The sequence below is a fragment of the Equus caballus genome, chromosome 13 (genome assembly GCF_041296265.1).
Source record: "Equus caballus isolate H_3958 breed thoroughbred chromosome 13, TB-T2T, whole genome shotgun sequence".
Lineage (NCBI taxonomy): Eukaryota > Metazoa > Chordata > Mammalia > Perissodactyla > Equidae > Equus > Equus caballus.
This window is the reverse complement of record NC_091696.1, coordinates 8,622,880-8,694,968: the sequence shown is the minus strand read 5'-3', so window position 1 is coordinate 8,694,968 and position 72,089 is coordinate 8,622,880. Positions and strand designations below refer to the sequence as shown.

The 72,089-nt window shown below is 37.4% G+C and overlaps 2 protein-coding genes, 1 long non-coding RNA gene and 1 pseudogene across 3 annotated transcripts; 3 read left to right on the top strand and 1 right to left on the bottom strand.

The window, feature by feature from the left end:
- Positions 1-7,216: 7,216 nt before the first annotated feature.
- Positions 7,217-8,457, top strand: OR2AE1B (olfactory receptor family 2 subfamily AE member 1B). The gene has a single exon (XM_001505025.3). It carries the CDS (start codon positions 7,286-7,288, stop codon positions 8,315-8,317), a length of 1,032 nt encoding a protein of 343 aa, XP_001505075.3. The 5' UTR covers positions 7,217-7,285; the 3' UTR covers positions 8,318-8,457.
- Positions 8,458-18,342: 9,885 nt separating this feature from the next.
- On the bottom strand, positions 18,343-55,660 carry LOC138917092 (uncharacterized). Its single transcript, XR_011424580.1, has 5 exons — positions 55,477-55,660; positions 28,932-29,053; positions 26,557-26,603; positions 23,337-23,458; positions 18,343-19,752 (listed from the first exon to the last, which is right to left on the bottom strand). It is a non-coding gene; the product is annotated as an uncharacterized lncRNA (long non-coding RNA).
- OR2AE1C (olfactory receptor family 2 subfamily AE member 1C) lies at positions 44,330-45,190 on the top strand. The gene has a single exon (NM_001391767.1). It carries the CDS (start codon positions 44,330-44,332, stop codon positions 45,188-45,190), a length of 861 nt encoding a protein of 286 aa, NP_001378696.1.
- Positions 61,674-62,613, top strand: OR2AE3P (olfactory receptor family 2 subfamily AE member 3, pseudogene; annotated as a pseudogene).

Here is a 72,089-nt window from a genome sequence, read left to right as displayed (position 1 = left end):
GGACCCAGCCACCGTTTTGTGTTTAAATGTCACTTCTCTTGAGTCTCCTTCAGTCTGGAACACTTCCTCGGTCTTTGGCTATCATGACCTTGACTCTTGAAGATTACATCTCAGTCAGAGAGGAGTAGAACATTCCTCAGTTTGTTTTTGTCTGACTGTTTCAGGATTTCTTTCAGCATTACCTTCTTGGAAGGACTGTCACAGAGGTGACACTGGGTTCTCACTGCATCCCGTCAGGCGATGCTCAATCAATTCACCCTGTTCCTGGTGATGCTCTCTCTGATCACTTGATTAAGGGGCTGTCTGCCAGGTCTCTCCACTGTGAAGCTACCATTTCTCTTTTGTAATTAATGGAAATTTTAAGCAGCAGCACATTAAAAGTGTGCAAATATCCTCATCAAATTGAAATTTATCAATTTATTTATATATATATTTCTGAATGTACTCATGTTTTCCTATTTAAAGCAATGGGTCATAATCTCTCACTATCATTCTTTATTATGATGATACAGTTGTTCCTGATTGGTCAGTGGAAGGCCGTCAGGCTGGTTTCTGTCTCCTGTTGACGATTTCCCATCAGTGTTTAGTATTCTCTTGCTTTCCAGCATAATAAGATGTTTCAGGCTTTTCTTGTACTTTCCCAGTCCCAGCCTTAGAATCAGCCATTTTTCCAAGAAGCCCTAGTTCCTCTTAGTGGAAAATGACATAGATTATGTAAGTCAAGATCTGAGCAGGAAGTGTGTTTATTGCTATTTGGGTCTCACTATTTCTAAGTCCTATCAGTGGAGATAACTAAGAAATGTGTTTTTATAACTACACACACACACACACACATACACATACACACATCTATCTATCTATCTATCTATCTATCTATCTATCTATCTAATCTATCTATAAAGAAAATTCTGAATTTACATCAATACATTTAATTGCAATCTGACCCCACAGGGTTCACTGGATTTCTCTCTTTCTGAATCAGTGACTCCCTTCTCCAACAGTGATAAATATGGCTCCCATCATCCTCAGTATATTCACTTATTTGATCAATCCCCTTTTATGTGGCCAATCCCCCTCCATCTCTTTCCACTCAGGGATGCTCTCCTCATCGTAAGTGGGTTCTCTATACTCTATTTAGGCTCCGGTTGTCTTGCTAGGCCACCCTCTGCATGGACCCCCTTCTCACCTTGATTGCTCTCCTATGCGCATGCCAGGCTGCCCCTCCAAGTGCACACCCTCCCCACCATAACTTGTCTCTGACTTGGAGCCATAGCTTCCGTTCTCTAACCATGCAACTCAATATGTGGCTGCCACCTTATTGTGCCCCACCTACTGGCATTGGGACTGAATTGTCCAGGAAGGGAAAAGGAGGGACAGGAAGAGGAGGAGAGGGAAGGGGAAGGAAGAGGCAGAAAAAGAAAAGGAAGAACCAGGGCAACTTCTGATGCCGATAGAAGCTGACAAATGCTTTTAGACTTTCTGCCTAGTCAATTGATCTATCAACCATTTAAAAAAATTATTTTATTGAGGGCATATTGTTTTGCAACACTGTATAAATTTCAGGTGTACAGTATTCTATTTCAGCTTCTGTATATACTGCATTGTCTTCACCACAAATAATCTAGTTTTTATGTGTCACCATACATATGTGCCCCTTTACCCCTTTTGCTCTCCCTCTGTGTCCTTCCCCTCTGGTAACCACCAATCTGTTCTCCTTATCTATGTGTTTGTTTTTATGGTTTATCTTCCACATATGGGTAAAATCATACAGTATTTGTCCCTCTCTATCTGACTTACTTCCCTTAGCATGATAGCCTCAAAGTCCATCCATGTTGTTGCAAATGGCATGATTTTGTCTTTTTTAATGGCTGAGTAGTATTCCATTGTAAATACCATGTTTTTACTATTAAATTATTTTATTGAGATCATATGGGTTTTTAACAAAGAGTAAACAAGATAAGCTCAGTAAAGTAAGACATTTTAGCATCTGAGTTGAGATAGAGAAAGAATAGCTCAATATATCCTTATAATGGAGAGGAAGAACAGAGCTAACAACTGTTGCTAATCTTCTTTTTTTTTCTGCTTTTTCCCCCCAAATCCTCCCAGTATATAGTTGTATATTTTAGTTCTGGGTCCTTCTAGTTGTGGCACATGGGATGCTGCCTCAACATGGCCTGATGAGTGGCGCCATGTCTGTGCCCAGGATCCGAAGCAGCAAAACCCTGGACTGCTGAAGCAGAGTGCATAAACTTAACCGCTCGGCCATGGGGCCGGCCCCTCTTCTTTTACTTCTGTACCTGAAGTGTTTTTACATGTTATATTAATGTAATCTATAAAATTGAAGTATGACTAGCAGCTAGAGTGAGAAATGCTAGTGGTAATTTCCTGCCTCCATTCTTTGACTTCTCTTCTATGATGTGGCGCATGGGGAAACCCTCAGAAGGGTCCTGTGGGTAAAAGAGAGTACATCTTTCTCAGACCGACTTCTCAAAAGGGTTGGATAGAAAGGAGCTAGAGAGAACTTGGTTCCAAGATGAAAAACAAGCCAGGGACTGTAGGAACTGTTTCTCTTCACTTTGACCATTAGAGAAGATATTCCCATGTTGTCTTCTGAGCCATGCTCATTGAAATAACTCATTCTCCTGACCCCTACAAACTAACCCTAAGAAAGCCCTTTGGGAATGTTTATCTCAATGCATACAAGAAATGTAATTGGCATCTTGAGTAATGGTTTTCAGAAGAGATTCAGGATGTGTCCTCTGGGTTGGAATGTCTGATGCCATATATTTAGTGTTTTCAATTTGCTTCAGCCAACATTATAGGTCCTCTGGGTTAGGAGCTGTTTCACTTCTCAAAGATGGTGCTCCTCCTCCCTCATGCTTGGCACAGTCCATGCCATGTCTCATCTCTACTTAGGAAACATTCATGCAGTCAGAAAGGGGCTTATTCTAAAAAGACCAGTGCTAAAGACAAATTCTGATTTTATTAAGTAGGAAAGGAGGCATGAAGCTAAGAAGAGAGTGCCTTGAGTGATCCCAGATAGCAGAAAATAGAAAACATATTTTCTCTTGACTCTGGACTCATTGATGATGAAGCTGGTATTAAATGTAGCTTCTTAATCAGGTAACATTAATGGAAATTCTTATTGCTGAAACTCAAATTGTCATTTTGGGATAGAGATGCACCTGAAATATAATTTAGAGGAAGAGGAAGCATATCATGATTCAAGGCCCAACTAGTAGAGGTTAAAGAAATTCAGTTAGTTAGTCTATCCTTATGTGTGCTGATGGAGTTCAAAATCTGAGCACACATTGCAAGAGCATTACAGAATTACATGTTCTGTTGCTTCTGATGACTTGTTGTCGCTAGGATAATTAGCGTAAACAGTTATGACTGTTTAAGACAATATCCTCTATGCCATTCTATTAGTAAATGGAGATTTCCAGGTTAGAGAAGGAAGTCTGATGAGCACCTCAGAAAAGACTTGTTTGGATGCTAAGTAGCCAATGTGTGAGACCATGTGGACGTATCCTGCCATCTCCATTTCACTTCTATACACATTTCTGCAGAGGAAATTCCAGGTAAGGTAATGTTGGGGCTTGAGGTATCCAGGAAACCTTTTTTAGAAACTAGGGCATTCTCTGGCATTATCAGCTTATGTCCCCATCCCTTGAAGCAGAGGGTGATACTGGTCAGTCCATGAGGAAAACTGCCTCAGAAGGCAGAGGGAAAAAGTAAGCTGTGAACCACAAATCAGAATGGGAAATTATTAGGAAAGTTGCCTGGGGGAGGAAGAGAGAGGACATGCATCAGATGATGGAAAACATATGCTACAGAGATTTACAGAGAAAGATGAAAACTAATGAGGAAAGAGATAGGGAGATACATGAATATTTTAGTAAAAAGGCAATGTGTGGACATCTTGTTGGAGTTGGACTGATAAGGGGGAACATGGGAAAGTTGGGTCCTCAGTCAACAAGAAGCTGAGTTTGAAATAACAGAGTGAGATGACAGCTAAAATGATGATCCTAGGCTGCATTGATATAGCGAGAGATAATACATGTGACCTCTTTCTCACTGGTCAAATTATACTTTGAGGAATACATTCAGTTCTGAGTTCTTCACTTTAAATTGTAGGTAGATATTGTCAAATTCCTGAAGATCTAGGGAGATGTTTATGAGGAAAAACACAAAGAGGGATACACTGGGTATTTTGAGGATAAGTTTGGATTACTTTTGTAAGTTGGACTTCACCATGGAAGTCAGGTTCTCATTCTTATCAGCATTCATAGGAGAATTAGGTAAAGGACTGACTGGGAAATTTGGCTGATTAAAAGTGATAATCCTAGTTTTATCAGCCTGATTCATAATTTGAAGTCTCTCATGTCTACCAGGACATATTTCTTGTTTATTTTTAGGTACACAAATATAATATCTTTGTTATGTGTCAACTTGGCATCCATACACATTTCTATATACTTAATCTTCAAATGATGACAATACTGAGTTATCCTTACACCTAACATGATAAAATTATCAATGTACGCTCAAAAACCTGTTCAGCTTTTCCACAGAAGAGGATATAAAAGACACCAACCCTTCCCAATAAGAGGATACAAAATCACTTTTTTGTCTTTGAGTAAAATTCATTCTAGTCCTACTCTTGATTCATACTTCCCCTTTTATGGCCTAAAACTTAAATACTGAGATATGAACCTAATTAAATTAACATAGCTTATGATAGAAAAGGGGGTGATGGAGGAGAAGAACACACAAATATTTAGTTAATATATATATGTACAAAATATTCTTATCAAAGAAGAAAGAAATGCCTATTACTATTACAGTTTTTATTTCTGCAGCTGTTCACATGGGCATGGATGGTGTTTATAACTGTCTTCCTTTACTATCAATTCCACATTCCCTTTGTCTGCAGTTGGTCATGTTTCTTCAGTGGGATGAAACAAACCTTCACTCTTGAAAGATTTGGGTCATTAGAAATCCTGTCTGAAATGGGTTGTTGTAATTTTCCACTGACTTTCATCACAGACATTTGTGCACAGACAGGCACCCTGGAAAGTTTCCTGCATTGCAGACATGCTCTCCTTTATCCCCATGGTGTAGTAGCAACTCATTTTTTCCTTGTTAATCAGGATCAGTCACACCAGCCACTATTTAGAAACTCCTTAACTTTTTCATTCAGTGATATGAGGAATTCAAAGTGGTAGGGTGGCAGTCTCAACTCTCAGTAAGTGAAATCATTATTGTGTCACCTGATGGAAGAATCCCTCCATTTGGACGTAAGACTTCTAAACCAGCAGAGCCTAAAAGTGCAGACAAGGGATGCAAAAATTTTGTTGGTGGATCATAGTTATAAACGTTATAGTGAGAGATATCACTGTCATCTCCACCTCTTGATTCCTGGTCCCATGAAGATTTATGATGGAAAAACCAGCACCATAAATTAGACGCAAATTTAGAGTATTTACCACATCCTGGAGGACACTGCCCCAGCAATATGAGGAGTTGCCAACTAGCTTTGCTGTAACTGAGTCTTCAAAAACCTTTTCCACTGTTATATCAAACCAGTTGTCTCAGGATGATTGAGAATACGGAAAGACCAGTGGATTCCATGAGTATGGGCCCATTCCCACACTTCATTTGCTGTGAAATGAGTTCCTTAGTTAGAAGCAAAGCTTCATGGAATATAATTATAGTGAGGAAAGCATTCTGTAAGTCCACCAGTAGTAGTTTTGGCAGCAGCACTGTAGGCAAGGAAAGCAAATCCATATCCAGAGAAAGAGTCTATTCCAGTAAGAAAAAAGCACTATCCTTTCCATGATGAAAGCTATGCAATGTAATCAATCTACCACCACGTAGCTGACTATTCCCCTGGGCAATGATGCCATATCAATGACTCAGCATTGGTGTCAGCTGTTGGGAGACAGATGCAGCAGTGGCTGTAGATAGATTGGCCTTGGTGAGTGGAAGTCCATGTTGCTGAGCCCATGTATAGCCTCCATCCTTGCTTCTATAGCCACTTTGTTTGTGAGTCCTTTGGCATGAAGAGGAGTGAGTGAGAAACACTACCTGACATCCATAGAATTGATTAGCACTTGGAATGGGTGGCTCATTCTGTGGACAATAGTAATGGATATTTCTTCCATGTTTTTATACAAATATTTGGTATGTTTTGGTTTTATGCAGGATAGTTATATCATGTTAGGTAGAAGGATGATTTTGTTGTGTTTATTTTGGGATTAAGTTTGGCTTAAGGAGATATGTATGTGAGCCAAATTGACAGGGGATGGATCCTGGTGATGTTTAATGGGTCAACTTGGCTAGGATGAACTACATTTCCCAAGTTTCCCATTTCTGTGTGTTTCTGGTTAAGGTGGGCCACAGGAAAGATTCTCAGGGAGATTTAGAGGCAGAATGGAAGCAGCTGTTTTCTGCTTTACTGATGTTTTTCTGAACAGCTGACCTTATGTCAATGTTGTGAAGCAGCAGCTGGGACTGCAATCACTCTACCTTCCCCAGGATCCTCCTTTAGCTTCTGTGACATCTGGGCCAAGTGTGTGTGTTTAGCCTCATGAAGAAGGACCTCAGCTTCTGCACGATAACCATACCACCAATTCCAGAGGCAACAAGAACTGACATGGGTTTCAGTCCACCTTGTGAGATTGCAGCTCATGATTGTGGGTTCCAGCCTGTCCTTGATTTACCACATTTTATACACATCCTCCCTTCCTGACTGCGTGCCCCATGAACTTCAAGTTCCAGCATGAGACACAAAGGTGACAGCCTTAAATAGATTGTATAGCCAGTTTTCACAATTGAATAAGGCCAAATTCCTGTACAATCCATTAAATGTATATGTATATGTGCATATAAATCTCTTAGTGGTTCAGCTTCTCTGCTTCAACTCTGACAGATACAATAAGCACGAAAGTATATATGTATATTTTATGCATATATAATGTATATAAAATTTATTGTGTGTATATATATACATATTGTGTGTACATATATATATACACACACATATGTATACTTTTATAAATATATTGCTTGCTTAATGAGGAGAAACTCTTGTTTTGAAGCTTGGCACTTACGAGAGCCTAGGTGTTCTGGAATTTCAGAGTGATCATGTTTGTGAAGAGAGATTTGAAATTCTCTCTGTTTTAAAAAGATTATTTTAGTTATTCGAGCATTGAATAATTAGAAATAGAAAAAAAATTTCTGCAAAAATTCTTTTGTTGATCAAAAGGTCTTAGTGTCAGGTATGCTGAGCTCCAGTTTTCTGATATCACACTTCATCTTCACTTCCTGTTTCCCCAGTGTGACTGAGAATGGGAAGATGTGGCAGAGGAATCAGACCTCTCTGGCAGACTTCATCCTTGAAGGGCTCTTTGATGACTCCCTTGCCCAACGTTTTCTTTTCATCTTGATCATGGTGGTCTTCCTGATTGCAGTGAGTGGTAACACCCTCACCATTCTCCTCATCTGTGCTGATCCCCGGCTTCATACACCCATGTACTTCCTGCTCAGCCAGCACTCCCTCATGGATCTGATGCATGTCTCCACAACCATCCCCAAGATGGCTACCAACTACCTATCTGGCAAGAAGTCCATCACCTTTGTGGGCTGTGCCACCCAGCACTTCTTCTATTTGTCTTTGGGTGGTGCTGAGTGTCTTCTCCTAGCTCTCATGTCCTATGACCGCTATGCTGCCATCTGTCATCCACTACATTATACTGTTCTCATGAACAGAAAGGTGGGACTGATGATGGCTGCCATATCATGGTTGGGAGCATCCATAAATTCCCTAATTCACACAGTGATCTTGATGCACTTCCATTTCTGTGGTCCTCAAAATATCCGCCACTTCTACTGTGAGTTTCCAGCTCTTGTGAAGTTGGTATGTGAAGATATCACTGTTTACGAGACCACAGTGTTCATCAGCAGTGTCCTACTTATCCTCCTCCCCATCTTCGTGGTTTCTATATTCTATGCCTTCATCCTCCACAGTGTCATTCAGATGCGTTCAGCTGGGAGTAAGAGAAATGCCTTTGCCACTTGTAGCTCTCACCTCACTGTGGTTTCCCTCTCTTTTGGTGCCTGCATCTTCTCTTATATGAGGCCCAGGTCCAAGCGCACCCCATTGCAAGACAAAGTTGCACCTGTGTTCTATAGCATCATTACTCCCACACTGAATCCTTTGATTTATACTCTCCAGAATAAGGATGTAGCTAAGGCTCTAAGGAGAGTGTTAGGGAGAGATATCACTCGAAGACAGCAATTGTGGTTTCCCTGAATATGAAGGTGGAATGGGATAATATCCTAAATTTTATCTGGATAAATTCCTAAGAGTTATCAAGGGTCCAGATCCCTGATGACTACTGCAAAAACGAAGTGGTCAACACACAATTCTAGTATTCTAACTTGGTCTCAGGCATCTAAGCACCGTAGAACACTATCTTGGTCCAATTGGGCTAATATAACAGAACCTACCATAGACTTGGAGGCTTAAACAAAAACATTTATTACTCACAGTTCAGGAGACTGAGAAGTACAAGATCAAGTCTTGAAAGTGCCAGAGATTCTCTCATTTCCTTTTGGTCTCATTTTAAATGTACCACGTCTAAACATGTTCATGACTACCCTATCCAAAGCACCACTCTCCATTTCCTGTCCTCTGCTTCTACTTTGTAATACTACTTTGCATGATGCTGCACAATAGTATGTTATATATTATATTATATTTATTGTCTGTTTTACCAGAATGTAAACTCCCGAAGTGCAAGGACTTTACTTTGTTTGCTATTATCTCACCAGAGCAAAGAAAAGAGCCTGGCATGAAATAAATGCTCGATGACTATTTGTTGCATGGATTAATAAACGAAAGGGACGTAGATTGTTTTCCTAACCCAGAAAACATTAATGATATTTAATTCAGAGATGGTAGGAGATTATAAAAACGAATAATATAGTGGATAGCTTGGTAAGACTCATTTGTCTCAGATAGCCAGATATTAATCCCATGCAAATGCAGAGGCCTGACATCTCAGTGAAGTTTCCTGGGTTCCAGTGGTCTGAGGGATGCCAAAGTGAGGGACAAATTTCTATGTCTTGCTTCCCCTACTACTTAAAAAATGTCATGAATTCCTGGGACCATCTTCAGAAGAATAACACTTAGGGGTTGAGAGCAATGTTGTGCTCTCTTTGACAAGTAAGCATTTTGCCTTTGAGAAATAGCTTTTCAGGATTCTGTAATAAGGTGAGTATCCCATTGTGTGGGGTGTCATCTTCCCAACCTAGCCCTATGGTTGGATTTATCCTGTAACACTCCAATATCAAGTAGAATTAATGTTTATAGAAACTGTGCCCGGGTTGTTTTTGAAGGCAGAAGAGTGTCGCATTAACAGCTAACTCACAATCCCAATTAGAGACAGGTGGTTGTTCCTCTGCTACGTCTCTCTCTACACACACAACTATGGCCCTGTCAGGAAGCCTATAAGATTGTTTTAGAAGGCAACTTTATGGATGGTTATTTGTGTAATGGAAGCATCTGCCAAATGTAACTAATACAGTGTTATGTGGGTTCCCCTTGAAAAGAGATATAACACTATTATTCTAATAACTCTGTCTATATTCTGGATATTAACTCCTATCAGATAGATGGTTTATAAATATTTTATCTTATCCAACAGGTTGTCTTTTCATGTTGTTGATTGTGTCCTTTCATGAAGAAAGCTTTTTAAATTTTGACGCAATCCTATTTATCTATTTTTACATTTGTTTTCCATGCTTTTTGTGTCATATCCAAGAAGTAATTGGCAAACCCAATGCCATGAAATTTCCCCTATGCTTTTTTCTACGAGTGCTATAGTTTTAGCTCTTACATCAGGTTTTTGATACATTTTCAGTTAACTTTTGTATCCAAATTGTGTAAGGTAAGGGCCTAACTTCATTCCATTTACAATGATAATAAAAAAGAATAAAATGCTTAAGAATTAACTTAGCCAAGGAACTGATAGAGTTGTACACTGCAAACTATGAAACACTGCTGAAAGATATTAAAGAGACATAAACAAACTAAAATATATCCTGGGTTCATGGCTTCAAAGACTTACTGTTGTTAAGATGTCCATACTATACAAAATGACCTACAGATTCAATGCAGTGTCCATCAAAATCCCAGTGGCATTTTATTCAGAAATAGAAAAGCCTACGCTAAAATTAATATGGAAACAAGCAGCTTCAAATAGTCAAAACAATTCTGAAAAAATAAAAGTGGTGGACTCACACTTCCTGATTTCAAAACTTACCATATAGCTCCAGTACTCAAAATAATGTGGTCCTGGCCTAAAGACAGGTGATTGACCAAGGGAACTGAATATAGAGCCTAGAAATAAACTCTCATATATATGGTAAAGTGATTTTTAATAAGGGTCCCAAGTTCATTCAATAGAGATAGTACAGTTTTTTTTCCCCAATAAATTGTGATGAGAAAATTGGATATGGCAAAAGAATGAATTTGGATGCTTATCTTAAACTATACATAAAAATTAACTGAAAATGTATCAAGAAGCTAAATGTAAGAGCTAAAACTATAAAACTCTTAGAAGAAATCATAGAGGAAAGGTTTATGTCATTGCATTTTCCTGATGATTTATTGGGCATGCCACAAGAACACAGGCAACAAAAGTAAAAATAGGTAAATTGGACTACATAAAAATCTAAAATGTCCTTTTCATCACAGGACATAATCATTTGAGTGAAAAGACTGCATGCAATGAGTTAAAATATTCATAAACCATCTATCTGATAAAGGGGTTAACATCCTGAATATGTAAAGAATGAGAGAGACTGCCTCTCAACAATAACAATAATGAAACTACCTGATTAAAAAAATGGGCAAAGGATGTGGATAAACATTTCTCCAAACATGTTGTACAAATGGTCAACAAACACACGGGAACATGCTCAACATCATTAATCGTTAGGGATATGATTATGAAAAATCATGTCAAATTTGATTAAAGACTTGAAAGTAAGACCTGAAACCATAAAATTTTTGAAGAAAACATAGGGTGCAAACTCCTGGGCATTGGTCTTGACAATGAATTTTTGGATTTGGTATCAAAAGCAACAAAAGCAAAAATAAACAGATGGGACTACATCAAACTAAAAAGCTTTTGAAAGGCAAAGAAAACCATCAACAAAATGAAAAGGAGACCTATAGAATGGGAGAAAATATTTGCAAATCATATACCTGATAAGTGGTTAATATCCAAAATATATAAAGAAGTTATACAACTCAATAGCAAAAACTCCAAACAATCTGGTTAAAAGTGGGCAAATGATCTGAAAAGACATTTTTCTAAAAGAGACGTACTGGTGGTCAACAGGTACATGAAAAGATGCTCAAAATCACTAAGAATCAGGGAAATGCAAATCATAACCACAAGATACCACCTCATACCTGTCAGAATGGTAATTATTAAAAAGACAAGAAATAACAAGTGTTGGAGAGGATATAGAGACATAGAACCCTTGTGCATGGCTGGTGGGAATATAAATTTGTACAGGCACTATTGAAAACAGAATGGAGATTCCTCAAAAAATTAAAAATATAACTACCTTGTGATCCAGCAATTCCATCCCTGGGCATATATCCAAAGGAAGTAGTGAAACCACTATCTCAAAAAGCTATCTGCACCCCCATGTTTCTAGCAGCATTATTTACAATAGCCAAGACACAGAAACAAGTTCAGTACCCACCTATGGATGAATGGATAAAGAATATGCGGTGTATATATATAATGGAATATCAGTCAGCCATAAAAAGGAAGGAAATTCTGACATTTGTGACAACATGGATGGATCTTGAGGGTATTATGCTAAGTGAAATAAGTCAGACAAAGAAAGACAAGTACTATATGATTTCATATATATGTGGAATCTAAAAAATTGAATTCAGAGATACAGAGAAGAGATTGGTGGTTGCCAGAGTTGGGGCCTGGGAGTAGGGAAAATGGGTGAAGGTGGTTAAAAGGTAAAAACTTCTAGTTGTGAGATGAATAAATTCTGGGGGTGTAATGTACACCATGGTGACTATAGTTAACAATATTGTACATTTGAAAATGGCTAAGAGAATAGATCATAAAAGTTCTTATAACAAGAAAATAATATGTAACTTTGTGAGGAGACGGATGTTAACTAAACTTATTGTGGCAATCATTTCACAATACATACATATATTAAATCATTGCGTTGTACACCTTGAACTAATACAGTGTTGAATGTCAGTTATATCCCAATAAAACAGGAAAAATAAATCTCACCCTTTAATAAAAACAAATGAACAAACACCACATTGAGTCACCACTTCATGTCCATTTTTAAGGCTATTATTAAAAAACAAAATATAAGTGTTGGTGAGGATATGAAGAATTTGGAATCCTTGTCCACTGTTGGTGGGAATGTACAATGGTACACCCATTATAGAAAACAGTTTGGTGTTTCCTCAAAAAATTCGAACTAGAATTACCATATGATACAACAATTCTATTTCTAGGTTTATACCCAAAAGAATCCAAAGCAGAATACCAAAAGGATTTTTGTACACCCCTGTTCATGGCAGCTTCATTCACAACCACCAAAAGTAGAAGCAACCCATGTGTCCGCTGATGAATGAATGGATAAACAAAATGTGGTAAATGCCTACAATGCAATATTATTCAGCCTTAAAAAGGAAGGAAATTCGGACACATGCTACAATGTGGATGAACCTTGAGGGCAATACTAAGTGAAATAAGCCATTCATGAAAAGACATGTACTCTATGATTCCACATATATGAGATACCTCATGCAGTCAAATTCACAGAGACAGAAAGTAGAATGTTTGTTGCCAACGGTTGGGGAAGGAGGGCTTGAGGTATTGTTTAATGGGGATGGAGTTTCAGTTTGGGAAGTTGGAAAGAGTTCTGGAGCCTGGTTCCACACAAAGTGAAGGTACTCAACAGTACTTAACCATACAATTAAAAATGGTTAAGATGGTAAATATTATATGTATTTTACCACACTTGTAAAATTTTTGTAAAAAACTTAGCTTGGGTTGAATATGGGGCACTATCATTAATAATGAGATATTATTTTGGATGACAACTAGACTTTTGGAGGTGAACAGGAGGTAGTCTATACAGAAGTCGAAATATAATGATCTACACCTGAAATTTATATAATGTTATAAATCAGTGTTATCTCATTAAAAGAATAAATAAAATTCATATGAAAGTTCAAAAATGTGGTATGATCAAAAACTTACCACAAACATAAATTTTAATGGAAAAAAGTCTTTAGGCACATTCCCATGAAAGCCAAGAACAATAAAAGCTCACAATTATACTATCAAGCGTCGTACTAGAGAATCTTGCCAATACAACATGAAAGAAATAGGATAAAGCTTGAGCAGAAAGAAACATTATGTTATATTACAGACCTTGGAAGTCCAAGAGCATCATCTTACAAATAATTGGAACCAACAAGTAACCTAAAGAAACATACAATAAACTACTTATCAGTCCAAATAACCAGTCAGAAAATATAATAAAACTGATAATAAAATGAAAATGCTAAGATAGATGGAGATAAATCACATTCCTGAATTGGAAGATTTTATTGCAAAGAAGTCAGTTCTTAAATGAATCCTAAATTCAAAAATTTCCAGTCCAAATCTCTTAATATGTAATATGGAGTTTGCCAAAATAATTCAAAAACTCAAATAAAAGAGAAAATCTGTAAGAATAAACATAAGATAACTGAAAAAGTGCAACAATGCAGAACAGGTGCTATCAGCTGTCAGAACATGCTCTGAATTCCAGGATATTAAGACAGCATGATATTCATTCAAGGAAAAAATCAATGACAGAATAGTGAGGCCAGAACACAGATTTATATACAGGAATTTAATATATAATAACCATGGCATTTCAAATCAGCGGAAAAATGATGTGGGAACATTTTGGTATCCATGGCAAGATGTAGGGTGAGAACTCTCTAAGGTATAGCTTAATTGTCAAGCTTTCTAAAAGTTTTATGAAATCATGAAATAAAGCCTTAGAATATTTATTTTCCGTGAGAGTTTGCTTTAACCCTTAATCCTGGCTGGGTGTTCCTATCTGGCTTTAGCAGAATATTATAGCGCTTGAGGGCAAAGATGCATCCTGGTAGCCCTGCACTGGAAGCCTGATGGAAAAAATCTCCACAGCCACCATGACCTTCTCTTGCTGCTGTTAGACACAGAGAGGAAGGTGATCCAGACACCACAGAACACCAACATGCTGAAGGTCAGGCACTTCACTTCATTAAAAGTATCAGGCATGCTCCTGGCCAAAAAAGCCAAGGTGAAGCTCACAAGGGCCAAGGAGCTCTAGTATCCTAAGAAAAGGTAGAACATAATGACAGAGCCCTTACTGCACACAATGACAAGAAGAGTAGGCTCAAAATGTGCATCTACATCAACAAAAAGGGGAGGGGTTCCCAACCACCCTGCAACCCTGCACAGAAAGTCACTTGAATCTATGAGCAGATGGGAACGATGGAAGTAGGTGCCCCGATAGCAACCACTGCCTCATCTTTCTCCCTGGGTTTGTGAACATGAAAGCCAGAACAACAGTGATGGTTTTAGCCAAAATGGTGGAAACAGCCACGGTAAATAGGACTCCAAATGTCAATTATTGGAGGATGCAAGTGGCAGTGTTGGGATTTCCAATAAACAGTAAGGAGCAGAGGAAGCAAAAGGTGAGTGAGGCGAGCTGCATGTAGCCTAGAGCACAGTAATTAGCTTTGACTATGGGAGTGTCCCTATACTTCACAAAAATCCCAGAACAACATGTGTTTGGACAGACAGACAAAGGGCTCCACAAACAGGTACCATCCCCATAGGATCTTCACAGGCCAAGAAGGTTGCAACCTTTGAGAGGCAATGATCTCTATCACTGTTTGGGTATTGTCTGGAACTTCACACACTGCTTCATATCTGGCAAGAAAAGCATGGTGCCTTTTACTTGGGTTCGATGATTTTCATGAGCCCCCCAAAAACTCACATTTTGACCAAATTGCTGTAATTAGACTACAAATAAAGGAATGTTCTAGGGAGAAATATTCCAAGTTAATGGTGTCTATTTTTCTCTTGGTATATCAAAGGTCAAAGATCTCTAGTTTCACCTCTTTTGTTCAATTTCTATATGCAAGGGAACAAGCTTTTTCTTACAAACAAAAATTATATCAACTATATCACTTAAATATAGGTAGAATAGGACATATTTTGGATTTGTTCACTCAATAGTGAGCATTTATTGACAACTTTCAGTGACCTAGACAATTCCCCAAGTTGCACATAGAGAGATGGTCAAGAGATGAAGTCTCATTTAACCTTCAAAATTACATTTCTGCTATCCAAATAATTGTACACCTATCTCCTATTCATTATCACTTCTACTATTTTTGTTCAGATTTGAACAACTTTTATTTTAACAAAATAACTCCTTAATGAGTCTTGCTGTCCTCTGTCTTGAATCTCTCTCATCTCTCATCCATTCAATCAAACCTATTAATGTTTCTATTATTTAAATCCTTTCATGTAATTTCCTTGCTTAAAATACCATAATTATTCTCATGTTCTTCTAGGGCAGTGATTCTCAAACATTAATGCACATTAGAATCACCTGGAGGGCTTGTTAAAGCAGTTTGCTGGACCCCACCCTTAGAATTCCTGATTCAGAAACTCAGGATTTACATTTCTAATAAGCTCCCAAGTGATGCTGATGCTGTTGGTACAGATACTACACTTTGAGAACCACCATTCTAGATGGAATCCAAACTCCTAGCAATGCAAAAAAGGTCCATTATTATCCTGGTTCTACTACTTCTCCTGTAGCACCGTTTTTGAGAGGGATTGGGTAATGAGGATAAAAGAACAAATTTTAATGTGTTCCTTTAATGTGATACTCCAGACAATTTGTTTGAAATATCACATACTATATCTCACTTAATTCTCCCACAATCTTCTGAGGCAGGTGGACAGTATCAACTTATTTTGCAGAAGAAAATAATTGAGGCTTGAAGAGCTTAAGTGACTCACCTGAGATCTTGGAGATAGTGAGGGCTGGGCTGGGATCCTGACTTAAGACACAGGTCAGACTAGGGTGAGGCAAATGAGACACCAGAGGTGCAAAATTTAAGGAAGCACTCACTTTCAGGTGCCAAGCCTGCCCTTGCATGACCCTGAGCATGAGTGCCTCCTTAAATTTTGTACTTCATGTGCCTCACCCTACCTTTCCCTAGTCCTGGCCCTACTCAAGAATGTCTGACTGCAAAGCCTATGCACTTTCCATTACACACTTTTTGCTAACTTTAGTGTTCATCACAACCTTTTCTCTTAAAAAGATGTCATTCTCTTAGAATGATAAGGTTTAGAGAAATTTCTGCATTTTTAAATTTGTCAAAAGGAATTTCTAAAAATTTAATTCCATAAATTTAATTTATCAATGAAATGTAAACTACACGCCAATCTCATTTAAAAAATCTAAATCCTTAAATAAAATATTAAAAAATATAATCAAGTACATTAAAGAAATGGCACACCACAGTCAATTAAGGCTTTTTAAGTGTTTCAAATGGAAAAAATTGAAAGAACATTCAACTTATAAGGAGGCAGAACTGAGTTCTAGATATTCCAAATATTGACATCAATTTTATACTGAATTATAATAAACAAAAACAGACAACAAAATTCCTGAAGCTTTTCTTCTTTTTTAATTTTATGATATAGTTCAAGCTGAGTAAAAATTATCTGTTTCCTGTAGGTTTGATGAAATTCTCATGTGACCCTATCAGGACCTAGTGCCTTTTCAGGTAGGTAGCCCTTTGATATCTTTCGACACTATCAAAATAATAAAATAAGTCTATCTTTAATTCTCAAAATGCTCCATTATCCTCCTGCTTGTGCACATAACACATGCTTTCTCTTCTTCCTGGGGCATCATTTCTTCCCTTCTACACCTGACTAACTATAAACACCTGTCTCTAGACTGAGCTGGAAGCATCTCACCTGAGTAGCATTCCTTGCCTGTGTAAGGCTTATTGACTCCATATTTCTCCAATACATCCTACTCATACGTCTATAATCACTTTTTACACTTTATTGCAATTATCCTTTACTTAACTGTTTATATCATTAAGCTGGGGATGTTCAATGAAAATGTGGTTTATTTGAAAAAGAATATTTGGAGTTAGAACAGTATTGAAATTTTGGCTCTTCCACTTATTAAGGGTCTAATCTTATTAATCAATTTTGTTAATAAAAATTACTAAATCCTCGGCAATCATGTAAAAGGATGACTGAATGCCCTTTCAGTGTCATACTGTAGCCCTGTATCACCAGCTAACCCAAGGCTTATTTACTTATCTAGAACAATGTATCTGTTTGACTTTATGATTTACTGTTTGATTAGGACCCAAACACTGTGCAGTTACATGTTAATCTGTAGGTTTCCGTCCAGGAGAAAGATAAACCTATAGGACATTAACCATTTTTCTGTGTAACCTACAAATCTTATTCTAACATTCTTTGTTGATGTTTTGTTGTCAAACGTGCTTTTACTGATGAACTATATAAACTTCGTTCTCCCAAAAAGTGTTTGTGATTTTTGGAACCACTTTGATCATCTTATTTATTTTATTAATTAATTAGTTGAATAAATCTTTGATACAGGTTTGTTCTATATTTTTGAAAGTCACGGGCTTAACTTTTAAAAACTGATGCTCACAGTGAACTTAAATCACAGAAAAATGGTAATGATAACGTCTACCTCTGCAGTATTCTTATGGAAAAAATGAGTATGTATGTATGTTCCTGTACCATAGTCTCTCAATAAATGGTATTTGTAGCATTACTTTCTCTTGACATGGTATATTGCACCTAATAGACACTCAATATATATTGGTTGAATATTTATATTATTGAATACAAATACAGTTATACTGTTGAATAACTAACTGACTGAATTATCAATAACAAGATGGGACAAAATAGCCACACCTTCATCTTCAATAAGCCTAAATTCCTAGGTGTTAATTGACACTAAAAAGCTGTGCTTCAGTCTATATTCCTAAATCTGAGCTAGGTGATTTTTTACATAAACTTTTTATTTTAAGATAATTGTAGATTCACATGCAGTTAGAATCAATACACAGAGATCCTGTGTACCCTTTATCCAGTCTCCTCCAACAGTAACATCTTGCAAAAGTCAAGTAAAATTTCACCACCAGGATATTGACACTGAGGTTCATTTATTATTGAGAACTTCCTATTTCTTTGCTGAGGCTTTCTATTTTTTCATTTGTCTCAAGCATGTTCATAACTGCTCATTGGAGCATTTTTATGATAGTTGCTTTAAAATATTTATTAGATACTTCTGACATCTCTGTGATCTCGGTGTTATCGTCTGTTGGCTTTCTCTTTTCATCCAGTTTGAGATCTTCCTGGTTCTTGTTATAATGAGTGATTTTTGATGGAATCCAGAACATGTTTGGTATTGTGATATAAGACTCTGGATTTTATTTAAACTTCTGTTTTATCTGGCTTCCTCTGCGATTATTCTGGCTGGAAAAGGTTGGGGGATGCTGACTTGTTACTGCCTAGGAAATAGAATTCCAAATTTTCCACTCAGCCTCTGTAGACACAAGATGAGGGAAGATCTCCCCATTTCTTCTGTGTTGGGTAGGAGTTATGACTCCACATTAGGCCTCCATGACATCTCCCTGGTTAAGAGTGCCCCCTTACTGCTTCCCATGTGGCCCCCTGTAAATTTGGGGGGATGGTGTGGCCTTGTAACTACTAGGGCTATGGTGAAAGTCCTGACTGTCCACTTTCCCTCCTCTAAGATCAAACCAGTAGGGAGTAGGAGGGGTGCCTCATTGTTGCAGAGTTGGGGGTGGAAGTTTAGGAAGTAGAGGGCCTGGTTACTGCCCAGTGATGAGCAACATCCTACCTGCCCACTTGACCTTCTCTGACACCACCCTGGCAGGTTGCCTTGTTGCAAGTGGAGGGGGTGGATGACCACATTCCCCACCTGGCCTTTCCTGGTGGGAGTGGGCCACAGTTTTATTCTGTGATGTTTGACTGGATTAGAGCAGTTCTTGTCTAAAAGTTTTCTGGCTTTCTAGGCTGTCCCTTTCCTGACCCTTTGGCTAGAGAAAGCAGACTTTTTAGGGGGCATTTTAATGTTGTAAATTCCCATTGGCCTTTCCAGGTTGTTGTCTTCTTCAGATCCAAGCCTGGGAGATATAAAGCAAAAGAAAACCTAGGAAACTCACTACCATGTAATTTGTTGGTTCCCAAGGTCTTTACTAGTATGCTTTATTCTCTCCACCTTCCAGCGTCGTCTTAGTTTTGTTATATATATATGTTCAGCATTTTAGCTGTATGTAGAGGAAGGAATAGTGAGAAGTATATCTCTACTCCGTCTTCCCTGACGTGGAAGTCCTCTGAGCACTAAGGTTTATGTTTATTCTGGGGGAGAGAAGCTTCAGGAAAATCTATTGTCTTTTAGTTTTTGTTTCTACTAACTGCTTAAAGACTCCTTATCCTAATGATATTTGGACATCTGACCAACATCGATCTTGGTTTTCTTCCATTTTTTCCTGGGTATTTTTAATATTTGAAAAACATTAAAATTGATCTGTGAAAGAGAAAATAGAAAAACGTAGTTGATATTGCGGTTGAAATTTGGTCTGAGAAGATAGAAACGTTTAATTAATTAGTCAAGGAAGTACTGTATTGGTTAAATGCATGGAGAGGGGAGCAAGATTATCAAGTCTTAATTTGATTACACAGCTGCCAGCAGTGACTTTGAGTAAGCTTCTGTTCCATCATTTCCTCATCTTTAAATGGGGATGCTATTCATATCTGCTTTACAGGATTATTGTTAAATGATTTATTATATGAAAAGCACTTGGAACTGTGTCTAGCATCTAACAAATGCTATCCAATAGTTTGATATTGCCAATCCATTTGCCTGTTGATTTATTAAACATAATTATCAGCTGCATGTTCTGTTCCATATATAAATATGTGTTTTTGTGTATTATCCCATTTTTTTATTGTTAGAGTTTAAAAATACATTTTAATATCTGGGAATATAAGGCTCCCATATACCTAAATTCTCTTCCGATATTTTACGCAAATCATTCTATATATAAACTTGATTATATATTACATAAATGTCCACTTTTTCATTAATATTTCAATATGAAAGGCATTCAACTTACAAATAAACTTAGTACCTTTTGCTATCTTTCAATTCTCACATTTTCTGTCAATAAATAATGCGAGCCCTTTGGTTATTCAAAAATTGTTTTATATTCATAATTAAATAATAGAAGTTTTCTGTATATCAGATTTGCACAGTTCTTGCAGTTTATTACTAAATATTTTAAATGCATTGCTTCATTATTGGAATATTTTTCTGATATTTATTTAATATGGTTATTACTTGTACATAGAAAAGTTACTGCTTTTGGGGTACATATTTGGAGACTGGACTTCTTACGAAATATTGGAAAAAATGGTAATTTTTGCTTTCTTTTTATTTTAAAATGAAAGCTAGACTTACGTTGAAGAAAGTTTAGCTTTATGATAACCTATAACATCTTAAATGGAAATTTTTCCCTAATTACTCTCCTATATAATTATTTTCCTTGAATTTATTTTTTGTAAAAATGTTATTTACAATAATTTGGTTCAAAAATGATGGTTCTTGCATTGTTATTTATAATTTCTTTATGCCTACTAATTATTTCTGAGTAGATTAAGACATTTACAATATCGTAATTCTTATTCTGTAAAATAAGGATGTTATATGGACAATAGGGGGAATCTAGTATATAGAAACAAGGAAGGTCATCGAATATATTAGACAGAAATAAGAGGAGTTAACTAGTGAATTCAGAAGAAATTGTACTTTAGATTCAGATTTGTGGATACAGAGGGAGAAAAATGGCAGAACTTTGTAGCAGTCTATAAACTTTTGACACCAAATGTGTGAGAAGCCAAGAAATCTGATCAAGCAAACTAAAAGTCTCCTTTTCAGGGCACGCAATCTACTGCAAGATGCTCTGTAAACGAGACCCCAACTTATGGCAATAGCATTCTAATGAGAGAAAAACAAGCACATGGAGCCTACACTAATTCGAAGTGAGCTATTCAGCAGCCAAGTTTGCAAAGAGTTTCTGCTGAAAGGATAACAGAAGAAAGACTTTGAGTTTACCTGAAAGGATAATTTGAGCCTTCTGTGTTCCTGAGTGCTCCTGGGTACAGACCTGACTTAGTCAGTTATGCTAGTAATAAACCCTATCCATGAGCATTCTCTATTTCACATTGTCATCACTGTTTATAAGCAAACTCCAAGATCCATGGACCTGGCAAATGAGGAAGTCTTCTCTTGAGGTATTCTGTGTAACTTTGCCAGGACTGAGCAAGCTAGGCCACTTACTGCTTTTATTACTCTTCCTGCTTTCACCAATTAACCAAGGGTGAGCCCCCAAGAGGTTGTGAAGAAATAAAGGTATATTCTTTCATTCAACCAAGAGATATATACTTTATGTATCCATAAGTTTGTACTGTGGCTATGTACTCACTATGCATTTCTCCTTAAAGTTACCAAGACTTATATTACACAGTGTTACTCTCTGAATGGAATATTTTTTATCATTTTATCTACTTGGTTATTATTGAAAAAAGGAAAATATATTTTTGCATATGAATCTCCTAGATGAGAGATTTTTATTTAGTCAGTTTTTTTGAGGAGGATTAGCCCTGAGCTAACCGCTGTCAATCCTCCTCTTTTTGCTGAGGAAGACTGGCCCTGAGCTAACATCCACGCCCATCTTCCTCTGCTTTATATGTAGGATGCCTACTACAGCATGGCGTGCAAAGCCATGCCCTGTCTGCACCCGGGATCCGAACCGGCAAACCCTAGGCTGCCAAAGTGGAACATGCACACTTAACTGCTACACCACTGGGCCGGCCCCGAGAGATTTTTAACTTCAAATTTTTGGAATTATACTGTTTCAGTTGACTTTTTGGAGTATTTTTGGTATAAAATAAAATATTTTAATCTCTTATGTTTTCCATTTCCATAAATGTCACCCTTTCTGTTTCATGAATTGTTGCAATATTCAGAATTCTGGCACAATGTTAAAGAACAAGAACAAAGTGAACATTCTATGTTGTCCACAAATTTGAGTGGTGGATGGTGTATTCTGTTTTCCGTATTTTGATTAGAATGTCTCTTGGCAATTTCAAGATATTAGCTATGGTCTGAAAAGTCTTCAGAATCAGTCCATTTTCACTTTTTGTCATGGAGTTCCACCACTCCAGCCTAGACATGCTGTTCTCCAGGCACACTGAACTTTTTTTTCCAGGTCCCTGAATAGTGGAAGGAATGTGCTGTTTCAATTATTTCTGAAAAGGAATTCTTCCTTCCTCTATTCAGCTGATATAATTCTATTCATCTTTCAGAACTTGAAATAAAGCATTGAGTCTTTTGGGGGAATTTTTCTGACATCCCAAAGCAACGTTAGATGCTCCCCCAAGTCTTTGTACTTACAGCACTTATATTGTGACTCCTATAACTTTCCTTGTGATCACTCGTCATGTTCATTTCCTCGCTCCCTGCCTCTGAACTAGCAGAGCAGAGGCATTAAAGAACAACTAGGGGTACTATAATGTATCCTGTATATGTATGTATAATATATGTAATGTATAATGTAGCACGTTGCACAGTGGCTGGCTCATAGCAGTAATACAGGATATTTTTTCATTTGTTAAATCACACAAATTATTTCTGAACACTTACTTTGTATCGTTAATGTTGCTGGGCACTTGAGAAATGAAGCTGAATAAGATGCACCCTTCAATGTGATCAAGGTTTGGTTGAAAGAAATGCATACAATAAAACCAAGATCCTCATAATTCCGTGTATTAAGTTCCATGGTAGAAACAAACATAGGTCACTCTGGGACAATCCTTAAAAATATTTTCTTAAGAAGGTGATGCTAACAGTCAGAATCTGAGTGGGAATGAACCAGTTCGAAGAGAAGAATATCCTTTCATAGGGAAGATTATTAACTTTAATAGCAAAATCATGGAATAAATGAAAGAACAACTTTGAGATTTCAGTCCTATTTTAGATCTTTCCCCTTTTTGGGGACAAATAGAGATATAACTGAAAAGAGGAGGAGGAAAATCCCTGCAGCTCTGTACCTGTGTCACTGGAAATCTCCTTCTCTGGGCAGAATGCACAGTCAAAGAAGCAGGCAGACTTTCCTCACTGGGGATTGCTTGGATCCAGGGCCACAGCTCTTGCTGCACACAGAGCCAGGAATCTGAAGAAGTCAGAGGAAAATCTTGTTAAAATCTGCAAATATGACCTAGTTTTGTGTAACCAGAGTGTTTCGGGGATAATCAACAAATTCCATTTAAAACAGGCCTCCCATTCATTCATTAGACTGGATGCTCTTAACTACTGTATGATGTTAATGATACCAAATTTTAGAATCATATACTTGGTTAGATGTATTTTTTTCATATCCATTAGGCATTAGGAAAGGAAAACAACTCAAGTTAGAGGGGAGACTAGACAATTACTCAAGTTGGAAGGGGCGAATGTGCTTCTCCTGTCGAACAGAAACAGGTCATGGAACTTCCCATGGCTGGGCTCTGTTCTAAAAATGCATAGGTCATAAACATCCAGGAATGAAACTGTTCGACAAAACTCTTTGAACCCAGTGGCCCAATCCAACAACTTGTCATATATGGAAAAATCTTGACAATGTGGAGCCTGTGGGACAAATTATCCTACTTTTACCTGAAGGCCAAGTCCATCAAGAAAGTTCTAAAAGTTGAGACTATCATACTCTTTCACAAACATTCTTTTCTGATCCAAATATACCTTGTCCCAAGCACTGTTGTTAAACTGGATGCTTTTCAGAAAGGAATGGAGAGGGGAGAGATGTATTTGGGTTTTAGAAAGAATTCTGGATTTGGACAGCAGGGGCCCTTTAGCTGTATGAATTTGAAAAATTTCCTTATCCTTTTGGAACTTCAAATTTAAAAGTAGTCACTTGTATCATAAAAATCAAATGAGGTAATACATATGAAAAAAACTTGATAAAAACTAAAATTTAAAATGATATTTAAATATCACATAATATACATATGATTATATATATTATATATATACATATTTATATTTTATGAAATAAATTTTGTAAATTAGCCACTATAGTTTTAGACCAAACAGACGTACATCCTCATCAGTCACTTCCTTGAGGTGATGCTTGAGAACATGAGAACCAAAAGTATCTATGCACAAATTTCAGAAAATATTGACCACAGAGTCAAATTCAGACTCTCTCATTTGTCACTGGTAGCCTTTCAAAACCTCACTTTACTGTTTTGAAAAATGGAGATAAAAATGTTGCCTAAATTATTACGTAAGATAAATCAAACACATATACATATATATGACATGTATCATGCATATATATGCATAACATAAAATATTTAAGTTAGCTACTACAGTGCCAGACCTGACAAAGGCACTTCAAGAACTAGTGTTCTCTCTACTATCGTTTAAGACCATCATGAAAGAAGTCTATACTAACGATAATGAAAAAAAAAGATGAGGTTGGCGGGACTCTGAGGCTCTTTGTGACTCCAAGAGTTCACTTTGGTAAATAACCTCTACAATTCTGTCAGCACCATTGGTACATTTTTTTTAGTGATCATTTCTACCAAAACAAGTTGAAATTGAAAGCATCTAAGACTAGATCCCCTTTTGAGGCACTGAAGCTGGTAAAAAGTCTACTATATCTCTGAGGAAAGAACCTAAAACCCAATTTCCTATTGAAGTTCTGAAAAATTACATTTGACTGTGTATTTGGACTGGATCTAAATTTTCTAGATCATCAGAGGAGGAGCAACTTGATTTGAAACATTAACTGCCCAGAGTAAACATTCAGCCTCTCTCCATCCCCCATTGACTGCATTTCTGACTGCTGAAGTTTGTGAAGGGTTTGGGCCACAATATACGCAGCATTATGTACATAGTAACTCCCTCCAGCCATGGTCATATCAAGCTTGTTCAAATGGAGAGACTCCAAAGAGGCATTTGGTGGACGGTTCCCCAGTTTCTCACTGTCAGGTTCAGAAATCAATCAGTCAAAATGCAGGTACCATAATTTAGTAAGGTAAAAGTCTTCTGGGTATTTAGAAGGGGCAACTGTCTGGAGAAACTATTTGAAACCAAGGATCTCACTATGCGGTTGTGAAAAAATGACAGTCCTAAGAATGTGTCAAGCATGGAATAACTTTCATTGAAAATAAAATCCCATTGTGATGTAGTGATCCAGAATTTCCCTGTCACCAAAAGGTTCCACTTTGAAAAGCTCAGTTCTAGGAGTGAGTAATAGTCAACAAAAATGACAACCACATTTGCTGGTGAATCTAATCCTTAAATGGTATTGCCAGGTCAATGAGAAATACACCCTCTGAGTGTCAGGAATCATTTCCACAAAGGCCACCCAGCTGCTGCTACTGTCCATCTGTCCTCAGAAGTCCCAGAGAGACTGTCTACCTTTCTTGTCTTCTGAAAGAACCAGCCCAACCCAGATCCAATCAAAATGCAGCATCAACAAGACCATGCCAAGGGCTAGTGCTGTGTTTCTGAAGGCCATCTGATAGAGAGATGGAAACTGGCTTCTGTCACACAGGATGGGATCAAATTGCCATAGATAAGCTAAATGGGAAAATAAAATCATGATCCCATTTGATACCAGAGGAAGCAACATGAGGAAGCAAAGAAGCACAATCATCAGCCCATCCAACTTAAATTAAATTAAATTTAATTAAATTTAATCCAAATTAAATTAACGGGCATCAAGCCAGATCGCCTGGTTGCTATTCAACGTGTTACCTGTAGAAAGGAATCATACATAAGCTCTCTTCATTCCATTTTTATACATCATCCTCCCTGTGAAAGTTCTCTGCAAAACAGAGAACTATCTGAACTCAGAAATCCCCAAAATGTTATCCAGTTATGGCCTCCCCTATTTGCTCCTTTCTCTCACCCTCTGCAAAAGATTGAAATATTGACCCAAATTCTTCACCTCTCACTGTCCTATTGCCCGCTGTTATGTAAACTGGCAGTTACTGTTGCTAGAAGTGGAATGTACTTCCCTGTCCCTTGACCTTGTTTGTACTCACCATGTGACTTGAGTTTACAAATGATGTTAGTGGACATAACACAAGCAAAGTCTTGAAATGTGGTTACTGAGTTGGGATTGACATTCTGCACTTCTACCATTACTGTGAGGAAAGTTTCTCCCAGGCATTTATTGCCCCTTCAGCATGAGCTTTGAAAGCTACACATGTACAGCAGACCTGAGAACAACCACCAGCAAGGAGTAAAACCCCATTGTACCTGCTCTCAGCTGAACCCAGCCTAGATCAGCTGACCTGTCAACCAACCTGCAGATACATAAAGGAGAGAAAATAATTGTTGCTTCAAGTTACAAAGTTTTATATAGATGTTTTGATAGTATTATCATGCTAATTACTAATGGATATAGAAATTGGTATCTGGAAGTGGGCTGCTGTTGTAACAAAAAGATAGTTTATGGTAGTACTTTGGGAAAATAGTCATGGGTGGTGAGAAAACTGTTAGAGGGGTTTGGTCAAATGGCTATAAGACTATTACAGGAGACTGAAAACGGTGCCCCATAATATGGAGAGGGAAAAATATGATGACGCTGTCATCTGTGGTAATTAGGAAGATAGGAAATATACCTAATAAACTGATGGACTTGGGAAAAATAGGTTTCCAGGCAGAATTTGATCTCAAATGCATATGATAAGAAAGAGATGAGTTAAGAAAACAACGGGCTTATTTGCAAAAGTAGAGTTTATAGGGAATAAAAGGAGCCCAGAAATTTCACTGGTGGAAAATTAAACCACTTCTCACAGAATCAAAGGTGTAACTATTATTATATAGCCTCATAAACAAGACCAAATTCAGGTCAATGCCAGTAAAATATAGCCTCAGAGTAAAGATCAAATAAGTGGTTTGTTTGGCATTATATTCTTTTAAGACCCCTGAAGAAATAAAGTGGTTAGCAGATCATTTCAGTTGAAGAAATTGACTTCCAGAAAGTTTAAGGATATGATCCCACAGCAATCTAAGTACCAGTACCTAAGTACCAGTGACTAAGTATAGAAGGTGGGGTGTGTTTTAAAAAGAACTGTGTGGCTTTTGACATATGCAGTTGACTAGAATCTAATACGCAGAAAACTCAAAAACTTTTTGTTTTTTGAGGAAGATTAGCCCTGAGCTAACATCTGTCACCAATCTTCCTCTTTTTGCTGGGGAAGACTGGCCCTGACCTAACATCCGTGCCCATTTTCCTCTAGTTTATATGTGGGATGCCTACCACAGCATGGCTTGCCAAGCAGTGCTGTGTCTGCATCTGGGATCCAAACCGGGGAACCCCTGGCCATGGAAGTGGAACGTCCGAACTTAACTGCTGCACCACTGGCATGACCCCTCACAAACTTTTTGAGAGAATTTTTTTGGAGAAAGCACTGCCTGCCTGTAATAAAAGACACTGAGACTATTTGGAACGTAACATGACTTGTAGATCCCCAGTTTTCTACAAGTGAGGAACTACTGAAAAACCTAAGGACACACTCTGGAATGCCTTCTTCACAAGTGGCAAAGAAAAACATTGTGTGCTATAGTGGACAAAGAAATAAAGATCTACTTCTAAGGATCCAAACTGAGGCCTAGTCCAGAAAAAGTCTCTATTTCTAAGTCCTGGCAACATTTGCTCAGTGAGGTTTCAGAATTGCATGAATCAGGGACTGCTCTGTGCTTCCCACTTTTCCTCTATATGAATGGAAGTGTTTATTGCAGTTTTCTTGTTTCTGTTCCAACTTTCCATGCTGGGTGGGTGGGACACAAATAGCTTTTGTTAATTCATAGATCGTCATATCAAGAGAAACTATATACAAAACTGGTGTGGATGCTGAGATCTTGGTCTTTAAGCTTCGTGCTGTGATTCCATGAGACTTCTGGGGATCCTAAGGGTGGAGTGAACATAGTTTGCGTGTAGGAGAGCATGCATAATTGTGATTCTAAAGGACAGATTGTTGTAGATTGAATTAACGGCCTTAATTGTTATCTCCTTCTATATATGCTCTTTGCCATGTAACTTTTCAACTCCTCCTATTAGAGGCGGGAAGTACTGCCCTACCCCTTAATGTTAGGGGTCATCATATGATTTGCTTTTGCCAACAGGATATTAGTAGAAATGAGCAAGGAAGGGATTGAAACGTTTGATGAACTGTTCTTGCCTTGGTAAGCTTTCACCATTGACATGAAAAGAGTTTCTGCTGATTGGCTGCTTCCACTCTAGTCTGAGCCTCAGAACCAATACAGCTGGAGAAAACCTGATCTCAAGACATAGCATGGAGGTAAGCTCAGTCAAACCCACTGCTTGAAGCAGAGCAAGCAAGCTGACACCCAGCTCACATGTGCAAGAATGCGAACAAATAATATTTTAAACCATTGATCTATAGGATGATTTTCTCCATAACATAAGTATTGTTGTTAAAATAAGTACCCAACATACCCACCCCTACCTCAAATAAATGATATACAACACATACAAACACAAACTTTGTATTCTATTTTTGTCTCATGAGATGAAACCCAGTTATACCCTTTCACTTTTTCTAGGCACCTAAGAGTGGCACCCAAGGAGGCAAGATTCCATTCATCCCCACCTCATCACACCTTACCTGTGGGTATTTGTAGAGTCCCGGCAGCGTCCCCGTCTGAGCTGAAATTGCCCATGTGGTTCTTGAAATAACTGCCACAGACTTGCTCTCTCTCACACAGGTGTAGTTAGGGATCACTTTGCCTAGTCAAGACAACCACATCAGGCAACTCTCCAAGTCCTTTGCTCAGTGTGCAATGCATTGTAGAGATAAAATCCTACATTTATTTTGAGTAAAAGATGGGAGTTCCTGTTTATCTCTTCAGTGGAAAAAACAAAGGCTAGAACATACTGGAAGTGTGATGAAAGAAACCTGTATGGAAGCTATAAACATCCTTAGGAAAAGGTGCATACCATGTGATTTAGGATTTTACTACCAAAGTGGTGTAATTATAGCTCTTTTTAGTGCTTTCTTTCTCTTCAACATTTATGTTTATTAATTGTATATTATTCTATGGTGATGGGAATTTGCAATTTTGTGTGTCTATTTATCACCTTGCTCAAAGTTTTGTATACATTTGCCCTTTCTTTTCAGGTAGGAGGGTTCCTTTCAACATTTCTTGTTAGGTAGATCTAGTGGTGGTGAACTCTTAGCTTTTATTTGTCCGGGAAAGCATTTATTTCTCTTTCTTATGTGAAAGTTAACTTTGCTGCACAGACTATTCTTTTCTGAAAGTTTTTATCTTTCAACATTTTGAGTAGCTCTTTCCACTCTTTACTGGCCTGCAGGGTCTCTGCTGAGAAATCTGCTGACAGCCTAATGAGTATTCCTTTCTAGGCTGTTTTCTTTTTCTCCCTGGCGTCATTTAATAATCTTTCTTTGTCATTCATTTTTCGTGGTTTTATTGTTACGTGTCTTGGAGGAGGTCTTTTTGTGTTGAGATTATTGGGCGTTCTCTTAGCTTCATGGATTTGGATATCCAGTTCCTTGCTCAGGTTTGGGAAGTTCTCAGGAATTATTTCTTTAAATAAGCTATATGTTCCCTTTTAATTTTCTTCTCTTTCTGAGATACCCATTATCTTTATGTTTCCTTTTCTAATGGAATCAAATAATTCTCATAGAATTTCTAGTTTTTAAAAAGTCTTAGTTCTCTCTCTTTCTTCCTGCACCATTTCTAGGTTTCTTCTTTGAGCTAGCTAATTCTCTCTTCCATATAATCAACTCTAGTTCCAATGCTTTCTAAGTCATTCTTCATCTCATTTATTGAGTTCTTCAGCTCTAGAATTTCTGTATGATTCTTATTTAAAGTTTCAATCTCTTTGGTAAAGTATTGCCTCTGGTCACTGATTTTATTCCTAAGATCGTTTACCTGCCTTTCTGAGGTTTCTTGTAGCTTGTTGAATTTCTTCATGACAGGTATTTTCAGTTCTTTATCAGTTAGATCGTACTTTTCCATGACTTACGTTTGCTTTCTGGAGAATTGTTTTCTGCAGCAAACACATTTTTTATTTAAGTACAGTGCTGTTTTTACTCAAAATTTCAACTGCCTAGAGATTAGAAGCTTTTACTTTGTTTTTCAGTAGATGGCACTACAAAGATAGATGTTTGTTTGTTTTTAACCTGAGCTGCCTCTGGGTACATATGAGTATCTGCAAGTTCCACCCTATACCACCTGTATTTGACATGTGTCAACGAAAATAATCCATAACCAATATATAAATGAAAATTTGGGTGAGCTTATTCTGGGCCAAAATGTGAGGACCATGGCCGGGGGCATTCCTTCCCTAAGGAAGGAAAGGCACCAAAGAAGTGGGGTGCACAGAGAGGTTATATACCCTCAAAAAGGATGTTTCACTTATGGTTGAAATGTCACTTTTACAATAGTCATGAGACTGCTCTGTCAGCACAGTGATTGATGGACACAGCAGGTAGGTCTGCTATCTCAGTGGACACAGCAAGGTGGCAGATCTGTTGTCTCGAGCTGGATGGTCACAAGTGAGCACAGCAATCAGTTCCTAGCCTGAGGAAAGATGCTTATGCTTAAGGAAATGCCAATATGGGGAGGAAGTTGCACCTTTATCTTAAGGCCATTTTTCTTGCCATAGGAAATGTTTAAAGCAGACATACAATGCATGCTTAATGGCCATGTCAGGCCGTTTTGGAAAAAACAAAGTCAGGCTGAATTAGGTTTACACTAAATGGCTTCCTCATATACTCCAATATATGTATTGCTTGCCATTACTATTTGTCGTGTGCCAGTTGTACTCTTGTTTCCACCTGTGCTTCTGAGGACCACTATTGCTTTGCTGTTTCTGGTGGTGTTGTGGTGGCTGGCTTTGTCACTGAGGCATAGGGATGGCCAAGGCCTTAACCATGTCGGATCATCTGGTGGGAAATTCCACCATAGTTTTTGGTGGTGGGAAAAAGTTTGGAGGGAGTCTGGTACAAAGGATGCTATCTAAGCTGTTGCCTGTTAAATTGTGGTCCCATGCACACTGTGGTAGGGATGTAGAAGTCCTGTGTGCACCTTTGCCACTGCTACCAGCCTCTGAGCAGAGGATCACTGGATCACAGGGGCTTGTGATCACAAGGCTGCACCTCCATAGCTGCTCCACTTCCACTGGCTTCAAGTGCTGCTGTGGCTGGCTAACTGGAGTCACACACACACACCTCTGCTGCAGCTCACTGAGGTCTCTGGGGCTGGGGGTAGCTGGCTCAGCTGCTGTCTGAGTATCCAGGATCCAGGGCTCTGCCTCTGTTTTTCCCCATTTAGACTCCTCTGTATCTTCCAACTCAATCACTTTATATATACAAATGGGTGGATCTTTATGGCGTCATGCAATGTAGCCTTTGCTGGGTTATGGATGTTTTAATCACTGTACATTGAAGGGAAGAGAAAAAAAGATCCTCTTACACCACCATGATGATGATGCCATCTGATTAATATAAATTCTTAACCCTGTATGTTATACTGTATTTGTTTATTTATCAGATTTACTTGTCAGTCACATATGATGGAAGGGATCATGCTTTCCTGTTTTCTTTTCCTTTTTATTGTAGTAACATTGATTTATATTATATAAATTTCAGGTGGACCTCATTACATTTTGATTCTTGTGTAGATTATATCATGTTTGTCACCCAAAGACTAATTACAATCCATCACCATACATATGTGTGTAATTACCCCTTTCACACTTCTCCATCCCCGTTCCCTTCTGGTAACCACTAACCCAATTTCTGTGTCTATGTGATTTCTTGTTGTTGTTTTTATCTTCTATTTATGAATGAGATCATAAATATTTGACTTTCTCCCTCTGACTTATTTCACTTAGCCTAATACCTTAAAGGTCCTTCCATGTTGTCACAAATGGCTGAATTTCATCGTTTTTTAATGGCTGAGTAGTATTCCATTGTGTAGATATACCACATGTTCTTTATCCATTCATCCCTTGGTGCACACCTAGGTTGCTTCCAAGTCTTAGTTATTGAAAATAATGCTGCCATGAATGTAGGGGTGCGTGTATCTTTCCACATTTGTGTTTTCATGTTTTTTGGCTAGGTACCCAGCAGTGGAACTGCTGGATTTTATGATAGTCCTATTCTTAATTCTATGAGGAATCTGCATACTGTTTTCTATACTGGTTGCACCAGTTTGCACTCCCACCAGCAACGTATGAGTGTTCACTTTTCTCCACATGCTCTCCAACACTTGTTATTTCCTGTCTTGTTAATTATAGCCATTCTAATGGGAGTGAGGTGATATCTCATTGTACTTTTGATTTCATTTCCCTGATAGTTAGTGGTGTTGAACAACTTTTCAGGTGCCTGTTGATCATCTGTATATCTTCTTCGGAGAAATGTTTCTTCAGATCTTTTGCCTATTTTTAAATTGGGTTGTAAGGATTTTGTTGTTAAGATGTATGAGTTCTTTACGCATTTAGAGATTAACCTGTTATCAGATATATGGTTTGCTAATATACTCTCCCAATTGTTCAGTTGTCTTTTTATTTTGTTGATGATTTCATTTGCTGTGCAGAAGCTTTTACAGTTGATGTAGTTTATTTTGAGATGTTTAGTTTAGTTTTTCTTATTGTTTGCCTTGCTTGGTCAGACATGGTACTTGAAAATATGCAGCTAAGACCAATTTCAAAGAGTGCACAGCCTATGTTTTCTTCTAGAAGTTTAATCGTTTCAAATTTGACATTCAAGTCTTTAATCAATCTTGAGTAAATATTTGTGTATGGTGTAAGATAAAGGTCTGCTTCTACTATTTTGCATGTGGCTGTTCAGTTTTCCCAACATCATTTATTGAAGAGACTTTCCTATCTCCGTTGTAGGTTCTTGGCTCCCTTGTTGAAAATCAGTTATCGGTAGATGTGTGAGTTTATTTCTGACATCTCAATTCTGTTCCATTATTCTGTTTGTCTGTTTTTGTGCCAGTACCATGTTGCTTTGGTTAGTATAGCTTTGTAGTATATTTTGAAACAAGAAAGTGTGATACCTTCAGCTTTGTGCTTTTTTTCTCAGGATTCCTTTGGCTATTTGGGGTCTTTTGTTGTTCTATACAAATTTTAGGATTCTTTGGTCTATTTCCGTGAAAAATGTTGTTGAAACTTTGACATGGATTGCATTGAATCTGTAGACTGCTTTAGGAAGTACGGACATTTTGGCTATGTTAATCCTTTCAATCTTCTATGAATAGAATCATGTCATCTGCAAATAGTGACAATTTTACTTCTTCCTTTCCAATTTGGGTCACTTTTCTTTCTTTTTCTTGCCTGATTTCTCTGGCTAGGATTTCTAAAACTATGTTAAATAAGAGTGGTGAAAGAGGGCATCCTCGTCTGGATCCTTTTCTTAGAGGGGCAACTTTCAGCTTTTCTCTATTGAAGATGATATTAGCTGTGGGTTTGTCATATATGGCCTTTGTTATGTTGAGGTCCTTTCCTTCTATACCCATTTTATTCAGATTTTTTTAAATCATAAATGAACACCGTATCTTGTCAAATGCTTCAGCCACATCTATAGAGATTATCATGTGATTTTTATTCTTCATTCTGTGAATCTGGTGGATCACATTGATTGATTTACAGATGTTGAACCACCCCTGCATCCCTGGAATAAATCCCACTTGATCAGGTGTATGATCTTTTTAATGTATTGTTGTATTCTATTTCCTAGTATTTTGTTGAGGATTTTGCATTGATGATCACAAGTGATATTGGCCTATGAATTTTCTTTTTTGTGTTGTCCTTGTCTGGTTTTGGTATCAGGGTAATGTTGGCTTTGTAGAATGAGTTACAAAGCTTTGGCTCATCTTCAATTTTTGGAAGAGTTTGAGAAGGATAGGTATTAAGTCTTCTTTGTATGTTGGATAGAATTCACCAGGGAAGCTGTCTGGTCCTGGAATTCTACTTTTGGGAAGGCTTTTGATTACTGTTTTGATTTCCTTGCTGGTAATTGGTCTATTTGAATTCTCTATTTCTTCTTGATTCAGATTTGGAAGGTTGTATGATTCTAAGAATTTATCCATTTCTTCCAGACTATCCAATATGTGGGCATATAGCTTCTTGCAGTATTCTCTTATAAGCTTTTGTATTTCTGTGGTGCCTGTTGTAATTTCTCCCCTTTCATTTCTGATTCTATTTATTTTTGCCTTCTCTCTTATTTTCTTGGTAAGTCTGGCCAAAGGTTTATCAATTTTGTTTATTTTTTCAAGCAACCAGCTCTTCATTTCATTGATCTTTGCTGTTTTTTTAAGTCTCTTTTTCATTTATTTCTGCTCTGATTTTTTAAATTATTTCCTTCCTTTTGCTGATTTTGGGCTTTGTTTTTCTTTTTCCAGTTCCTTTAGGTGCATTATTAGATTGTTTATATGAGATTTTTCTTGTTTGTTAAGGTAGGCCTGTATTGTTATAAATTTCCCTCTTAGAACCACTTTTGCTGTATCCCCTAAGATTTGGCATGTTGTATCTTTATTTTCATTTGTCTCCAGGTATTTTTTCATTTCTCCTTTGATTTCTTCATTTACCCAATCATTTTTCAGTATCGTTTTGTTTAATCTCTGAATATTTGTGGCTTTTCTGATTTTCTTCCTGTAGTTGATTTCTACTTTCATTCCATTGTGATCAGAAAAGATACTTGGTATTATTTCAATCTTCTTAAATTTATTGAGACTTGTTTTGTGGCCTAATACGTGATTTGTATTGGAAAACTTTCAGTGTACATTTGAAAAGAATGTATTCTACAGTTTTTGGATGGAATGTTCTGTATATATCTACTAAGTTCATCAGGTCTAATGTGTCATTTAAGGCCAATGTTTCCTTGTTGAACTTCTGTTTGGATGATCTATTCATTGGTGTAAGTGGAGTGTTTAAGTCCCCTACTATTCTTGTGTTACTGTCTATTTCTGCTTTTATGTCTGTTAACAATTGCTTTATAGATTTAGGTGTCCTATGTTGAGTGCATAGATATTTACTAGTGTCATATCCTCTTGTCAGATTGTTTCCTTTACCATTATGTAGTGCACTTCTTTTCTCTTGTTATAGGTTTTCTTTTTTTGATTTTAATTTTTTCCTTTTTCTCCCCAAAGCCCCCCGGTACATAGTTGTATATTTTAGTTGTGGGTCCTTCTAGTTGTGGCATGTGGGATGCTGCCTCAGCGTGGTTTGATAAACACTGCCATGTCCGTGCCTCGGATTCGAACCAACAAAACACTGGGCTGCCAGCAGCAGAGTGTGTGAACTTAACCACTTGGCCAGAGGGCCAGCCCCATAGGTTTTCTTTTAAAGTCTGCTATGTCAAATATAATTGTTGCTACCCCAGCTTTCTTTTCATTGCTATTTGCATGGAGCATCTTTTTCCATCCCTTCACTTTCAGTTTGTGAGTGTCTTTAGGTCTGACATGAGACTCTTGAATGCCATCTTATGCCTTTAGAATGGAGTATTTACTCTATTGACATTTAAAGTAGCTATTGAAAAGTAGGCACTTATTGCCATTTTGTTACTTTCTTTCTGGGCGTTTTAGTAGTTCTTTTTTGTTCCTTTCTTATTGTCTTGCTGTCTTCCCTGTGGTTTAATTGCTTTATTTAGTATTATGTTTGGGCTGCTCTCTTTACTTTTTGTGTATTTATTATAGCTTTCTGTTTTGTAATTACCATGAGATTCATATATAATAACCTACATATTGCAATCCATATTAAGTTGATGGTCTCTTTATTTTGACCTCTTCCTAAAAGCTCTACTCATTTACTACCTTCCTCCCACATTTTAGATTTTTCATGTCATATCTAACCTTTTTTGTGCCTGTGTATCTGTAACTCTCTTATCATGGAAATAGATCATTTTAGTGCTTTTATCTTTTGACCTTCATATTAGTTTCATAGGTGGTTGATCTGTTACCTTTGCTGTATTTTTGGCTTTACCAGTGACTTTATTGCATGTTTTTTTAAAAATAATTTTGTTATTCCTATTTATAGTCTTCTCTTTCCCACTTCAAAAAGTTCTTTTAGCATTTCTTATAAGGCTGATTTCTTGGTGGTAAACTCCTTTGGTTTTTCCCTGTGTGGGAAACTCTTTATCTCTCCTTCCATTCTGAATGATAACTTTGCTGGGTAGAGTATTCTTGGCTGCAAGATTTTTCTTTTCAGCACATTAAATGTATCATGCCACTCCTTTCTAGCTTGTCAGGTTTCTGCTGGGAAGTCAGCTGATAGCCCTATGGGGTTTCCTTTGTATGTAACTTGTTGCCTTTTTCTTGTGGTTTTTAGGATTCTCTCTGTATCTTTAAATCCTGACACTTAATTATAATGTGTCTGGGTGTGGGCCTCTTTGGGTTTATCTTGTTTGGTCTTTTCTATGCTTCCTGTACCTGAATGTATGCTTCCTACCTTAAGTTAGGAAAGTTTTCAGCTAGCATTTCTTCAAATAGATTCTTTGCCCCTTTGTCTCTCTCTTCTCCTTCTTGGACACCTATAATACACATGTTAGTGTGCTCGATGTTGTCCCAGAGGTCTCTGACTGTCTTTGTTCTTTTTAATTCTCTTTTCTTTTATCTGTTTGGCTTGGGTGATTTTCTCTAGTCTTTTGTAGAGCTCACTGACCTTCTGTATTATCTACACTGCTTTTGAGTCCTCTAGTGAATTTTCCATTTCCAGTATTGCATTCTTCATTTCTGATTGGTTCTTTTTAATATTTTACAATTTGTTGAAGTTCTGAGTCTATCCATTCTTCTCCCAAGGTCAGTGAACATCCTTATGAATTTTTGTTTGAACTCTTTGTCAGATAGGTTCTTTAGTTCTGCTTCATTTAGTTCTTTTCCTGTGATTTTGTCCTGTTCCCTTGCTTAGAAGGTCTTCCTTTGTCTCCTCACTTTGCTTGTTTCTCTGTGTTTATACCTATGTATTAGGTAGGTCAGGTACATCTCCTGATCTTGGATAGGTGGCCTTATGTAAGAGGTGCCTTATGAGGCCTATCTGTGTGCTTCCCTCTCATCACCAGCTCCAAATTTTCCAGGAATGTCCCCTGTGTGTACTATGGTGTTTTCCTGTTGTGGAAGGGTTGCTCTTGCTGCACATGCCCAGGGATACTAGGCTGTCCCCCTGGCGGCTCATGGTAATGGTCAGCTTCATATGCCTGGTATGGACACTTCAGTCACTTAATCTGGCGTGGGGAGCCCCAGCACTGTTGGCTGTAAGGTTTAATAGCACATTCTTGTTGCTGCTGTTCTGTTAAGTTAGTAGGCCCCAGCACAGCTAGTTTCTAGGCTCAGGGGCTCACAATTGTTGTAGGCTTCTGGCCTTCAAGGCTATTGTCAGCTCTCTCAGGATTGCAGCCGGGTGGAGTTGGCCCTAGACATGGGAGGATCCAATTGTTTATGTCCTTGGAAGGTGGTGCCAATCTCCTATGTGGCTGTTTGAGAGGCACAAATCTGCTGCAGCTGAAAAACCTCAGCACTGACAGGGCCACATACCCCACCAATTCTGTACTGCCTCATGTGTGCAATTTGACCCACTGAAGTGGACCCAGTGGCCCCACTGTATAGGGCCCACATGCTCTGCCAACACCTTACACTCCACCCACTCCTCATGCATGCTCTGCCCCACATAGGTGGACCTGCTCACCTGGCTGCAGAAGGTAGAGGTGCCCTACCTTTTGGGGCCCACAAGTTGCCAAAGGGCTTGATAGTAGGTGGGTCCAGTCCCTAGGGCAGGCTACCTGCCCTGGTTGAGCTGGATTAAATTGGTGCTCTAGTGGATGGAGAAGACCCTGGGCTAACAGGCCAAGGGAGGAACTCCAATGGCAGCTGCCAGTGTCTGTGTGAGTATGCCTGTACTATGTCACAATAATGTCTACTGCCAATGTCTCACATCTGGAGTGACATTGGAGAGGTCTCATATCTCACTGAGATACATCCAGAGCCTCTCAGGTGAATCTCTTTTCAGCCAAAGACTATGCACCTTTCTTTCTGGTGATTTTAGGTTACTTTCTGAAACAGGTGAATTTGTGCATGGGTCCTTTTAAAGCCAGCTTTTCCCCTCTTATGTTTGATAGCTTTTCTGAGGTTATTCCCTATTGTTGTTAGGAGCCATCAAAGACAGTTATTATGACACTCATCTCAGTTATGCTGAATCCAAATGCTGCTTACAGGGGTATCTCTCCCCCACTCAGATTCCCCACTCCTCCAGTGAAGGCTTCATACCTTGGGATTGCTCCTGGCTGACCGTGAGGTGCCACAACTTGTGAAGGTGGCTTTTTTTCCTCCAGAAATGAATTTCTGCCACGTTGACCTCAGTCAGTACTGTCTCATTGCAGTAGTTCATTTTATCCAGTTTTCAGTTCTTTCTCAGGGTTAATTGTTCCAAAAGTAGTTCTAACTTTCTTGTGAAAATGAGAGAAGCTGAATTAAGAGTCTGCTTATGCTATTATCTTGACACTTTTCTCCATACTTTCTTGTTAATCACTGTACATACATGCTATGCAGTACAGCACTTGGGACACAGCAAATGCTCATCAAATATTTGTCAAATAACTTAATGAATTATATAAGTGTGACGGCTTCCATAACTAGAGAGATTTATATTCTGCTGAGAAGGAGAGCACCAGGTAAAATCATTTCACACAAGGTTTAGAAGGAAGTGATGATACATTGAATCTATTCAAAGAACAGCAAATAGACTTAGTGAAGAAAGACATTTTAGCATCTGAGTTGAGATAGAGAAACAAGGAATAGCTCAAAATATTCTTATAATGGAGAGGAAGAGTAGAGTATGGGAATGAGACGGTAGTAAATAAGAAGGAGATGTATGGATACGTCATTTTCTTTTACTGTTGTATCTGAAATCTTTTCACATGGTATAATTCTGTAGTCTATGAAATTGGAAGATGACCAAAAGCTAAGGTGGGAAATGCTCATGGTAATTTCCTGTCTTCATTCCTCGACTTATCTTTTATCATATGGCACGTAGGGAAAACCTCAAATGGTTCTGTGGGTAATAGAGACCAGATCTTTCTCAGACTGTCTTCTCAAAAAGGATGGATAGAAAGGAGCTAGAGAGATCTGGATTCCAAGATGAAAAACAAGACAGGGACTCTCAAAATCGTTGCTCTTCACAGTTAATTGGCTCTTGGAGAAGATAGTCCCATGTTATCTTCAAAGCCATGCTCCTTGAAATATCTCATTCCCCTGATCCCTAAAAACAAACACTAAGAAAGCCTTTTGGGAATATTTATCTCAATGCAAACAGCAAGTCTAATTGGCATCCTGAGTAATGGCTTACAGAAGAAATTCAGGATGTGTCCATTGGGTTGGAATCCCTGAGGCCATATATTTAGTGCCTTCAGTATGCCTAACCTGACATGACATGTCCTCTGGGTTAGAAAGATGTTTTATTTCTCAAGAAGGGTGCTTCCCTCCCCTCCTGATTGGCTCGTGTCTTGCTAAGTCTGCCTCATTCTAACCCCTATGATTCCTTCTGAGGAAACATTCACACAGTTAGGAAAAAGCTTCTTCTAAAAACACCAGTGCTAGAGGAAAATTATTGTTTTATTAAGTATGAAGTGAAGTTTATGCTAAAAAGAGAGTGCCTTGAGTGATCCAAAAATAGCAGAAAATCCAAAAGAGACTTTCTTTTGACTCTAGACTCATTCATTGTCAAGCTGATATAAAATGTAGCTTCTTAATCAGGTGATGTTAGTAGAAATTCTTACTGCCCGAGCTCTCATTGCAACTTTGGGATGGAATGGTACTTTGGATGCATGTTTAGAGGCAAAGGAAACAGGTGCATGGTTCAAAGGCCCAATTAGTTAGTAGATGTTAAAGAAGTTCAGTTACTTAATCTGATCTGATGTACTGATAGAGTTAAGAATATGAGCACACATTGAAAGTGCATTACAGAATAACATGTACTGTTGCTCCTGATGATGGTCTATGACAAGAGAATTAGTGTAAACCATGGTGGCTCTGTAGCAAAATATCCTCTGTGCAATGCCACCAGTAAATGCAGATTTTCAAGGTTAGAGAAGGAATTCTGATGAGTACCTCAGAAGAGACTTCTTTGGATGATCAGTAGCCAATAGGTGAGTCAGTGTGGACTTATCTTGCCCTCTCCATTTAACTTCTATGCTTGTTCAGCCCACAAGTCTCTGCATAGGAAATTCCAGGTAAGATGATTTTGGGGCTTAGGTATCTAGGAAACCTTTATTAGAAACTAGGACATCCTCTGGCATTGTCAGTTTATTTTTCCATCTGTAATTCAGGGAGTGATATTTGGTAAGTTTATGAGGAAAGCTGCCTGAGAAGGTAGAGGAAAGAAGTCGCTTGTGCACCACAAATCAGACTGGAAAATCATTAGGAAATGTACCTAAGGGAGGATAAGAGACGTGAATCAGATGATGGAAAAAACTAATACTATGGAGATTTACAGACAAAGGTGGAAATTACTGAGAAAAGAGATAGGGAAATGTATAAATACTTAAATAAAATGGAAATGTGTGGATGTATTGTTGAGATTGGAGTGATTTGGGGAGCATGGGAATGTTGGGCTCTTAGTCTATAAGAAGTTTAGTTTGAAATAACAATGTGAGGAGATAGCCAAAAAGATGATTCTATGCTGCATTAATATGGAGAGAGTTAATACATGTTACCTCTTTCTTACTTGTTGAATTATACTTTGAAGAATACATTAGTTCTGAGGTCTTCACTTTAAACAGTAAGTAGATGATGTGGAATGTATGAAGACCTAGGGAGATGTTTAGGAGGAAAACACAAAGAGTGGATATTTTGGGGATCAATTTAGATTATTACTTTTTGAGTTGTGCTTCACCATGGAGATCAAGCTCTCATTCTGACCAGTATTCATCTGAGAATTACATAAAGGGCCAACTGGGAAATTTGGCTGATTAAATGTTATAATCCTGATTTATCAGCCTGATTAATAATTTGCAGGCTCGCAGATCTACCAAGACATAGCTCTTGTTGTTTTCAGTTACATAGCTAAGGTGTATTGTTGTGTACCAACTTGGCTCCCATAAACATCTCTTTAAACTATATTTAATCTCCAAATAGAGACAATACCAAGTTATCCCTTCACATAACACGGTACAACTGTCCATGTACAACCAAAAGACTTTTAACCTTTTCCCAAGAAAAGGATGTAAAGCACACCAACTCTTTTCCCATAAGAGGATACAACATCCCTTTTTTGCCTATAGCTGAAATTTATTCTACTTTTACCCCTGATTCATCCTCCCCCTTTTACACTCTACAACTTCAATGCTGTGATATGAAGCTAACCATATCAGTATATTTTGTGTTTGAAATGGAATGACCAAGGAGAAGAAAAATATTTATTTATTTATATATATAGATTTGTATATAAATACATATTTTATATATGGGTATTTTGTGTGTGTATATATATATATATATAGATAGATAGATTAGATAGATATACTATGTATATATGTTTATGAAAATATATATGTCAAAATAAGAATTAAATGCCTACAGCTATCACAGTCTTTGCTTCTACAGCTGCTCATGTGGTCATGGCTTGTGTTCACAACTACCTTCTTTCACTACCCATTCCATGTTTCCTTTATATGCAGTTGGTCATTGTTTGTTGTTTGTTGAGATGACCCAAACCTCCATTCCTTAAGGATCTTGGCCATTAGCAGTCCTGTCTGTTTCGGGTTATTGTCTTTTTCCACTGACCTTCATCAGAGAATATTTGAATACAGAGAGGCACCCTAAAACATCTCCTGCATTCCAGACATGCTCCTTATCCCTATGGTGTAGTAGCCACTCAACTTCCCCTTGCTAGTAATGGCCAGTAAAACCAGCCAGTAAATAGTAACCTCCTTTGCTTGTTGATTCAGTGATATGAGGAGCCCAAAGTGGCAGAGTGGCAGTCTCAACTCTCAGTAGATAAAATCATTGTTGTGTTAACTACTGGAAGAATTCCTCCCTTTGGAATAAGACCTCTAAACCAGCAGAATCTAAATGTGTTGACACAGGTAGCAAAAATTTTCCTAGTGGATCATAATTGTAATTGTAATTGTTATAGTGAGGGTATCATTCTCATTTCCACCTCTTGATTCCTGGTGCCATGAAGCCTTGCGATGGAAGAAATAACACCATAAATTAAATGCAGACTAAGGGTGCTTACTATATCCTGGAGGACTTTGTCCCACCCATGCAGTGTGTTGCCAACTAGCTGTTGCTGTAACTGAGTATTCAAAAGCCCATTCCACTGTTACATTAAGCCAGTTGTTTCAGAGTGATGGATAATAAGGTAAGACTGGTGGATTGCATGAGCATGGGCCCATTCTTGCACTTCACTTTCTGTGAAATCAATTCTTTCATCAGAAGCAATGTTTCTTGGAATATCATTATGGTGAGTAAAGCATTATATATGTCCATAGGTGTTAGTTTCAGCAGCAGCATTGCAGGCAAGGGAAGTAAATCTATATCCAGAGTAAGTGTCTATGCCAGTAAGAACAAAGCACAATCCCATACATGATGAAAGCTTTCCAAAGTAATCAATAAACCACTAAGCAGCTGGCTGTTAAAATGAAGAATGATGCCATATCAGGGACTCAGTGTTGGTCTCAGTTGTTGGCAGATTGGGCACCCAGCAATGGCTACAGTGAGACCAGCCTTGGTGAGGGAAAATCCATGTTGCTGAACCCATGTAAAGCTTCCATCCTTGCTGCCATGACCACTTTGTTTGTAAGCCCATTTTCATGAACTGGTCTGGCTGAGGAAGAGTGCAAATTGACTTCCAGAGAATGCATTAGCACTTGGATAGGATGACTCATTCTGTTAATATAGTAATGAATATTTCTTCTTTAGTTTTATATGAATATTTGGAATATTTCTGGTTGTATGCAGAATAGGTATATCATATTATGGAGAAGGATGACTTTGTTGTGTTTATTTGGTGAAGAAATGTGGCTTAAGAAGATGTGTAGGTTTACCAAATTGACAGGGGATGGATTTGGGTGGTTTCGTATTGTACGAACTTGGCTAAGATTAAATATTTTTCCCAGAGTTCCCATGTTTATGTGTTTCTGGTTAAGGTGGGCCACAGGGGAGATTCTCAGGGAGCTTTAGAGACAGAAGAGAAGCAGCCATTTTGTAGTTTATAGATGTTGTTGATCTGCTGATTCACCCCATTGATGTGAAGAAGCAGCTGGGCCTGCAATTTCTCTACCTTCTCTTGGATCCTCCTTTAGCTTCTCTGACCTCCAGGTCGGGTGTGTGTGTGTTTAGCCTCATGAAGAAGGACCTCAGCTTCTGGAAGATAACCATACCACCAATTCCAGAAGCAAAAAGAACTGACACGGGTTTCAGTCTAACTTATGGAGTTCCAGCTTATGCCGTAGGTTCCAGGCTGTTCCTGACTTAAAACACTTTATATCCATTTTGACTGCTTGCTCTATAGATGTCAGGGTCCCATATCAGACGCAAAAGTGACAACCTTAGATAGACTGCTTAATCAGTTTTCACTATTATGTAACTCCAAATTTCTGTACAATCCATTACATGTATGTGTGTATGTACGTATACAACTCTTAGTGCTTCAGCTTTTCTAGTTAAACTCGGACTCATATAAGCACAAACTACATACATGTATACTTGATATATGTAATATATATGTATAAATTTACTCTATAAATAATGCATACATAAGCGTGTATATATATTTCTTCCTTAATGAGGAGAGACTCCTTTTTTGAAGTTTGGCACTTGAACCTAGATATTCTGTAATTTCAGAGTGATCATTTGTGAAGAGAGATTTGATGTTCTCTGTTTTTAAAAGGTTATATCAATAATTTGAGCTATTGAAGAATTAGAAATAGTAAAATAAATTCTTTGTAGATCAAAAAGTCTTATTTTCAGGTATGCCGAACCCCAGTATTTCTATTGGTCTTCATTTCCACTTCCTGTTTCCCCAGTGACTGAGAAAGGGGAGATGCGGCAGAGGAATCAGACCTCTCTAGCAGACTTCATCATTGAAGGGCTCTTTGATGACTCCTTCCTCCACCTTTTACTTTTCATCTTGATCATGGTGCTCTTCCTGATTTCGGTGAGTGGCAACACTCTCACCATTCTCCTCATCTGTGCTGATCCCCGGCTTCATACACCCATGTACTTCCTGCTCAGCCAGCTCTTCCTCATGGATCTGATGTTTGTCTTCACAACCATCCCCAAGATGGCTACCAACTATCTATTTGGCAAGAAGTCGATCTCCTTTGTGGGCTGTGCCATCCAGCACTTCTTCTATTTGTCTTTGGGTGGTGCTGAGTGTCTTCTCCTATCTCTCACGTCCTATGACCACTATGTTGCCATCTGTCATCCACTGCGTTACACTGTTCTCATGAACAGAAAGGTGGGACTGATGATGGCTGTCATGTCATGGTTGGGAGCATCCATAGAATCGCTAATTCACACAGTGTTCTTGATGCACTTGCCTTTCTGTGAGCCTCAAAAAATCTACCACTTCTACTGTGAGTTTCCAACTATTGTGAAGTTGCTATGTGGAGATGTTACTGTTTATGAGACTGTAGTGCTCATCAGCAGTGTCCTACTTCTCCTCCCCATCTTCTTGATTTCTACATCTTATGTCTTCATCCTCCACAGTGTCATTCAGATGCATTCAGATGGGGGTAAGAGAAATGCCTTTGGAACCAGTAGCTCTCACCTCACTGTGGTTTCCCTCTTATTTGATGCTTGCATCTTCTCATATATGAGGCCTAGGTCTCAGCGCACCCCATTGCAAGACAAAATTGGTTCTGTGTTCTATAGTATCATTACTCCCACACTGAATCTTTAGATTTATACTCTTCAGAATAAGGATGTAGCTAAGTCTCTGAGGAGAGTGTTGGGGAGAGACATTATCACTCAAAGACAGTAATTGCAGTTGCCTTGAGTATAAGAATGGAATGGGATTAGCTCCTTAAATTTATCTGGGTAAATCCCTAAGAGTTTTCAAGGGTCAAGATCCATGATGACTGCTAGATAAATGCAGTGGTCAACACACAATTCCAATATTCTAACTTGGTCTCAGGCATCTAAGCACCATAGAGTGTTATCTTAGTCCCTTAAGGCTGTGACTACAAAAATACCATAGACTGGGTGGCTTAAACAACACGCATTTATTTCTCACAGTTCTGGAGACTGAGAAGTCCAAGATCAAGTCTTGAAATTTCTAGGCATTCTCTCATTTCCTTTTGGTCACTTCATAAATGTAGCCCTGTCTAAATGTGATCCTGACTACCTTGTCTAAAGCAGCACTCTTCTTTCTGTGTCCCCTTCTTCTACTTTGTAACACTACTTCACGTGATTTTGCACAATATTATGTTGTGTTATGTTATGTTATATCATACTATGTTATATTATATTCACTGTCTGTTTTACTGGAATGTAAGGTCCCTGAAGGCAAGAACTTTGCTTTTTGTACTGTGGTCTCACCCAAACCAAGAAAAGAGCCTGACATGAAATAAGTGCTCAGTAACTAGTTGTTGCAAGGATCAATAAATGAGAGGGATCTACTTGTTTTACTATCCCCATTATATTAATGATGCTTAATCCAGGGAGAAGAAGAGATTATAAAAATGAATATTTCTCAGAGAGAGAGATATTAATACCTTGAAAATGTAGAGACTTGACATCTCAGGGAAATTTCTTGGGTTCTAGTGGTTTGAATGATGTGAAAGCAAGGCATGAATTTCTATATCTTGTATCCCCTAACAGTCAAAATATAGTGAAGCCCTCGGATCATCTTCAGAAAAATAACACAAGGTTTAAGAGCAAAGTTACCCTCTCTTTGAAAAGCATTGTTTTTTCTCTTTGAGAAACAGCTTTTTACCGTTCTATAATGAGGTGAGCCACCAATCATGAGTTTGGTGTGATGTTACCTACCTAGCCCTAACCTTGGATTTATTCTGTAACACTCCAATATCAAGTAGTAGTAATTTGTTTTAGAGACCAAGTCTGGTTTGTTCCTGAAGGCACAAGGGTGTTGCATACACAGCTCACAATTCACAGCTAGCACACAGTTCCAATTACAGACAGGTAGTTGTTCCTCTGGGCCTCTCTCTCTACATACAACTATGGCTTTGTGAGGAATCCTATCAGATTACTTGAGAATGAAACAATGTAAACCAAGTTTATGGATGGTTATTCATTTAGTGCTAGCATCTGCCTAAAGTAAAGAATTCAGTTCCATTGGCTCCTCTGAGAAGAGATATTGCACCATATTATTTTAATCAATATTTATATATTATGAATATTACTCCTTATTTGATATACGGTTTAAAAAATATTTTATCTCATTCCATAGTTTGCCATTTCACTCTATCAATTGTATCTTTTTTTATTGAGGTCATATTGGTTTTAACGGTATGTAAATTTCAGGTGTACATCATTATATTTCAGCTTCTGTATAAACTGCATTGCCTTTACCAACAAAAGTCTAGTTGCCATCTATCACCAGACGCATTTGCCCCTTTAACCCTTTTGTCCAACCTCTTTCCCTTCCCCTTTGATAACCACCGACCCGTTCTTTTTATCTATTTGTTTGTTTGTTTATCTACCACATAAGAGTGAAGTCAAACAGTATCTGTCTTTTTGTGTATGATGATTTTGCTTAGCATTATATCCTCAAGGTCAATCAATGTTGTTGCAAATGGTACTATTTTCTCTTTTTTATGGCTGATTAGTATTTCTTTGTATATGAATAGCACACCTTCTTTATCCAATCATCCATTGATGGGCATTTGGGTTTCTTCCAAGTCTTGGCTATTGCTGCAATGAACATAGGGGTGCATATATCTTTTCAAATTCTTATTTTCATGTCCTTTGGATAAGTCTCAGAAGTGAAATACCTGCATTATTTGGTATTTCAATTTTTACTTTTTTGAGAAATCTTCATATTTTTTTCCATAGTGGCTGCACAAGTTCCTTTCCTTCCAGCAGTGTATGAGAGCTCCTTTTTTCTCCAAATCCTCTGTAACACTTGTTATTTCTTCTCTTCTTAATAATAGCCATTCTGACAGGTGTGAGGTGATATCTCATTGAAATTTTAATTTGCGTTTCCCTAAAAATTACTGATGTTGATCATCATTTCATGTGCCTGTTGGCCATCTGTATATCCTCTTAGGTAAAATGTCTGTTCATATCTCTTTTCATTTTTTTGATAGAGTTGGTTCATTATTTTGTTCTTGAGTTGTCTGTGTTCTTTACATATTTTGGAGATTAACTCCTTGTCAGATATATTATCTGCTAATATATTCTCCAAGTTGGTGGGTTGTCTTTTCATTTTCTTCCTGGTTTCCTTTGCTTACAGAAACTTTCATCTGATGAAGTCCCACTTGTTTATTTTTCTTTTGTTTCCCTTGCCCTAGTCGACATGCTATTTGGAGCTATCCTTCTAAGACCAAGTCTTTAATCCATTTTGAGTTAACTTTTGTGTGTGGTGTAAGATAATGGTCTACTTTCATTCATTTGCATGTGGATGTCCAATTTTCCAAACGTTATTTATTGAAGAGAATTTCCTTTCGCCATTATATGTTCTTGGCCCCTTAGTCAAAGATTGGCAGTCTGTAGATATGTGGTTTTATTTTGGGGCTTTCAATTCTGTTCCATTCATCTATGTGTACCTCCAGTACTATGTTGTATAAAAGTGGGCACTCTTGTCTTGTTCCTGTTCTCAGAGTGATGGCTTTCAGTTTTTCACCTTTGAGTATGATGTTGGCTGTGGTTTTATCATATATGGCCTTTATTATGTTGAGGTACTTTACCTCTATACCCGTTTTATTGAGAGTTTATGGTTAAAATGAAGTGAATATAGTTATTTTTGATGTTTTCTTTCCTTTTAATATTATAAAGTATTTCCTAATCTATTCTGATATACAGCTGTAATTTTCTGATTTTGTCTGTCTATCTCCTTGCTCAAGTCTTTGTAAATCTTTTCTTTTTTGTCAGGTATAAAGGCCTTCTTGATCATTTCTTGTAGGGGGCAGCTTGTGGCAATGAACTCTCTCAGCTTTTGTTTATTTGGGAAAGTATTTATTTCTTATCATATCTGAAGGGTATTTTCACTGATTAGAATATTCTTGACTGAAAGTTTTAATGTGTCATAATTCTGAATATAGAATTCCACTCTATAAGCCTGTAAGGTTTCTGCTAAGAAATCAGCTGAAAGACTGATAGGGGTTCCTTTCTAGGTTATTTTCTTCTGCCTTACTGCCATTAATATCTTTTCTTTGACATTGACTTTTGCCAATTTTAATAATATACGGTTTGGAGGAGATCTTTTTACATTGATGTAATTAGGAGTTCTGTTAGCTTCACATACTTATAATTACAGCTTCTTACCCAGGTTTGGGAAGTTCTCAGCTATTATTTCTTTCAACAAGCTCTCTTCTCCTTTCTCTGATATACTCATAAACCTTATGTTGCATTTCCTAATTGAATCCTATATTTCTCAGATAATTTCTTCATTTATTTTTAGTCTTATTTCTCTCTCCTTCTCCACGTGAAGCATTTCTATTTCCTGTCCTCTAAATTGCAAATTGTGTCCTCCAAAATATCAGCTCTGTTATTTAAGGACTCCGCTTTTTCTTAATCTCATTCATGGTGTTTTTCATCTCCAACATTTCTCATTAGATTTTTTATAGTTTCAATCTTTATTGTGAAGAATTCCCTCTGTTCATTAATTTTATTTCTGATTTAATTGAACTGTCTTTCCAATTTTTCTTTTAACTAGTTGGCTTTATTTATGATAGCTATTTTGAATTCTCTGTCATTTAGATTGTAAATTTATGTGACTTCAGAATTGATTTCTGGGTACTTGTCATTTTCCTTCTGGCCTGGAGTGTTAATATATCTCTTCATATTATTTGATGTGGGGGATTTGTGCCATCACATAGTGGTATCATCTGGTCACAGATTCCACCTGACAACACTGGTGGGGGGGGGGGGCAGGAGCTGTGTAATCTGAGCCTGCCATGATCCCTGGCACCTGTGTATGTGTTTTGGAAGCTGTGCTTACAAGGACCATCTGTATTTATCCACTGACCACTGCTGCTTTACACATGTAGGCCTACAGGCACTCTGGTGGGGGTCCCTTGCTCTGGCCAACTGGTTGAGCTGGTGTACCAAGGGAGGGTAGGAGTCCTTTCTTTCATGTGAGCAGTCCCAGGAGTGCTCTTACTCTGCACTCATTGTAGGCCTCCTGGGCAGCTCAGCTTGCTGAAGATGCCCCTACAATTGTTTAGACTCCTCAGTGTAGAGTATTCCCATGGGTTGCTAGGAAACTCCAAGAGCAAAAGCATTCCAATGGAAGGCTGCCCTTTCCCCTCTCTCCTCTCAGAGCAGTGCGAGGTCCTGTGCCCTGGATTGCTGTCATTCAGGGAAGGAGAGGAGTTCCCGTTATCTCCTCCACTGCCTCCCTGGGTGTGTTGAGCACCTCCTCCTTCAGATATATAGCTGTGTGGATCTCTCAGATATCTAATGTGTTGTGTGAATGTCCTCTGTAGGCTTATGAGTGTCCTTTTTGTTGTATCATGGGAGGGTGAGATTCAAAGGGAAGAGCTCACTTTGCCATGATGCTGATGGCACCTTCCCCTCTTTAATCTATTTTGGGTTAATTTTTGTGTATGGTGTGAGGTCATTATCTACTTTCATTCTTTTGATGTTGCTATCCAGTTTTCCACACACCATTTATTAAAGAGATTTCCTTTCTCTGTTGTATATTCTTGTCTCCTTTGTTGTACATTGGCTGTCCACAGACATGCGGTTTTATTTCTAGTCACTCGATTCTGTTCCTTTGATGAGTGTGTCTGTTTTTCTGCAAGTACTGTGATATTTTGATGAATATAGCTTTGTAGTACAGTTTGAATTCAGGGAGCATGATTCCTCCAGGCTTCTTCTTTTGTCTTAGGATTGCTTTGGCTAAAGGACTGTTTCATTGTTCCATATAAATTTAAAGATTCTTTCTTCTATTTTTGTGAAAAATATTATTGGGATTCTAATTGGGATTGCAAGCAATCTGTAGATTGCTAGGTAATTCAGACATTGCAACTATATTAATTCTTCCAATCCATGAGTATGGAATGTCTTTCCATTTATTTACGTCTTCTTTGATTTCTTTTAATAATTTCTTATTATTTTACTGTACAGATCTTTTACCTGCTTGTATAAATTTATTTCTAGGTATCTTAGTCTTTTTGCAATTGTAAATGTGATTTTATTCTTGATTTCTCTTTCTGCTAGTTTGTTGTTAGTGTATATAAATGTAACTGATTTTTGTGTGTTCAGTTTTTACCCTGCAACTTCACTATATTTATGTATTATTTCTGATAATTTTTTGCTGGATTATTTAGGATTCCCTATATATAGAATCGTGTCATCTGCAAATAGTGATAGTTCTACATATTCATTTCTAATTGGATCCCTTTTATTTCTTTTTCTTGCCTAATTGCTGTGGCTAGGACTTCCAAAACTATGTTGAATAAGAGTGGTGAGAGTGGCCATCCTTGTCTTGTTCCTGTTCTTATTGGAATAGTTTTCTGATTTTTACCATTGTATATGATATGGGCTATGGATTTGTCATATTTGGTCTTTGCAACGTTGAGGTGCTTTCTTTCTATGCCCATTTTATGGAGAGTTTTTGCTGTCCAGACAAGCTAGGCAGCCAGCTGAAGGGGCAGATGGAATTAATACACAGAACACCGTCTATATAATAGACACAACACACTCTATATTATTTAATGGGACGGGGACCATCAGCCTCAAGGACTGAGGTGACATCCCTGTGATCACCACATATTTATTTGCAGGCCAAAAAGTACAAGCATAGCAGGAACTCATGCCAGCAGGAATGTGCAAGTCAAAGCTCAGCAGTTCTAATTTCCCCCCTTTCAATGTACCCCGGCCCTACACAAGGCCGTTCTCTGAGGGAGTATCCTAGGAACAAACAATCTGGCAAGTTATGCAGACGGCGTTCCATTCCTGCAAGGGCCCAGCATTCTTAAGCCCCTTGCCTTCATGTTTGATAAGATATTACCTTCCGGCCTTTGATTCCAAACCACAAACAATCTAACACAGTAATTTATGAGAATCAGCAAATTGCATATTTCTCAGTCACACATTTTGTAATTTGTTCTTGCTAAGCTTAAAGCCTTGCAATAATGTTGCTATGCTCTCCTGCAACAAGTTTTTTTTTATCATAAATGGATGTTGAATCTTGTCAAATGCTTTTTCTGCATATTTTGAGATGATTATACAATTTTTCTTCTTCAGTTTGTTAATCTGGTATATCATATTGATTGATTTGTGGATGTTGAGCTATCCTTGCATACCTGGAATAATTTCACTTTATTTGGAATATGGTATATGATCCTTTTAATATATTGTTGTATTCAACTTGCCAACATTTTCTTGTCATGATTTTTGCATCTATGTTCCTTGGTGTTAGCCTGTGATTTTCCTTTTTTTGTATTGTTTTTGTCTGGTTTTGGTGTCAAAGTAATGTTGGAATTGTAGAATGAGTTACAAACATCTTGTCCTCTCGAAATTTTTGAAGGTGCTTGAAAAGTGTTGTTATGAAATCTTTCAATGTTTGGTAGAATTCACCAGAGAAGCCATCTGATCCTACTCTTCCTTGAGAGGTTTTGATTACTGTTTTAATCTCTTCATTTGTGATTGATCTATTCAAAGTCTCTATTTCTTCTTGATTCAGTTTTGGGAGGTTATACAATTCTAAGAATTCTTCCATTGTTCTAGTTTATCCAATTTGTTGGTATATAGCTTTTCATAGTATTCTCTTATAATTCTTTGTATTTCTGAGTTGCCTGTTGTAATTTCTCCTCTTTTGTTTCTAATTTTATTTATTTGAGCCCTCTCTCTTTTTGTGCTTGGTGAGTCTAGCTAAAGGTTTGTCAATTTTATATTTTCAAAGAACTAGATTTTAGTTTATTTTTTTCTATTGTTTTTTAGTCTTTATTTGTTTTATTTATGCTCTGATTTGTATTATTTCCAACTATATATCCATTTTTGGTTTTGTTTGTTCTTCTTTCTCTAGTTCTTTTATGTGCACTGTTAGATTGTTTATTTGAGATTTTTCTTGTTTCTTGAGGTAGGCCTCTAGTGCAATAAACTTCCCTCTAAGTGCCACTATTTTTGTATCTCATAAATTTTATCATGTTGTATTTTCATTTTCATTTATCTCCAAGTATTTTTCGATGTCTCCTTTGATTTGTTCATTGACCCAACCATTGTTCAGTAGCATTTTGTTTAATATCCACTCATTTATGGCTTTTCCAGTTTTCTTCTTGTAGTTGATTTCTAGTTTTGTACTGTTGTGGTTAGAAAATATGCTTAGTATTATTTTGATCTACTTAAATTGGTTGAGACTTGTTTCTTGGTTTAATATCTGATCTTCTCTGGAGAATGTTCCATGCATGTTTGAAAAGAATGTGTATTCTGCAGTTGGGGATGGATAGTTCTGTACATATTTCCAAAGTCCATGTGGTCTAATGTGCCATTTAAGGCCAATATTTCCTTACTTATCTTCTCTTTGGATGATTAGTCCATTGATATGAGTAGAGTGTTAAAGTCCCCTGCTATTACTGTGTTACTATTTCTCCTTTTATGTTTGTTGATAATTGCTTATAAATATATTTAGGTGCTCCTGTGTTGGGTGCATAGATATTTATAACTGTTATATCTTCTTGTTAGATTGTTCCCTTTTTTATTATGTAGTGCCCTTCTTTGTCTCTTGTTATAGTTTTTGTTTTAAAGTCTATTTTGTTTTATATGAGTATTGCTGCCCAAGATTTCTTCTTATCACCATTTGCGTGGGCTCTCTTTTTCCATCCCTTCACTTTCAGTTTGTGAGTGTCTTTAAGTCTGAAATGTGTCTCTTGTATGCAGCATATATATGGGTCTTGTTTTTTATCCAATCAGCAACCTTATGTCTTTTGGATTTGAGCATTTATTTGATTAACATTTAATGCACCCATTGATAAGTACATACTTATTTCCATTTTGTTACTTTTTTCTGTGTGTTTTAGTAGTTCTCTGTTCTTTTCTTCTCTTGCTCTTTTTACTTGTGATTTTACAGCTGTATTTAGTATTATGTTTGACTTCCTTTCTCTTAATTTTTGTAGATTTATTATAGGTTTCTGGTTTTTGATTGCTGTCCGGTTCATATATAATAACCCATGTAAATATCAATCTATACTCTGTTGATAGACTCTTATGTTTGACCTCTTACTAAAAGCCCTTTTACTCCCCTCCCTGCAAATTTTATGTTTTGATATCATATTTAACCTTTTTTGCGTCTGTGTATCCTTTACCCTTTTATCATAGAAATAGATCATTTTAGTACTTTTTTCTTTTGACCTTGATATTAGCTTCATAAGTGGTTGATTTGCTACCTTCATTGTATATGTGCCTTCACTACTAATTTTTTCCTTGATAATTTTCTAATTCCTATTTGCAATCTTTTATTTTCCATTTACATAAGTCCCTTTAACATTTCTTGTAAGGCTGGTTTGTTGGTGACAAGCTTCTTTAGTTTTTTCTTGACTGGAAAACTCTTTATTTCTCTTTCCATTCTGAATGATAATCTGACCAGGTAGAATGTACTTGGCTGTAGGTATTTTTATTTCAGCACTTTGAATATATCATGCCACTCCCTTCTAACCTGTAAGGTTTCTGCTGAGAAGTCAGCTGATAGACTTATGGGGTTTCCTTTGTATGTTATTTGTTGCCTTTCTCTTGCAGTTCTTATAATTCTCTCTTTATCTTTAGTTCTTGACATTTTGGTTTTAATATGTCTTGGTGTGGGTCTCTTTGGGTTGATCTTGTTTGGGTTGATCTCTCTGTGCTTCCTGTACCTGGATGTCTGTTTTCTTCCTTTGATTAGGAAAGTTTTCAGCTATTATTTCTTCAAATAGGTTCTCTGCCCCTTTGTCTCTCTCTTCTTCTACTCAGAAAACTATAATACACAGGTTAGTATGCTTGATGTTGTCTCACAGATATCTTAGACTGTCCTCATTCTTTTTAATTCTTTTTGTTTTTATCTGTTCAGCTTGGTAATTTCCTCTACTTTTTTTGTCCAGCTCATTGATCCATTCTTCTATATCATCTACTCTGCTATTGAGTCCCTCAAGTGAATTTTCCATTTCCAGTATTGTATTCTCCATTTCTGATTGGTTCTTTTTTATATTTTGCAATTCTTCGTTGAAGTTCTCACTGTGTTAATCTATTCTTCTCTCAAGAACAGTGAGCATCCTTATGACTATTAGTTTGCACTCTTTATGAAGTATATTGTTTATCTCTATTTCATTTATTTCTTTTTTTGAGGATTTTTCCTGTTCACTTATTTGGAATATATTCCCTTGTCTCCTCATTTTGCCTATTTCTCTTTGTTCATATTTATGTATTAGATAGATTAGCTACATCTCCAAGAACTTGGAGCTATGGCCTTATGTAAGAGGTGCTTTATGAAGCCCACGAATGTGCTTCCTTCTCATCACCAGTTCCAATGTTCCAGGAGTCTCCTCTGCTTGGGATATGTGTGCCCTTATGTTTTGTTGGAGTTGGTCTTGTTGCAGGTGTGTCTTAGGCTATGCTGGCCCCCTGGCTGGATGATTGTAAGGCTTAGCTATGTGTGGCCACTATGATTACTTTAGTCACCTTATTGGGTGAGGTGAGCCCCAGCACAGTTGGCTGCAAGGTCTTCTAATACACAGTTACTACTGTTAAGTGAGTTGGGCCGGCAGTGTGGCTAGTTGCTAAGTACAGTGGCTCATAATTGCTGTAGGCCTCTGACCTGAAAGGCTGTTGTCAGCTTTCTCAGGATTACAGCTGGATGGGTCCAGTCACAGTCATGGAGCACACAATTGCTTTAGGCGTTGTAAGGTGTAGCAGATCTCCTATGTGGTTGTTTGAGAAGGCCAGTGGCAAAAATCTTCTGCAGCCAACAAACCCTGCCACACAACCATGGGCCCATCACACACTCTGTCAATGCAGTCCTGCTCTGTGCACATGTTCCACGCTACCAAAGTGGACACATCTTACCTGCTGCAGAGTTCCCAAACACCCTACCTGTGCAGGTCCACAAGTTCCAATGGTGTTTGCTGGTGGGCAGGGTGTGTCTGGAGGGTGGCTGTCTGCCCTGGGTGATCTGGATTAAATCAGTGCTCTAGTGGGTCAGGGAAATCCCTTTGCTAATAGGCCAGGGGAAGAAATCCATTAGCCTCTGCCAGTGTCTGTGACTGATGCTTGTATTATGTCACAATAACGGCTGCTGTTTGTGTCTCACTCCCTGAGAAGGTTGTCCTAAACACCTCCTGCCTCTCTGAGTTTGCTCAGTGATTATCAAGTGAGTCTCTCTTACTAAAGGACTGTACACTTTTCTTTCTGGTGATTTTGTTTTGGTCTCCAGAATGGGTTAATTTGTGCATGGGCCATTTAAGAGCAGGCTTTTCTCTCTCATATTCAATAGCTTTTGTTGGGGTATTCCTTCTTTGTTTTAATAGTCAGCAAAGCCAGGTATTATGACATTTGTCTTGGTTGTACTGAATTCAAAGGCTGCTTATTGTGACATAGATCTCCTGCTTAGATCCCCTGCTTCTCCAGGAAGATTTTCATACCTTATGATTGCCCCTGCCCATGAAATGTCACAGCTAGAATATAATATTTTCCTCAGTAGAAAGGTGTTTCTTCCTCTTCCACCTCAGTCTTGTCCCTTGTTATGGGGATTCTTTTTATCCAGCTTCCAGTTATCACTCAGAGGTTATTATTCCACAGGTTGTTGTATCCATGGGAGGAGGTGTGTTCAGAGTCCACCAGTGCTTCTGTCTTCCCAGCAATTTCTTTGTCATTGATTTTTGACAGTTTTATTATCATGTGTCTTGGAGAAGGCCTTCTTGTGTTGAGATAACTGGATGTTATACTCACTTGATGGATTTGTATATCCAGTTACTCCCTCAGGTTTGGGAAGTTCTCAGCTATTGGTTTTTTTATATATATAAGCTCTCTGATCCCTTCTCTCTCACTTCTTTTGGGATACCCATTGCCCTTATGTTGTCCCTTCTAATGGAGTCAGATAATTCTCATAGAATTTCTGCATTTTAAAAAGTGTTAATTTTCTTTCTCCTTCTACCTGCATCATTCCTAGTTTTCTATCTTCGAGCTCACCAGTTCTTTCTTCCATGTGATTTGCTTTATTTCCAATACTTTCTAATGCATTCTTTATCTCATTTTTTGTTTTTAAGGTCTAAAATTTTGACTTAGTTCTTTTTTAAAGTTTCAATCTCTTTGGTAAAGTGTTCCTTCCTTTCATTGATTTCATCCTTGACATCATTAAACTGTCTTTATGAGTTTTCCTGAAGTTCACTGAGTTTCTTCATGACAGCTATGTTGAATTATTTATCACTTAACATCACAATCTTCCATTGCTTTATGTTTGGTTTCTAGAGAATACTTTTCTGTAGCAAACACGTTTTTCATTTAGGTACAGTTTTGTTTTGATTCAAATTTTTCAATTTCTTTGAGATTAGAAGCCCTTCTTTTGCTTTTCAGTAGGTTGTGCCACAGTGATCAGTTTTGGTATCTCTTACCTGAGCTACCTCTGGCTATATTTGTGTACTGTCACTTTCCACCCTCCAGCTTCTCTATTAGGGGTCACATATGTACTCTCCTTACCACTGCTTGTATTTCGGGGGGCCACTGATACCTTGCTCTTCTTGGTGTCATTATGTGTGCTGGCTTTGCTGCTCAGGCACAGAAATGGCTGATGCCTCAGCCACGTCTGAGATCTCCTGAGAGGGAAGCTCCACCACATTGGTAGGGGGATGGGGAGGGTGAGGAAGGAGCCTGATACAAGCAGTACTGTCTCAGCTGTTGCCTGTTACCCTGTGGTCCTTGGCACCACTGCAGTTTGGATGCAGGAGAACCGTGCACACTTGCTGCTACCAGTCTCTGAGCTGAGGACAGGGGCTTGGGATAATGGGGATCCACATTCGTTGCTTCTCTGCTTCCTGTGGCCACTGATGCCTCTGCCCCTGGCTGGCTGGAGTCACACACACAACTCTGCTGCTGCCTATCATGTTTTCTGGGGTTGGAGTGGCTGGCTCAGCTGCCACAGCTGGGGAACTAACATCTCAGGCATTGCCTTTACTGCTCCCAATTTTGCCTATCTAAGTGCTCCAATTCACTGATCTCTGTATATACTAATCTGCGGATATTTCCAACATCGCAATGTTTTGTACAATGCAGATTTTGTTGAGTTATAGATGTTTTAATCACTGTAGATTGGAAGGGAGAGGCAAAAGTATTTTTAACTCCACCCTGATGATTATGTCCTCTGATTACTACAAATTCTTAACCTGGTATTATATGCTATATTTGTTTATTTGTTAGTTTTACCTGTTAGTTCCATGGGGGAAGGCACTATGCTTGATTGTTAATCACCGTACACATGCTACCCAATACAGCATTAGGGAGATAGCAGATGTTCACCAAATATATGCCAAATAAATTACTGAATTATATAAATGCCATAGCTTCCTTAAACACAGAGATATTATATTCTGGTGAGAAGGAGAGCACAAGGTAAATGCATTAACACAGTAGGTTTTGAAGAAAATGATGATACATTGTACCTACTGCAAGAATAAATAAGATCAATGAGATAAGATATTTTAGTATCTGAGCTGAGATAGAGAAAAAAAGAATAGCTCAACATAAAATCAAGAGGAAGAGCAGGGTACAAGAATGAAATGGGAGTAAATAAGAAGATGTATGGATATGACACTTTTTACTTTTACTTCTGCAACTGAAAGCTTTTTACATGTTATATTAATCTAGTCTATAAAATTGAAGTGTAGCGAATAGCTTGGGTGAGAAACCCTACTAGTAACTGCCTGCCTCTGTTCCTTGACTTCTCTTCTATGATATTGCACATGGGGTAATCCTCAATTACGTCCTGTCAGCAATAGAGACTAGATCTTTCTCAGACTGTCTTCACAAAAGCGTTGGATAGAAAGGGGCTAGAGAGATATGGATTCGAAGGTGCAAAACAATTGAGGGACTCCAGGAATAGTTTCCCTCCATGGTTAATTGATACTTACAGAAGATATTCCCATGTTATCTTCAGAAACACACTCCTTGAAATATCTCATTCCCCTCACCGTTGCCAACAAACTCCAAGAAAGCCCTTTGGGAATGTTTTCCTCAACGCATACAGCAAGTCTAATTGGCATCTTGAGTAATGGCTCCCAGAAGAGACTCAGGATGTTTTGTCTCAGTTGGACTCCCTAATGTCATATGTTTAATGACCTCTATTTACCTCAGCTCACATCATAAGTCCTCTGGGTTTGTGGGATGTTTTATTTACCTCAGATGCTGCTTCTCTGCCCCCATGTTTGGCTCATGTCTGGCCAAGTCTGTCATCATTCTAACCCCTAGGGTTCACAGTGAGGAAACATTCATGCAGTCAGGAAGGGGCTTATACTAAAAAACACCAGTGCTAGTGGCAAATTCTTATTTTGTTAACTAGGAAAGGAGGTGTAAAGTGAAGAAGAGCATGCCATGATTGATCTAAAATAGCAGAAATTCCAAAACAGATTTTCTCTTCACTCCAAACTCATTGATAATTAAGTTGGTATTAAGGGCAGCTTCTTAATCAGGTTGATTAATGGAAATTCTTGTTTCCCATGCTCTTTCCCATTTTGGAATGGAGAAGTGCCGCGGATAGATGTTTAGAGGTAGAAGAAACACGTGCATGATTCAGAGCCCCAGTAAGCAAAATTTAAAGAAGTTCAGTTACTTAATCTGTACCACCGTGCATGGAAGTAGTTCAAAATGTGAAAACACATTACAAGAGCATTAAAAAATTGCATGCACCCTTGCTCCTGATGATGCTCTTTTACTAGACATTTAGTATAAACAATGATGAGTCTGCACAACAATATCTTATGGGCAATCCCACCAGTATTGGAGATTTTCAGGGTTAGAGAAGGAAGTCTGATGAGCACCTTAGAAAAGACTTGTTTGGATGATCAGTAGACAATGTGTGAGTCTGTGTGAACATATCCTACCCTCTCAATTTCACTTCTATACTTGTTCTGCCCACAAGTCTCTGCAGAGTCAATTCTAGGTAAGGAAATATTTGGGCTTGAGGTGTCCAGAAAACCTTTATTAGAAACTAGGGTTCCCTCTGGCATTGTCAGCTTATTTCTCCATCCTTTAAGTCAGAGGGTGATATTGGTCAGTCCTTAAGGAAAGCTTCCTGAGAAGGCAGAGGAAAAAAGTCACCTAAATGTTATAAATCAGAATGGGAAATTATTAAGAAAGTTGCCTAAGGGAGGAAGAGAGACATGAATCAGATGATGGAAAAACTTGTGCTATGGAGATTTACAGAGAAAGATGGAAACTAATAAGGAAAGAGGGAAGTATAGGAATACTTTAGTGAAAGGCAAATGTGTGGATATCTTGACAGGGCTGGAGCAATCACTGTGAATATGGGAAACTGGGCCGTTTTTCAAAAGAAGCTGAGTTTGAAATAATAGTTTGAGGCGACAGCCAAAAAGATGATCCTAGGCTACATTAATATGGAAGAAGATAATACATGTGACTTCTTTCTTGTTGGTCAAATTATACTTTGAAGTGTTCTTCACTTTGAACAGTAAGTATATAATGTGGAATGCATGAAGATCTAGGGAGATGTTTAGGAGGAAAAATACAAAGAGGGATAGGGTAGATCTTTGGGGATTAATTTAGATTATTAGTTTTTTGAGTTGGGCTTTACTATGGAGTTCAAGCTCTCATTCTCATCAATATTCATGTGAGATATTGATAAAAGGCCAATTGGAAATTTCATTGATTAAATGTTATAATTCTAGTTTCATCAGTCTGATCCATAATTTGAAGGCTCTCAAGTATACCAGGACATATATCTTGTTTGTTTTAAAGTACATAACTGTGGGACTTTGTTATGTGTCAACATGGCACTCATATACATCTTCTAAACAATACTTAATCTCAAAATAAAGTCCATACCAAGTTATCCTTACACATAACATGATGCAATCATCCCATGTACAATCAAAAACATATAAAGCTTTTCTCAAGAATAGGATATAAATCACATCTACTCTTTCCCCGTAAGAGGATGCCAAATCCCTTTTTTGTGTTTAGGTGAAATTCATTCTACTTCTATCTGATTCATAGTCCCCATTTTATGTCCTATAACTTATACACTGAGATATAAGCATAACTATATTAATAGATATTATCTTATTAAGGGGATAACAGAGGGAAAAATAGTTAATATATATGTACAAAATATTCGTAACAGAAGAAAGAAAAGATGCCTGTTACTCTTACTTTTTTTTTTTTTTGCAGCTGTGTATGTGGCCATGGCTGTTTTTTCTAACTTCCTCTTTTCACTGCCCACTCCATATCCCCTTTGTCTGGAGTTGATCATGTTTCCTTGTCGGGTGGGATAACCCAAACCTTCATCCCTGAAGGACTGAGGCCGTTAACAGTCCTGAGTGAATTGGGTTGTTGCAGTTTCCCGGTGACTTTCATCACAGGACATGTGAGGATAGAATTGCACCCTAGAAAGTCTCCTGCCTTCAGACAAGCTCCTCCTATCACCATGGCATAATAGTAACTCAATTTCCCCTTGATAGTTAGGATCAGTCATGCCAGCCAGTATATAGTAACTTCCTTTGCTTGTTGATTCAGTGATATGAGGAGTCCATGTTGCTGAACCCATGTATCGCTTTCATCCTTGCTGCCATGGACACTTGGTTTGTGAGTCCATCATCATGTACAAGAGTGGCTGAGAATAAGTCCTAACTGACTTCCACAGAATGGGTTAGCACTTGGATAGGATAACTCATCCTCTGGACAACAGTAATGGGTACTTTGGCCTTGTTTTATATGAATATTTCATGTGATTTTCATTGTATGAGGGACACTGATATCATGTTAGGCAGTAGATATAATTCCTTATTAATGAGGAGAGGCTCTTGTTTGATGTTTGGCACCTAACAGAGCTTAAATATTCTGGAATTTCAAAGTATCATCTTGGTGAAGACAGATTTACAGTTCTTGTTATAAAAGGTTATTTCAATGATTTTAACTGTAGAATAATGAGAAACAGAAAAATTTTCTTCAAAAATTGCGCCATATATCAAAAGGTCTTATATTCAGGTTTGCAGTAAACCCAGGATTTCTGATATCACATTTCATCTCCACTTTCTGTCTCCACAGGTCCTGAGAAAGGGGAAATGTGGCAGAGGAGTCAGACCTCTCTGGCAGACTTCCTCTTTGAAAGGCTCTTTGACGACTCCTTCACTCACTTTTTTCTTTTCTCCTTGACGATGCTGGTTTCCCTCGTAGTGGTTAGTTTCAACACTCTCACCATGCTCCTCAAATATGCTGTGACCAGGCTTCATACACCCATACTTCCTGCTCAGCCAGATCTCCCTCATGGATCTGATTCGTGTCTCCACAACCATCCCCAAGATGGCTACAAACTACCTTTCTGGCAAGAAGCCTGTCTCCTTTATGGACTGTGAGAGTGAGCACTTCGTCTATTTGTCTGTGGGTGGTGCTGAATGTCTTCTCATAGGTCTCATGCCCTGTGACCACTATCTTGCCATCTATCATCCAATGTGTTACACTGTACTCATGAAAAGAAGGGTGAGACAGATGATGGCTGTCATGTCATGGTTGGGAGCATTCATAAATTCCCTAATTAACATGGTGAGCTTAATGCACTTCTGTTTTCATGGGCCTCAAAAAATCCAACACTTTTCTTATGTTTTCAGCTGTTATGAAGTTGGTATGTGGAGATATCACTGTTTATGAGACCACAGTGTACATCACCAGCATCCTGTTTATCCTCCAACCCATCTTCCTGGTTTCTACATTCTATGCCTTCATCCTTCACAGTGTTCAGCTGGGGGTAAAAGAAATGCCTTTACCACTTGTAGTTATCACCTCACTGTGGTTTCCCTCTTGTTTGGTTCCTGCATACTCTCATGTATGAGGCCCAGGTCCAAGTGTACCTCATTGCAAAACAAAGTTGGTTCTGTGTTCTATAGCACAATTACTCCCACACTGAATCCTTTGATTTTTACTTTCATGAATAAGGATGTGGCAAAGGCTCTGAGGATAGTGCTCAGGAGAGATATTAGCACCCAAAGACAGAAACTTCATTTGCCCTGATTATGAGAGTGGAATGGGATAAGCTCCCTAAATTGATCTGGGTAAACCCCTAAGAGTTTTCAAGGGTCCAAATCCCTGAATACTACTGCAAAAATGAAATGGTCAACACAGAATTCCAGTATTTTAACTCAGTCGCAGGCATCTAAGCACTATAGAGTACTATCTTATGCCATTTGAGCTGCTATTCCAAAAATACCATAGACTGGGTGGCAAAAACAACAAACATGCATATTTCACACTTCTTGATACTGAAAATTCCTAGATCAACCCTTGAACATGCTAGACTCTCTCTAATTTCCTTTTAATATCTTTAAATGTAAACCTGCCAAAATGTGCTTCCCTGATGACCATATCCAAAGGAACACCCTCCATTCTCTGTCCCCTGCTTCCAATTTGTAACACTATTCTCCATGATTTTGCATGATGTGATGTTATGTTATGTTATATGTATTGTCTCTTTGACTAGAGTGTAATCTCCCTGAGGGCAAGGACTTGACTTTGTGTACTATTGCCTCACCCAGAGTCAAGAAAAGAGCCTGACATGAAATAAGTGCTCAGTAACTGTTTGTCGCATGGATTAATAAATGAAAGGAGCCTCAATTGCTTTGCTATCCATGATAACATTAATTTTATTTAATTCAGAGATGGGAAAATATAAAAATGAATAATATTGTGGATGACTTTGTAAGACTCATTTGTGTCAGATAGCCAGAAATTAATCCCAAGCAAATGCAGTGGCCTGACATCTCAGTGAAGCCTCTTGGAGTCTAGTGGTCTGAGGGATGCCAAAGTGAGGGGCAAATTTCTATATCTTGCTTCCCCTATTAGTTAAAAAAAGTCATGAAGTCCTGGAACCATCTTACGAAGAACAACACATAAGTTTTGAGAGCAAAGTTGTGCTTTCTAAGACAAGCAAGTATTTTCTTTCTGAGAAATAGGTTTTTGGCATTGTATAACAAGAACCACCCGTCCTGAGTTGAGTGTCATCTTACCCACCGAGCCCTAAGGTTGGATTCTGTAATGTTCCAATATCAGGTAGAATAAACCATACCTGGGTTGTTTCTGAAGGCACAAGAGTGATTCATAAACAGCTAGCTCACAATCCAAGTTAAAGACAGGTGGTTGTTCTGCTACCTCTCCCACTCTACACACACAACAATGTCCTTGTCATGAATCTTATAAGATTATTTGAGAATGAAACAATCTCAGCCAAGTTTATGGATGATTATTTGTGTAATTTGAGCATCTTCCAAAAGTAAATAACATAGTATTCTAGGGGATCCACTTGAAAAGAGATATTACGCTACATTATTGTAATCATTCTATACATATCCTGGATATATCCTGGTTTACAAATATTTTATCTCATTCCATATCTTGTCTTTTCAGCCTGTTGATTGTGTCCTTTGATGAACAGAGCTTTTAAAATTCTGATGTAGTCCAATTTATCTATTTTCATTCTTTTGTCTATGCTTTTTGTGTCATATCCAAGAAGTCATCAGCAAACCCAATGTCATGAAGCTTTCGCCTTATGTTTTCTCCTAAAAGGTTTATAAGTTTAGCTCTTACATTTGTTTTTTTGATACATTTTTAGTTAACTCTTGTACATGTTCTCTGCACAGTAGTGGTCCAACTTTACTCCATTCCCAGTAGGAAGCAAAAAGAATAAAATATTTAGGAATTAAGCTAACCAAGGAACTGAAAGATTTGTGCACAGAAAATGAAAAAACACTGCTTAAAGAAATTAAGGACATGTAAACAAATGAAAAGATATTCTGGATCCATGGATTGGAAGAGTTACTATTGTTACATCATCCATAACACCCAAAGTGACCTACAGATTCAATGCAACCTCTATCAAAATCCCAATAGCATTTTATTCAGAAAAACCTATCCTAAAATTCATATGGAATCAAGGGATTTCAAATAGCCAAAACAAACCTGAAAATGAATAAAAATTGAGCACTCAAATTTGCCGATTTCAAGACTTAGTAGAATGCTAAGTAATCAAAATAATGTGGCGCTGGCTTAAAAACAGGCATATCGACCAATGGAGTTGAAGAGAGAACCCAGAAATAAAACTTCACATATATGGTTAAATGATTTTCAACAAGAACGCCAAGATCATTTAGTAGGGAAAGGACATTTTTTTCAATAAATGGTGCTGGGAAAATCAGATATGAAAAAGAATGAAATCGGATCCTTACCTTACACTATATACAACAGTTAACTGGGAATGTATCAAAACCTAAATGTGGGAACTAAGTTTATAACTCTCTTAGAAGAAATCATTGGGGAACAGGTTTATGACATTGGATTTTCCCAGTGATTTCTTGGATATGACAGGAGAACCTAGGCAACAAAAGTAAACATATATAAATTGGACTACATCAAAAATTTAATAGTTCTGTTCATCACAGTATGCAATTAGTAGAGTGAGAAGACGACCTATGGAATAAAATTTGTAAGCCATGTGCTTTTTAAGGGGCTAATATCCAGAATATATAAATAATGACTACAACTCAGCAACAATAAAACAACCTGATTAAAAAATGGGCAAAGGACATGAATAGACATTTCTCCAAACAAATTGTACAAATGGCCAACAAGCACATGAAAAGATGCTCAACGTCACTAATCGTTAGGGATATGGTTAGGAAAAATCAACTCAAATTGGATTAAAGACTTGAAAGTAAGACCTGAAACCAGAAAACTTTTAAATGAAAACATAAGGAGTAATCTCCTTGACATTGGGTTTGGCAGTCATTTTTTGGATTTGACACCAAAAGCAAAGGCACAAGAAGCAAAAATAAAAAAGTGGGACAACATCAGAATGAAAAGCATCTGCACGTCAAGGAAAACCATCAATAAAATGAAAAGGCAACCTACAGAATTGGAGAAAATATTTTCACATCGTATATCTGATGAGGGGTTAATACCCAAAATATATAAAGAACTCATATAACTCAATAGCAAAAAACTCAAAATGATCTGATTTAAAAAATAGATAGAAGATCTTGATAGACATTTTTCTAGAGAAGACATACAGATGGCCAAAAGGGACGTGGAAAGATGCTCAGCATCAGTAATCACCAGGGAAATGCAAATCAAAAACAAAATGAGATACCAGCTCAAGCATCTCAGAATGGTTATTATTAAAAAGACAAGACATAGCAAGTGTTGGAGAGGATGTGGAGAAAAGTGAACTCTTGTGCATTATTGGTGGAAATGTAAATTGGTACAGCCAATATTGAAGACAGTATGGAGGTTCCTAAAAAACTAAAAATAGAATTATCGTATGATTCGGCAATTTCACTCCTGGGTATATATTTAAAGGAAGTAAATCACTGTCTTGGAAAGTTATCTGTATCCCCATGTTCCTTGCAGCATTACTTAGAATAGCCAAGACATGGAAGCAACTTAAGTGCCCATCTATGGACAAATTGGTAAAGAAAATGTGTTATTTATAACAATGGAATATTAATGTACCATAAAAAAGAAGGAAATCCCTCCATTTGTTATAACATGGATGGACCTTGAGGGTATTATGAGAAGTGAAATGTCAGTCAAAGCAACACAAATACTGTATGATTTCACTTACATGTGGAATCTAAAATAATTAAATACAAAGATACAAAAACTGGATTAGTTGTTGTCAGAGGAAGGGGGTGCAGTGGGGGAAATGGGTGAATATGGCCAAAAGGTCAAAACTTCTAGTTGTAAGATAAGTTCTGGGATGTAATGTACAGCATGGTGACTATAGTTAACAATACTATATTGTGTGTGTGTGTGTGTGTGTGTATATATATATATATGTATATTAAATATATATATTAACTCTAATATTGTATATAGATTTATTATATATTATATTATATAGTACATAATATATCTATATAATATATATATAGCTCTAATACATATATTAGTTATTTCTTTTTTTCAATTATTTTACTGAAGTCATAATGCTTATAATGCCGTGTAATTTCAGGTGTACATTGTTATTTATCAATTTCTGTATAGACTTCAACATGCTCCCCACTGATAGTCTAATTTTAATGTCACCATACATATGTGTTCCTTTACCTCTTTCGTCCATTCCCCCAATCACCTTATCCTCTGGCAATCACTAATCTGTTCTCTTTATCCATGTGTTTGTTTATCTTCCACATAAGAATGAAATCATGAGGTTTGTCTTCCTCTGCCTGGCCTAAGTCACTTAACATCATACCCTCAAGGTCCAGTCATGTTGTTGCAAATGGGACAATTTTGTCTTTTTTATGGCTGAGTAGTATTCCATTGTGTGTGTGTGTTTGTGTGTGTGTATGTGTATATATGTATATGTATACACACACACACACACATATATATATATATCTCACATCTTGTTCATCCATTCATCAGTTGAAGGGCACTTGGGTTGCTTCCATGTCTTGGTTATTATGAATAATGCTCCAGTGAATAAAGGGGTGCATAAATCTCTTTGAATTGTTGATTCAAATTCTTTGGATGAGTACCCAGTAGTAGGATAGCTGGACCACATGGTATTTCTATTTTTAGTTTCAGAACTCTCCAGACTACTCTCCATAATGGCTATACCAGTTTGCATTCCCACCAGCAGTGTATGAGGGCTCCCTTTTTTCCACATCCTCCCCAACACTTATTTCTTGTTTTTTTTCAGAATAGCCATTCTGACAGGTGTGAGGTGATATATCACAGTTTTGATTTGTATTTCCCTAATAACTAGTGATCTTGAAAATCTTTTCATGTGCCTATTAGCCATGTGTATATCTTCTTTGGAAATATGTTAGCTCATATCCTCTGCCTATTTTTTTGATCAGGTTGTTTGTTTTTTGTTGTAGAGTTGTATTAGTTCTTTAAATATTTTTGAGATTAACCCCTTGTTGAATATATGATTTGCAAATATTTTCTCCCAGTTGGTGGGTTTTCTTCTCATTTTGTTTGTGGTTTCCTTTGCGATACAGAAGCTTTTCAATACGATGTAGTCCCACTTGTTTATTTGTTCTTTTGTTTCCCTTGCCTGAGTAGACATGGTATTTGACAAGAGACTGCTAAGACTGATGTCAAAGAGTGTACTGGTTACATTTTCTTCTGGAGTTTTACAGTTGCTCATCTTAAATTCAAATGTTTAATCCATTTTGAGTTAATTTTCATGTCTGGTGTAAGATAATAGTCTATTTTCATTCTTTTGCATGTGGTTGTCCAGTTTTCCCAACACCATTTACTGAAGAGGCTTTCCATTCTCCATTGTATGTTCATGACTCCTTTGTTGACGATTAGCTGTCCATAGATGTGTGGTTTTATTTTAGAGGTTTCAGTTCCGCTCTATGGATCTGTTTGTCTGTTTTGTGCCAGTGCCATGCTATTTGTATGACTATAGCTTTGCAGTATATTTTGAAGTCAGGAATTGTAATGCCTCTAGCGTTGTTCTTTTTTCTCAAGATTGCTTTGGCTATTCAGGGTCTTTGGTGCCCCATCTGAATTTTAGGATTCTTTGATCTATTTCTGAGAAGAACGTCTTTGGGATTCTGATTAGGAATGCACTGAGTCTGTAGATTGCTTTATGCATTATGGTCATTTTTACAATATTTATTCTTCCAATCCATGAGCATGGAATATTTTCCATTTCTTTATGTCCTCTTAAAATTCCTTCAAAAACATCTTTTATCTTTCTTCCTGTAGGTTTTTCACCTCCTTGGTTAAATTTATTCATAGATATTTTATCTTTTTGTTGCGATTGTAAATGGATTGCATCCTTCACTTCTCTCACTGCTAGTTTGTTATCAATTTATAGAAATTAAACCTATTTTTGTAAACTGATTTTCTACCCTGCAGCTTCATTGTGGTTGATTATGTGTAGTCTTTTTCTGGTGGATTCTTTAGCATTTTCTACAGAAGGAACCATATCATCTGCTAACAGTGGAAGTTTTACTTCTTCTTTTCCAACTTGGATCTCTTTTATTTCTGTTTCTTGCCTAATTACTCTGACCAAACCTCCAGTACTATGTTGAATAAGAGTGGTGAGAGTGGATACCCTAGTCTTGTTCTTGTTCTCAGATGGATGGTTTTCAATTGTTCACCATTAATTGTGATGTTGGCTGTGGGTTTGTCATATATGGCCTTTATTATGTTGAGGTATTTTCCTTCTATACCTATTTTATTGAGAGTTTTTATGATAAATAGACGTTGGATATTGCCTAGTGCTTTCTCTGTATCTATTGAGATGAGCATATGATTTTTATTCCTCATTTTGTTAATGTAGTGTATCACATTGATTGATTTGTGGATGTTGAACCACTCCTGTGTCCTGGGTATAAATCTCACTTGATCACGGTGTATGATCTTTTTAATATATTGCTGTATTTGATTTGCCAATATTTTGTTGAGGATTTTTGCATCTATGTTCATCAGTGATATTCACCTGCAAGTTTCCTTTTTTCTGTTGTTTTTGTCTGGTTTTGGTATCAGGGTAATTTTGGCATTATACAATGAGTTAGGTTGTGTTCCATCTTCTTCAATTTTTTGGGATAGCTCGAGAAGGATAGGTATTAAATCTTCTTTGAATATTTGGTAGTATTCTACAGAGAAGCCATCTGGTCCTGGACTTTTGTTTTGGGGGAGGTTTTTTGATTACTCTTTCAATGTATGTACTTGTGATTGGTCTATTCAGTTTCTCTATATCTTCTTGGTTCAGTTTTGGGAGTTTGTATGAGTCTAAGAATTCATCTCTTTCTTCTAGGTTATCCAATTTGTGGGCATATAGTTTTTCATAGTATTCTCTTACAATTCTTTCTATTTCTGTGGTATCCATTTTAATTTCTCCTCTTTCATTTCTAATCTTATTTGAGTGTTCTCTCTTTTTTTCATAGTGAGTCTGGCTAAGGATTTGTCAATTTTGTTTATCTTCTCAAAGAACCAGCTCTTAATTTCATTGATTCTTTCTACTTTTACTTTTACTCTCTGTTTCATTTATTTCTGCTCTAATTTTTATTATTTCCCTCCTTCTGATGACTTTGGGCTTTGTTGTTTTTTCTTTTCTAATTCTGTTAGGTGTAGTTTAAGATTTCTTATTTGAGATTTTTCTTGCTTGTTGAGGTGTTCCTGTATTCTTATAAATTTCCCTCTAAAAAACCCTTTTGCTGCATCCCATAAGAGTTGGTATGTTTTACTTTTATGTTAATTTGTCTCCAGTTTTTTAAAAAAAATTCTCCTTTGATTTCTTCATTGATGCAATGGTTGTTCAGTAGCATTTAATTTAGTCTCCATATATTTGTGATTTTCTCATCTTTTTGCTTGTAGTTGATTTCTAGTTTCATAGCCTTGTGATCATAAAAGATGCTTGATATAATTTCAATCTTCTTAAATTCAGTGAGGTTTGCTTTTTTCCCAACATATGGTCTATTTTTGGGACTGTTCCATGTGCACTTGAGAAGACTGTGTAATCTGGTGTTTTTGGATAGAATCTTTTATACATATCCATTAAGCCCACCTGATCTACTTTTTCATTTAAATCCAATATTTCCTTGTTGACTTTCTGTCTGGATGATTTATCCATTGATGTAAATGGGGTGTTGAGGCCTCTACCATTACTGTGTTACTGTCAATTTCTCCATTTAGGTCTGTTATTAGTTGCTGTATATACTTTGGTGCTCTCGTGCAGGTGTATATATATTCATAAGTGTTATACCCTCTTGGTGGAATGTCCCTTTTATCATCATATATGGTCCCTCGTTGTCTCTCGTTGTCTTTTTTATCTGATGTCTGCTTTGTCTATTATAAGTATGGCAACATTTGCTTTCTTTTGTTTGCCATTTGCTTGGAGTATTGTCACTCTGAGCTTATGTTTGTCTTTAGAGCTGAGATGCATTTCCTGGAAGCAGCCTATTGTGGGATCTTGTTTTCGAATCCATCCAGCTACTCTTTGTCTTTTGATTGGAGAATCCAATTCATTTATATTTAGACTAGTTAGTGATATATGAGGGCTTAATACACCATTTTATTTCTTGTTTTCTGGTTGTTCTATATTTCCATTGTTTCTCTTCCCTTGTATTTCTGACTGCCATTTCAATTTATTGGTTTTCTGTGATAGTTTTCTGATTATCTGTGAATTGTGGCTCTGCTCTGATTTTTTGTTTAGTGGTTACCATGAGGTATGTATAAAAGATCTTTTAAATTAGATAGTCTATTTTCTTATAGCCTCTTATCTCTATTAGCCTAAGCATGTTCCATCATTTTCTTAGTCCTCTTCTGATTTATTATTGTCACAAATTCTGTTTTGTATTGTGAGTTTGTGATTAAATTGAAACTTTTATAGTTGTTTTTGATGCTTTCCTTCCCTTTAATTATTATTTTATGATTAAGTGTTTGCTAACCTTTTCTGATAGCTGAAATTTTCTGATTTTGTTTGTCTATTTATCTCCTTGCTCAAGGCTATGCAAACCTTTGCCTTTTAATTTGATGTATGAGGGCTTTCTTGATCCTAACTTGTAAGGGAGGTCTAGTGGCAATGAAGTCCCTCAGCTTTTGTTTGTTGGGGAAAGCTTTCATTTCTCCATCATATCATTTTGCTGGATGGATTATTCTTGGCTCAAAGGTTATGTCTTTCAGTATTATGGATATATCATTCCATTTTCTCCTAGACTGTAATGTTTCTGCTGAGAGATCTTCTGAAAGCCTGGTAGCATTCCTTACTAGATTATTTTCTTCTGCCTTGTTGTCCTTAATATTTTTTCTTTGTAATTAACCTTTGCCAGTTTTACTATTATATGCCTTGGAGAAGGTTTTTATTTGTCTTGATGCAATTAGGAATTCTATTTTCTTCATGTATTTGTAAGTCCAGTGTCTTGCACAGGTTTGGGAAGTTCTCAGCTATTATTTCTTTGAACAAGCTCTCTGATCTATTTTCCCTCTCTTCTCCCTCTTGGATACATATAATCCTTATGTTGCTTTTCCTCATTGAGTCACATATTTCTTCAATAATTTCTTCATGTTTTTTAAATCTTAGTTCTCTCTCTTCCTCCACCTGAAGCATTTCTCTATTTATATCCTCTAAATCAATAATTCTGTTCTCCATAATGTCAGCTCTATTTTTTTAGGATCGTAGATTAATTTTTTCTCATTAACTGTGTTCTTCATATCCAGAGTTTCTAGTTTTTTTAATGATTTCAATTTCTTTGGTGAAGTATTTCTTCTGTTCATTAATTTTATTCCTGAGATCATTGAACTGGCTTTCTGAGTTTTCTTGTAACTCATTGAATTTATTTATGACAGCTATTTTGAATTCTTTGTAATTTAGATTGTAAATTTCTGTGACTTCAGGTTTGGTTACTAGATACTTGTCATTTTCCTTCTGCTCTGAAGTGTTACTATAGTTTTTCGTGGTGTTTGATTAACTAATCCTTTGCTGATGCATTTGTGGTAGTTTCAGGTCACAGATTCCACCTGTTACCACT

Excerpts from the sequence above, each read along its gene's own strand:
- OR2AE1C (NM_001391767.1), top strand. The coding sequence starts at position 44,330 with ATGCGGCAGAGGAATCAGACCTCTCTAGCAGACTTCATCATTGAAGGG.
- OR2AE1B (XM_001505025.3), top strand. The coding sequence starts at position 7,286 with ATGCTGAGCTCCAGTTTTCTGATATCACACTTCATCTTCACTTCCTGT.